This window comes from Gossypium hirsutum, chromosome A07, assembly GCF_007990345.1.
Source record: "Gossypium hirsutum isolate 1008001.06 chromosome A07, Gossypium_hirsutum_v2.1, whole genome shotgun sequence".
Classification (NCBI taxonomy): Eukaryota; Viridiplantae; Streptophyta; class Magnoliopsida; order Malvales; family Malvaceae; genus Gossypium; species Gossypium hirsutum.
The window spans coordinates 865,595-937,683 of NC_053430.1; the positions used below are offsets into that span (position 1 = coordinate 865,595).

General features: G+C 29.5%; 2 protein-coding genes and 2 pseudogenes across 3 annotated transcripts; all 4 read left to right on the top strand.

Moving 5' to 3' along the window:
• Window positions 1-12,308: 12,308 nt before the first annotated feature.
• LOC107930839 (leucine-rich repeat extensin-like protein 4) lies at window positions 12,309-14,992 on the top strand (annotated as a pseudogene). The gene has a single exon (XR_005930177.1). The product of XR_005930177.1 is annotated as a leucine-rich repeat extensin-like protein 4 (transcript).
• Window positions 14,993-19,077: 4,085 nt separating this feature from the next.
• Window positions 19,078-21,655, top strand: LOC107930838 (probable glycosyltransferase At3g07620). The gene is made up of 4 exons (XM_016862583.2): window positions 19,078-20,116; window positions 20,191-20,321; window positions 20,393-20,741; window positions 20,816-21,655. Exons 1-4 carry the CDS (start codon window positions 19,340-19,342, stop codon window positions 21,482-21,484), a joined length of 1,926 nt encoding a protein of 641 aa, XP_016718072.2. The 5' UTR covers window positions 19,078-19,339; the 3' UTR covers window positions 21,485-21,655.
• A 1,877-nt stretch (window positions 21,656-23,532) lies between these two features.
• On the top strand, window positions 23,533-27,508 carry LOC107930790 (uncharacterized; annotated as a pseudogene).
• An 11,483-nt stretch (window positions 27,509-38,991) lies between these two features.
• LOC107930780 (dehydration-responsive element-binding protein 3) lies at window positions 38,992-39,980 on the top strand. The gene has a single exon (XM_041117064.1). It carries the CDS (start codon window positions 39,208-39,210, stop codon window positions 39,940-39,942), a length of 735 nt encoding a protein of 244 aa, XP_040972998.1. The 5' UTR covers window positions 38,992-39,207; the 3' UTR covers window positions 39,943-39,980.
• Window positions 39,981-72,089: the final 32,109 nt, after the last annotated feature.

The following is a 72,089-nucleotide window of genomic DNA, read 5'->3' on the forward strand; positions in this document are numbered from 1 at the left end:
TAACAGCCTCGCAGCAGCCCTCATCCGCATCTCCACGTCGACACGATCGTACCACCTTCGTACACGCCACCTAGTGCCTCCGTACCTACAAGAAAATAAAAAGGACAACAGCAAAACAGAGACAAGGAAAAAGGAGTAGATTTTTTTTGTATTCTTTTTCTTTTTTCTTTATTTTTACTTTCGGCTACAAAAGCCAAAGAAGGGAATGTAACAGACATGCACACCACGTACATTAAAATAGAGATACGAAACAATCAACTAAAAAAAGCAAAGATTTCAAGGTGATTCGCAAATTATTTCTTTGTTCTTGTTCTTTTTTTTACTCTATTTTGAATCCATTCGACAAATCAAAGGAATGAGGGTTTATTTACCTTTTTTTTAGGATGACTTGGTTGATAGATCCTTGTGGATCTGGTCAGAACCGCGACGGGGTGGAGGCGTGTTTGGCATCGGTGAAGCCCACGAGTCAACTGAGAGGGAGGAGAGGTTGAAAAGTTTTGAAGAAAAAAGGGGTTCTGAAATCTGTTTTAAGAGAATTTGGGGGTGTTTTGAATTATTTTAAGAGATAAAAGAATGATTTTTCTTTTTTTTTTCTTTCTTTTTGCTTTTGTACGTCAATCAGACAACGTCGTTTTAAGCCAATGTCAATGGCCTCAAAATGGCACCGTTTAGGGCACGACCCGCGCGACCCGACCCTATGGAGGCCATGACCCGTGTATTTTCACGCGTTATGAGTTATTTGTGCTGCGGGTCCTTCCACTTTGTTACTTGCTTTCAATTTGCCCCCTTTTGCTCTTTCTTTTGCGTTTTCAATTTGACCCCATGGTTTTTGCGTTTGTCCAATTTTGGTCCTGCGTGGAACAGCACGCATGAGTGCTGGGGATAATTTTCTCTTCAGTCCTTGCACCTTTGCGCGTTTGCTATTTTACTCCTTAAATCTGATTTGATTTCTTTTTATTTTAAATTACCCTAAAAGTTCGGCTAAGTTGTATTTTAGTCCCTAATCCGTCTTGTTTATTCATTTGAAAAAATAAATTGTTTTATCATTATTATATATTTTAAGTTTTGTTTACATTACTTATTTTAAAACTGTTCTATTATTATTTACTTTAAGTTTTTTACATATTACGTACTTTTAATCATTTTAAAACTATCACCCATTTTAAAGTTGTACATGTATTAGTTATTTTAAACTATTTTACGTATTATTTACTTTCAATATTTTTTATATATGCTATTTATCTTAAACTATTTTGTGTATATACATTTTAATTTTGTTTTGTATATAATTTATTCCTTAAAAACGTATTTTATCATATATCTTTGTTATGTAAGACTCTTTCAAATATTGTTGTCACCATTTATATGTTATTGGTGTTAATCTTATTCCTGATTGTATGTATATTATCAACCTTGTTCTTTATTGTATGTATATTATCAACAGTAAATAGACATGTTTCGTTTTTAAAATATTTTGTACAGTATTCGATCCAAACTCCCTCTTTCATAACATCTATTTTAATAATCTTTCGGATATTATTAGTTTTTTATTTTATACATATAAATTATTTCAAATTCTAGCCTATGTTATTCCTCTTTTTAATTTCTTATGTAGTTTTTAAATCGTTTTATATAATATTGTCTCCTAGTTTCCATATTGTTTTATATGTTATATGTGTTGTTTTTATATTATTTCATATATTGTTATTTCATATTGCCCATTAGTCTTTTGTGTTGCTATTTAATTTCACTTATCTATGTTTGATAACTTGTTATAGTTTTCTTCTGATTTGTCACTTTAAATAGCTACCTTTTTTAGTTTTCATATTCTCGATTATTATTGTTTGGATGTAAGCTTATCACTATTGTGTATTATATCCCACCATGTATTATTCTTTCATATTATATTTTATTATATAAGTTGTCATGTACTTTGTCAATTTTTAAATGAATTGTGTTTAAAATATTTTACATATAATTCGATTCAAACTTTTATTCTATAATATCTATTTCAAAAATTATATATCCTTAGTTTCTACACAAATTTGTCAACTTATATTATTATGTGTTTTAAAGATATTCATTCTATAATACATATTTTAATGGTTGCATGTGTATATTAAGCTTGTCTTTACAAATGGTTTTTAATTGATCAATCCATCAACTCATACAATATATATACCATGTGCTTATCACTACTTTAAACTTGTTTCATATTACATTTTGTATTTTTGCTTTCCACATCTTGCTTTGATTATTTTATATCATGTTATGTATATTATTGTGGCATATTGTTGTGTGTATTATTTTGGTTGTGTTGTATTGTTATTATTTTTGTCATTGCATTATTATATCAATTATTTCCCATGCATGATCGTAGCCGGGTTATATTTTTTAGGTTAGTTATACTTAATTATTAGCTTGTTAATTGATTGTATCTCATGTGAGTATATTATCCCATATCATTGTTTTCCACTTGGTTTATGAAATTTGGTTTTATAAGGTCCAAATCTTTAAGATTGATTTCGTTTTAGTTCAAGCCGTATTAACGCGTTTTAAGCTATTTTTGCAATCATTCATTTAAAAACCCTTTAAAACGAATGCGATGTTCGATATTTGGCAATACGCGGAATCGTGCCCTATCGTACTGGGTTGCGATTTCTCGTTTGCTCAAAACAATCGAATGTCCCTTTAGAATTTCACTCATATTTTCTAAAAACTCTTTAAAATGAAGGAAATATTCGATGTTTGGAAATTCGGGGAGGCGTGCCCTATCGTGCTGGGTTGCAACTTCCCGTTTGTTCAAAATAATCGAATATCCCTTTAGAATTTCACTCATGTCTTTAAAAACTCTTTAAAGTGTAGGTAATATTCGATTTTTGGGAATTCGAGGAGTCGTGCCCTATCGTGCTGGGTTTCGATTTCCCATTTGTTCAAAATAATCAAATATTCCTTTGGAATTTCACTCGTGTTTGCTAAGGCGGGGTAATGTTCAATGTTCGAAAATTCGAGGAATCGTGCCCTACTGTGCTGGGCTTTGGTTTTTCGTCGGACTAAATAATTGGGTATCCTTTTGTAATTTTCAACATATAAACTTTTGGAAATAGAAATTTATCGTGTCTTCAATGGTATAAAGGATCGCGTCCTATCGTGCTGGATGTGATGCTGTATTTCTCCGAAACAAGAGAATTTTGATGACCAATTTGGGCTATTCAAATATTTATAAAAGGAACCACATTTAAAAAAAAACATTTTTAAATTTTAGACATAAGGACAGTATCATTTTTAAAAAAAATGATGGCATTAAAGAATTTCATAACATTGTCAATTTTGAGCTTAAATTCTATTTGTTTAAATTAAATTAAAAGCAAAGCCAACAAGCAAGTCTTCTACTTGTACATTTCCCATTTGCAAATAGAATGACAAAGATGCAAACTATATCTCACCAAAAGATGCAGAAAGAGGGAAAATTAAATTGAAACTGGGGCCCTACAAAAGGTGATAGTCACATGGGATGTTAGAGCTTTGCACACCATAAAAAAAATGATGTAAAACTTAATTGAATTTTGGGTTTAATTTTACCTCAAAAATGGGGCATAACTATCATTTAATTAGTGTTTGGACAGGCTGTGATTAGGTTTCATGTATTGATGCAACAATATAAAGCCATTGCTTATCAAAAATAATTTAATATATGATTTCTTTTAACAATTTCATTATAATTTTTGTTCATTATTTGTTTTTTTTACGTAATACTTAAAACTACTTATAGCTTCTCTCCAACTCATAAATAGGAGGATGATACGCTTTAGCGCACTTGAATCCATAAATAGGAGTTTGACATTTTTAAAATGTATTATTTTTGTTATTTTTTAGTCCAATTTAATACTTGTATTTGACAAAAAGTTATAGTTTTGGTAAAGTGACGATGTTAATTTTTTAGTGTTTAATTTTAGTTTTAGAGTTGATTTGGCGAAAGTTAATTGCTAATATTATTAGTTGATTATGAATTTTTATAAAATTAAACTTAGAATCCGAATTAAATACAAAAAAAAATTATCATTGTTATCTTTAGCACCATAATATATAAATTTTGTTAAATACAAATATTACATTTAACTAAAAATTAACACACAAACTATATTAAATATATATTAAATTCAAGTACAAAATTATACATTAAAATCATAAAAAAAATTGACCCCAATCAACCAAATGCAAAAAGGAAAAGTAAATAAAATAAGCATTTCCCCATCAATTTACCAAATCCCACCCCCAATTATGTAACACTCCAAACCTGTATCCGTTGCCGGAATAAGGTTAACAGGTATTACTTGACTGAACAAAACTTCTATAAGGTCAAAGATACTTACCAGACATAAATAATCAACAATGCAAACATGTCTCATTGATTTTCCATAAGAGCTCTTATAAATTTCCAAAATGACTCACTATCAAAACATAACCGAATATCTAATAACAAATTAACTACTGTCAAGTTATAACTAGAGCATTTCACCACATTAGTTCAATTATAAGGCTTCTCTAAACAAAATGAGCAAGCCATCTTCGCATGGCTATAATGTATACAAAGTCGAAATATCATTCTACCTATAGTCTATCCTATACATGCCTTAAACCATGATGATATACAATCTTCTCAACTCACATAATGACTCGATAGTGTGATGATATCTCCGGCCCTTCCAACTCGAGCTAAAGTATAAACCTATAAGAAATGGAAAAGAGAACACGGAGTAAGCTTCAATGCTTAGTAAGTTTTAAGTAATGCAAACAATTAATTTACTTATAGATCGATTATTTCAAATTTTCAAGAAATCATTCCTAGATAATTGCCACTTTGGCCAAGTATCCATGAACGTAATGCATATTTAGCAAATTCACCTCACTTGAATCTGAACTCAATTAAAACCAAATATTTAAATCACAAATAAGATCGTAAGAACTCGAAAAGCATCTCATTAACAAGTTTTAACCATGTTTGCAACAAAATCACAAATTCACTAAGCAACAGTCACTAAATTATTTATAACTGGAGATAAGAAACTCCAAATCAAGTGCTGTAAATTTTTCCTGAAAATAGACTCATATATATTCCATCTATAAAATTTTCAGAATTTTTGGTTTGATCAATCAATACCATATTTTTATTGAAGTTTCCCCTGTTTCACTGTTTGACTATTCTGACCACTCTTCACTACGAATCAATTTTCTCATTATACAGAATTCGAAATATGTTATCGTTTATTTCATTTGAAACTCGACTCATTAAGGAGTCTAAGAATATAAATTTTATCTTATAACCATTTTTGTACCATTTATAATGATTTTCTGAAAACAGAATAGGGGACCTTGAAGTCATTTTGACTCTATTCCACACCACTTCAATTATCTCATTATTGGCAATTCTTTTGCTTACACGGTTTCTTTTATAAGAAACTAGACTCATTAAGATTTCATAACATAATTTATTCAGCCTCTAACTCAACTCCCACAATTTATGGTGATTTTCTGAAATCACATTACTGCTACTGTCTCAAGCAGATTTATTACCCATTATTTGCATTCATATTATTTAACATGTATATCACCAAATCAATCTCATTTAACCTTTCACCATAACCGAATACACACATACACATATGAGATTTTCACATATACTTCTCATTTCGCATTCATGATTCAATTCCGATCAATCTAACATATAAAAGTATATAATACATACCTGACCAACTTAATGTATTGAACATATTCAATGGTAGTTTACTACGAACATTCGAAATCAAAATCTTACTCCAGTCATCGGCATTAAGTCTGCTAGGTTTAAAACCCAAATCCAATCACCACCACAAAGCATGCGGGACTTTAAGCCCGGATGTAATACCAGCACAAAGCCTTCAAGACTTAGCCCGGATATAACACCAGCACGAATGCCTTCGAGACTTAGCCCGGGTATAACACCAGCACGAATGCCTTCGGGACTTAGCCCGGATATAACACCAGCACGAATGCCTTCGGGACTTAGCCCGGCCCGGATATAACACCAGCACGAATGCCTTCGGGACTTAGCCCGGATATAACACCAGCACGAATGCCTTCGGGAATTAGCCCGGATATATATCTCACACAAGGCCTGCGGGTCTTAGCCCGGTTAAAATCATCAATCATCGTTCACATATATATATATCATAATACATTAGCATTTCATTTACCTTACTAGAACTCAAGCACAACATGCTTATCAATAATTTCACTTTTGGCTCAATAGTCACATGCAAAAAACCCGATTTCGTTTCACTATCCAACATGATTTCTATAACCATTCGGATACAAGTCATATGTACAAATTACTTATCTCACTACTTAATTCAAGTAGATACATTAGGTCATAATTTATATATTATGCTTATATATCATGATTTTATCAAATCATAAGCTAAGTTCCATTGAAAATTTTGAATAGTTGTGAATAGGCTATTCGACTGCTTTCTCCTTTCCCTTATCGGATCTAGCTCCTCTTTGCTCTTGAGCTTAATTTAAACCAATAAATTTGTTTAATCATTTCGAACATCAAAGGCAATTTAAAGCACTTAACCCTTATACTCAATAATGAAACCAAACCGTATACCTAATTATTTTAACACATCACCTCTAATGCATATATTGACTAACATATACCCAATCCACATGCCAAGTTACCAAGAATAAAAAAATTACATATATATATACTACTAGTAATCTAATTATCTACTTGATCATATAGGGTAACTTCAATGCATCATAGTTATACAATTTGCCATACACATACCGCATATTTGACAAACCGAAACTACTCTTACATATTATCCATTATAATCATTTCAATATATATATAACATAGCTGAATATTCCTTAATATAAATGTATATAGTGATACTTTAGTAAAATATAATAACCATCTCCATAAGTATATTTTTTACTCATGCAAAGACCGTACCTAAATCAACCATAGGTAGCACCCAAATCATCAACATTTTAACGCACCAACTACTTAAACTTAACCTTTCATACACTTATATCTAATGTCATAAGAAATGCCGAATGCCTAATTTAACCAAACTTAAAGATTTAGCCTTCATCACTTTCATTAACCACTACCTATTTTTCAAGACTTCAAATACAAAGAAATGTACACTTATACTCTTACGCTGAATTAGCTAACACTTATAATCCATAGCCGAATGTCATTAAACCTAAGCCACCATAATAATTTTACCTATCACCTCATACTTTATTATCAAAATGAATTAATTATACTTATAAAGATAATATCAAGCCGAAACCTATGCATAACATTACTTATATTATTCAAAATTATACCTTAAAAATCATATACATAGCCGAACCTTTTGATAATTAAACCTCTAATTATTTATTTCAATCACCCAAACGGCATTTGCTCCCATTTAACATTTATATACTAAACGATTGTTCAAGACAAACAAAATCTCATCTCCTCCCTTTACAACCACAACTGAAAGCTCAAACCAACATCCAAATTTCAAAGTTTTCAAATGGGCTAAATATGAAACTAGTTAATTAACTTAAACTAAGCTTAAAATTTCAAAAACTAACATAATTAACTAACCTTCTTCAAGCTTCAAGTGACCGAATGTTTTTGCCCCATTTCCTTCTTTCAATTTGGCCAAGAAGACAAAGATAAAGCTTTGTTTTCTTCACCCAAATTTTTACTTATTTCTTTATTCATTAATATTATAAAAATTATAAAGCCATTTAGTTGCCTTAAAACTAATAAATAATACATATATATTGTCGTAAACATCAACATGGCCGGCCACTATAAACAAAAAGGGACATTTGACATGCAAGTCCAAACTCTTTAAAACATGCATTAATAAACCACTTATAAATTTATCTATCACATTTTAAAATTTTCTCACATAAGTCCTATTTAATAATTTCACATACAATTAACAAAATTACAGTATGAAACTTTCACACATGCACATTCACATATAATAAGCATCGAATATGACGGTTAATTATTTTTACGACTCGATTTTGTGGTCCCGAAACCACTTTCCGACTAGGGTCAAATTAGGGCTATTACAAATGATTTGTGCTGTTCTTATGGCAATCTTTTTGCCCATACTTGCTATCTAAGTATTATTAAAAACAAACAAATCCTTACAAATAGGTAACCTTAGAAAAATAATACATCTTGATGAAGATATTAAAAGAGGATTTGTAATTTTGCATCCCAATGATGATCTAGATGTGTTAATGTTGAGAGTAGGGGCAACCCGCCAAATCCGAATTTAATATATTATTAGCTGATGTGGTACCTGTATTTAATAAAATTATATATTTTGGTACTTAAATGTAACATTGTTAATTTTTTGGTGTTCAATTTAGATTTTAAAGTTGATTTCATAAAAATCCATAATTAGCTAATAAAATTAACAATTAACTTTCTTCAAATTAACCTTAAAATCCAAATTAAATAACATGCATCGGACTATATTTGACAAATTAAATGCAAAATTAAACAAACTCACAATTGGCACTAAATTTATTATATCAACAAAATCATGAAAAATTCAAACCTAATAATCTTAGCAATTAACTTTCATAAAATCAACCTAAATAAGCACTAAATGTTAGTATCATTATCTTTAGATACCAAAATATAGAACTTTTGTCAAATGTAGTTACTCAGTTGGACCAAAAATAATACAGGTATCACATAAGAAACAAGTGTCAAGCTCGAGTACCAAATGATATATTAAGCCATTTATTTATTATATATATCTTTTGCTATCTTTATATATTTATTATTTTTTAAAATTTATAAACAGAAACAACTTAATATATTTTTAGTATTACATTACAGTATACTATGTCTATTTTTTCATAATATATAAAAGAAAAAATTATAAACTTCAAAAAGAGTTAAGTTGAGCTCATGTTTTGAATTTTAGGGTTAGAATCATCCCATATTTTAATCAGGTCTAATGTTTTTATCCTAACCCATTTTTCAATTCTAATATGTATGTCCTAACTCTCCCAAATTTCGGACAAATTTTGGGCTTGAACGAAAAGCACGATTCTTGAACATGTTTAGGTTTAATTATGCCTTTAGTTTTCTACATTATTGAAATTTAATATTTGATATTTAATGGTTGGAAGGGGCTATTGGTAGTTTTAGGCATTGTATCAAAAAGAACAGATATGATAAGAACCTATAATGAAATTAATACTATTTTTTATATATATTTTTTACTTTAATATGACTTGTAACATTATTAGTAGGGTGTAGGTTCGATTGCGCTGACACGCATTATTCTCCTATTTAAGGGTTGGGGGAGGGCTATGGTTAATTTTAGGCATTGTATCAAAAAGAATAGATATGATAAGAGCTTATGATGAGATTAATATTAAAAATAATAATAAAGTGATGACATGAAATAAGCTTTTAAATGGTTTTAAATATTCAATTGATATGTAAATTTTTTATTGATAATTTTAAGTATTCAATAAATTAGACTATCATATCACTCTAATTATATGAATGAATTTCACTTTATAACTTTAACAGCAATAAAATTAAATGATGATGATCTAAAATCAAAATTAAACTTTACCCCCCTTTATCTCATTGCCCTTGGAAGGGGTTAGTTTTTTTATTCTGATGCTGATGGATTGTTATGATAAATGATGATCTATGGTTATAATCCATCACCATCAAGCCTAATGCGGACGAGCAACATGTATGGATCTTTCAATGTAAACACATTTTAAAAGTTTTGACAAACGGCATTTTATGTCATGTATTAAAGTAAAGATTTAATCAACTCTTGTGTTTAGTTTGGTGATCAAGAATGGTTTGTATATAGAATCGATACAGATTTAAACTTCTAGAGAATAAATAATAGATTTTTATTTGGACAACTCGCTTTAAATATAATGTATATTTGTGTGGTATGAATATGTTCATATTGTGTATGTGTATACAATACCAAAAAATAAATTTAACAAAAAAAATCAACATAAGAAAAGATATATATTTTAAGGGTTAATTTTAAATAAATCAAATTCTAGTATGAATATAAGGCATGTCTTAAATGGTGCAGGTCTTACAAATTTTAATCAGAATGATTTAGTAAGAATTTAGTCTAATTTTAATTTTACTGGTTGAAAATTACTTGACAGTTAAGTTTATTAATACGATAAATATTCCTAATAAGTAAAATATCTTGGTAAATAAGATTTCTTAGTCCATTAATCCCATTCAATAATTCTTAGCCAAAGTTTTAGTCAATTATCAGATCAATTTAATTATTAATTTTTAGTTTAATAGTCAATTTAATAATAGTTAATATTTTTATAAAATTATAAATCAATTTAGTTATTAATTTTTTTTATTTTAATTTTAATTTTTAATTAATTTTAAGTAATTCATTTAGACCAACAAATATATTAATTAATTCCCGACTCAATTCTAATAACTCGTAACAAATAGTGGGGATAACGGTAAGAACTGTATTTGAAAGTGGAAAGTAACGTACCAACAAATTACTATTATTTTCATTTTGGTTACTATTGATAGCTGAATTACTTCAATTTTCCCATCGGAACACATGGAAAGAAAAGTGTTCATAAACTGGACAAAAATAGTAAAATATTTCATTGGAGTCTCAAAGCATTACAATTGTATTAATTAAATCCTTTTTAGTTACTTAGTTATCAGTTTTAGCATTAAATTCCAACTTGGATCAGACATGGAATATATAAGTTTCATGGACAATTTATATATGTCTTTAGTTCCTCAGGTATTTGGACCAAGTTTGAAATTTGGAATTGATAATATTGGAAGGACTTTATCTCAATACCGTCCTCGACTTGAACATGATTAAATTCAAATTATAAAATGGATGAGATACATGTGGCATGTCATAAGTTATTTTATTAGTCATGTCAGTTTTTAACAATACAAATAGATAAAATTTTTAATAGAAAGAATCAATTTACTTTTTTATCTAACACGTAAGGACTAAATTATCTATTTTTTTTAGTAGGAAGAGTAAAATACAATTGAACTCTTATTAAATCTTCGTAATATTTTTACCTAAAAAAACTCAAGACACAAGCTAACACTAAACTTCTAAAACTACAAACGATGCTGACAACAAGATGAAAGGTTTAAGGGCTCCATCAGAATGTTTTAAAACTTTAAACCAGTTAACCCAAAAAAATTCACCCTAATCTTGTGATATCACCGGCCTACCCAGTGGGCATATTATTTTTGTGGTCAACAGTGGTGGTCGGAAAATCCTACTAACACGTATATTATTTTAAAATAATTTGAAACTTTAAAATTCAAAAATTGGGAAGGTACTGGGTGACAATTTCCCCTTTTTTATTAAAATGGGTTGGTTCTTGTTTCAAGTTTGAAATGGGAATGAGATTCTAAAAAGAGTAAAGTCGTCAGCCTAGCTATGAAAGAGAAATTTGAAAGAGAGAAATGAAAGGAGCTGGTGGCTTTGAGCTGTGATTTAGCTGTCCCTTTATTATTATTATTATTATTATTATAAAGCAATAATTTTGGTTTTAGTCCTTTTACTATGTTTAAATTTCAAAATTAATCTATCTATTTTAATTTTACATAATCTGGTCATTCATTTTTTGTGATGTTACAAATATGTTAAAAGTGTAAAGTGGTTTATTCAAGCTTAGGCCACAATCTAACTTTTAAATTATACTCGTATTTTTACTTTGGTACATGAATTGTTTTTTTATCTATTTTGATACTTGAACTATCAATTTCGTTCAAATTCATCTCAAAATAAAAAGTTGCTAATAACAACATAATATATGATACATTCTTATAGGATACCTATAATTCTTTAACGAATGTTTGATTTTCCCTTTTTTTAATATAACATTAGGGGTAAGGGATAGGATAACACCATTCAAACCCATGCTAAATAAATGTATAATTAATCACTACTCCATCCAAATCAAGGCAATGACTGATTTTCATATGATCTTAATTGTGTAATTGAATAAAAAAGATAAAAGAATTATAATGTTACTTCAATGATATGAAGTAATTGTGTTGTCCTTCCGAACCTATAATAATATTATAAGATTGTAAAATTAAAATTATCCCAAAATTGAAGTAAAAGGACTGGATATCAAATTTTAATATAATATAAGGACTACAGATAATATTAGACCTTAAATCTAAATAATATATTTTATATATAACAGCTTTACAAAAATCCTTATCTTCTCTCCCATACACACATACTGCATACTCGAAAAAACCCTAAAAGCTCTCTCTTTTGTCTCCTTCTCTCTACATTTTCTTCTTCAGATCTCCAAATTGAAACCCCAAATTCGTGTTTTCTGCACAAACCCCATTTTCAAAACCCCAGCTTTTGTTCAAAAAAAGTTCAAAAAAAGGTGGCATTTTTTAATATCAGATGTCTCATGTGAAATGAAGAAGACGAACATTATCGACCTCCATTGTTATCCTTCTTTTTGTTACCTTTTGTTTCTTTTAGTTTCAGTTTTTGTATCCTTATGTTCATGCGATGAGCATTATGTTTCCAGCCATAGCGGACTTACCGACAAGGAAGTATCGTACATAAAGCAACGACAGCTGCTTTATTACATAGATGAGTTCGGTGACAGAGGGGAGAACGTCTCCGTCGACCCGTCACTGGTTTTTGAAAACCAGAGGTTGAGAGACGCTTATATAGCTTTACAAGCTTGGAAAAAAGCGATTCTTTCCGACCCGTTTAATCTCACCGCCGATTGGGTTGGATCCGGGGTGTGTGACTATACTGGTGTTTTCTGTGCTCGAGCGCTTGATAACAAGAGAATCAGAACCGTCGCCGGTATTGATTTAAACCATGGAGATATTGCCGGATACTTGCCGGAGGAGCTTGGGTTACTCACCGATCTGGCATTGTTTCATATCAACTCGAACCGGTTTTGTGGTACGGTTCCGCATAAGTTTATAAAGTTGAAGCTGATGTTCGAGTTGGATCTTAGCAACAATCGGTTCGCCGGTAAGTTCCCTGAAGTGATTCTTAAGCTTCCTTTACTTAAATTTTTGGATTTGAGGTTTAATGAATTTGAAGGAACTGTGCCTAAAGAGCTTTTTGATAAAGATTTGGATGCTATTTTTATTAATCATAACCGGTTTAGATTTAATCTACCGGATAATTTTGGTAACTCGCCGGCTTCTGTTATTGTTTTGGCTAATAACAAGTTTCACGGTTGTGTGCCGGCGAGTCTTGGGAACATGACGAGTCTTGAAGAGATAATTTTAATAAACAATGGGTTTCGATCTTGTTTGCCGGAGCAAATTGGGGGGTTGAGAAATACGACTGTTTTTGATGTTAGCTTTAATGAGTTAATGGGTACTTTGCCGGAGCAAATTGGGGGAATGGTTAGCCTTGAACAGCTTAATGTGGCACATAATATGTTGTCTGGGAAGATTCCAGCAAGTATTTGTCGGTTGCCGAAGTTGGAGAATTTCACGTTTTCGTATAATTTCTTCACCGGAGAACCGCCGGTTTGTTTGGGGTTACGTGCTTTTGACGATAGGAGGAACTGTTTGCCGGCGAGGCCTTTACAACGGAGTGCTGCTCAATGTAGGTCTTTCTTGTCTAGACCGGTGGATTGTAATTCATTTAGATGTGCTCCTTTTGTTCCTTCTTTGCTGTCTCCTCCTCCGCCTTCTCCGCCTCCGGTTGTTGTGCTGTCACCGCCACCCCCATCGCCTGTTTTTATTCCACCATCACCACCCCCGCCGCCACCACCGCCAGTATACTCTCCCCGTCCCCCTTCACCATCTCCACCAGTATATTCACCTCCACCTCCACCGCCACCTGTGTACTCTCCTCCTCTGCCTCCACCATCTCCACCGCCACCTGTTTATTCACCCCCACCACCCCCTCACCTCCACCACCTTCACCACCCCCACAAGTATATTCTCCACCACCACCACCATCCCCACCTCCACCATCACCCCCGCCACCTACTTATCCATCACCACCTCCACCATCTCCTCCACCACCTTCACCAGTATACTGTGTGAGGTCTCCACCTCCTTCACCACCAAATTCACCCCCTCCACCACCTCGATTGTTTTCCTCACCTCCACCAGTTCCTTACTACTATAACTCCCCACCACCGCCACACCATTCACCGCCACCTCCTGTACATTCTCCACCACCCCCACCACATTCACCTCCTCCACCAATTTATCCATACTTATCTCCACCACCGCCACCACCTCCTGTTTATTCCCCACCTCCTCCAGTTCACTCACCACCACCACCGTCACCTCCTCCATGTATTGAGCCACCTCCACCACCACCACCATGTGTAGAGTACACGCCATCACCCTCACCCCCAATTCATTACAAACCACCTCCATCACCTTCACCCCCACCCCCACCAATCCATTATCATTCACCTCCACCACCATCACCTCCACCGGCTCCCGTATACGAAGGGCCACTTCCACCAGTAATCGGAGTATCATACGCTTCACCTCCACCGCCACCTTTCTATTGATTCTTTCAAGAATTTCCCTCTAACCTTGATTAAAAAAAACCCCAAAAAAGAGGAGAAATTCTCTCCCATAAATTATTTGATATTTGGAGTTGTGAAAAATAAAAGAAGAAAAGAGTGTAGGTTGAAAGGAAAGTTGTATGCATAGGGGATGAATTTGCAAAAAAAGGAAAAACCATAGTAATCTAAAGCCCTTACAATGGTAGCAACAAGCAACACTTTCTTCATGTTGCTATCTTGCTTCTAGTTTGTGGGCTTTTTTTCTTTTTATTATTGTTATTATTCTCTCTTATTTTTTCTTTTATAGTATATTCTCATGAATATTTTACATGTACTTTATCATCATTTAGCCATTCATAATCAATTCTCCCTTGCTTCATTCATACCTTTTACATTGTAAATGCTGATGGAGATTTTGCTTCTTCAATGTAATTTGACTTTTCCTATAAAAAATTTTGCTCTTTTAAAATTGTGTGGGGAGCATTTTCCAGTTTTTTTGGCTTAAAAATTCTGGGTTTTTTAAATTAGTTTTGTATGAGTTGATTATGAAAAGCTCCCTGGAATTTCTATAGAGGAAGTAGGTGGTAATTGAGATGATTAGTGGGACCCTAAAAAGGGGGCCATTTTCAAGTTTTTTTTTTTGCCCTTTCCTTAATTAGTGGTAGATTCAATCTGCCATCAATTTTTTAAGCATTTAATTAATGTTGTTGGGATTTAGTCCCATGTGCAACCCTTAATGCTGGTGGGTTTAAATTTTCCAATTTACACTGATTGTCTCTTTCTTTTTTTAAGAGATATGGAATCAGTGCCATTACAAACGATGGAACTGATTGTCTATTTGAACTAGCTCAATGATTTCTGTCAAAATCTCCTTGAATATTTTAAGATCATAAGAGAGATTTTTCATTAATCTAGTTAAAGTATGTGTTGTAATATTGGCTTCTTTTGAGATCTTTTGTATATTCACCCAAAGTTCCTAAATTCTTATCACCAAATCTCTATTCGATTGTCCACCAATTTTATTCAAAATTGCTGAATAGCTTGAGCCCAACTCGGAGAAGGTGAACCCTTACCGGTCGGCGTCGGTTGGTTTCTTGTCCGTGTCCTTTTCTTATTCGTATTAGTATACGACCGATCATGGGGTCCATTAGGCTGGCTAGTACCGAGTGAGATTTTCCCGTTAGAAACAAGATCAGCAGGTCAAAGCATGGTGGTGTGTATGAACCTCCTCTTCACAGCATTAATAGCACAATGCTTCTTGGTTTCACTTCGCCAGTTAAAATATGGGATCTTCTTGTTGTTTGCTGGCTTAATTTTCATAATGACTGCTTTCATTTACTTTTTATTGCCTGAAACTAAACAAGTTCCCGTTGAAGAAAGTTTATTTGTTGTGGAAAGATCATTGGTTTTGGAAAAGGTATGTTGATGATCATGATCGGTATGGGTCGGTCAGGCCATGAAGAAAAGCAAAAATTGTTTGGGTTAAAAAGCCGAAAAAAATGATGATTTTTCAAAGATGATGATTTTTTAGTTAATAATTTGATCTAATTTGTTTAGAGTTTTCCTGTAATTGCAAATGGAAAATGATGAAATAGAAATTACTTGGTATGTGGTAGTGATGGGTAAAAGTTATATGGTGATAATTTTTTAGTATTCAATTTAATTTTTTATAGTTAATTTGATAAAGTTTATAATTAACTAATAATATTAACAATTAATTTACATTAAATCAAACTCTTAAAAATGGAAAAATATCACAGTCGTCAGATTATATTTAACAAATTAAATATAAAATTAGATAAATTCACAATTAACATTAAATGTATTCTATTTATAACAAAATAATGAGAATTCAAACTTAATAATAGTAACAATTAATTTTCATCAAATCAATTCTAAAATTTGAATTAAACACTAAAAAATTAACATTGTTATATTTAGATTCCAAAATATATAGCTTTCACCAAATAAACTCATTTAATTGTTGTGGAAAGATCAATGGTTTTGAAAAAGGTATGTTGACGATGATGATTGGCATGAATTCGAGAAACCATGAAAAAAAACACAAAAGTGTAGGAGTTAAAATGAAAAAAAAAAAGAGATATTATGTCTTTTTTTTAATCATTCAACTATAAAAAAATTGTAAAATAGACACTTAATTATTAATAATTTTTTTTGTCACTCAATTATCAAAAATTACAAAATAGTCACTTAATTATTCAATTATATTTTTTTATCATCTAATTTTCTTAAATTTTTAAATATTTCTATTTTTATGTTAGTCAATTGGTGACTACAACAAACAAAATTGAATTAAATTTCCATCCCATGGTTGTGTTGCCAAGTATGATGTTTGTCCATTTACAGCTCTTGCCAAGAAACTTACCTCCAACCTCCAAGGATCTTTGTGGGCGATGATGTGAGCTCTTAGGGGGGTTAGCATCAAAGGAGTTAAGGATGCATAGGTAAAGCTCATTTATCATTTTTATGGCTCCATTAAATTTCTTGAAAATAAGCTTATTTCTTAGATTTTTTGATAATTTATAGGGTGTAAGTGAAGAATGTATAAAAATTTATTATCTCTTATTATTTGAGATTATTCATCTGGAGCTATTAAAAAAATCAAGATTAAAATGAATTTATTCGAAGAGAGAAAAGGGAACCGAACCACAACGCTCTAGCAAAGTCATAATGTATGAAAAGGTGTTCTAAGGACGTAGAGCTATTCCAGCATATTGGACAACAGTTATCTGTTTTGATGTTCCATTGTTCAAGAGTATCCTTCATTGGGAGATAGTTCTTGCAGATCTTCTTCTGGAAAATGATCAATTTAAAGGGAAATTTTAATCTCCAAAATTTATTCCATACTTTATTGTTAAGAGTCATGAAGAGAGCCGCTTTGATATTCAAAGTATCAAAGACGTATATAGGCATTTTTTTATAGAGAAACACTATTATGATTGTTTCGCCAAACAATTCTGCCACTATCACCTTGGAATGATATCGGTCTATTAAGGAGATCATTAACATGCTCATATCTAAGAATTTTTAAGGATTAAAAATAATCAAATTAGAGAATAGTGATTAAATTCATACCTTATATATAGTATAGGACTAATGGCAAAGTTAGATCAAGTCAATTGTAAGCACCAAACCATGTAGTCATTTTTTTTTATTTTTTTATTTTTAAGTTACTACAAATATAGTAAAATTACAAAAACATATTAAGGGTAAATTATATCTAATATAACGAAACTGTTAGTAAGTTTACATTTTAGTTACTCAACTTTAAAAAATTATAAAACGGTCACTGAACTACTTGAAAGTTTTCAATTAAAGGTAAAATCACTGTTGTATGGCATTCTCTATTCACACTTCCTGTACAAATAAAAAACTTTCATTCTCCTTCTATTTTACAGTTCATTTTTTCATGTAACAACTTTAAACGTTCACGAATTTGCGAATCAAAATTCAAATAACTTTCTTATCCGATCTTCTGTAATGGCTATTAGATTGACTTGGAACTAATGTATATTTTTTACCAGTACTTGAAGCTCATTAACCGAATTTTTTTAAATAAAAAAACTTAGCTGACTAATTACTTAAATAAAAATTTTTAAATAGTTCAATGACTAATTTATAATATTTTAAAATTGAGTTACCAAAATAAACTTATTTAATCACAGTGTAGTTTATCTAAAATTAAAAACCCTGCAAATAAGAACATATTTTTTTTAATAATAATAAAAGGTAACCCCACTATTTTTGATTTTTTTTTTGGGTGGGTCTTTTTGAAGAATTTATTGGTTAATAATATTAAATTCTTGCAAGTTGCAGCCTTGCAGGTCGGGAGCCAAATAAACGAGCTTTTCTTTTTCTGTTAAATTCTTCTATTAGTCCCTATACTTTAAAAAATTATAAATTTAGTCTTTATACTTTATTTGGATCAATTTTAGTCTTGTATTTTTCAAATTGATCAATTTTAATCTCTATACTTTTTTATTTTTGAAATTCTAATACTAACCCAAAGAGTAACAGTTAAATCCCCATGGTTAAATCCAATTACTAGTCATGTACTAGTGATAGCTATAGATTTAATTTATATTATCCAATTAGATCATTCAAAGACACTATATTTTTTTAAAATTTTAAAATATTAGTCTTACCACAAATGATAAGCGTCAATCCATTAACTGCATTTTTAGATAGTAATATGTAGGAATAATAAGTTGATAATACATTACACATATGATAATATATTTACCATGTCATATTTTGAAAATAAACATAAGTTGACTTAATGCATTTAACAGTTACCATTTGATGATGACTGAAGTTTTAAAATTTGAAAAGTTGAGTGACTAAAAATACCAAATTACAGGAACTAAATCCAAAACTTGCATAAAGCACAGGGACTAATAACAAAATTTAACCTTTTTATTTCTGGATATTTGATTTCACTTTACTATTCTCGTGAACATTAAATTTGCTGTGTTTTTTCTTTCCTCTCTTCCATCAGACAAACCTCACACATATTTTTTTGCCACCGACAAGACTCCGAGGATCTTGAGGTTTGGTTTTTTTTCAAGAAAACCCCTTTTTTTTCCCTAAATTTCGTGTCTTTTTTTCTCTTGTTAATTAACGAATTGATGCTTACATTTTCAACTATAAAATGAATCAAATTTGCTGTGTTTAAAGCATTTCTCGGTTTTTACTTATTTTGATTATGGAATTACTCAATGGGTTCAAAAACCCATTTCGTAGTGAATATAAAAGATGGGTTTTTTTAGTTGGATTAGTAGCTATAAGTCATTTATTGTTTCAGTCCTTTTTGCTTCCATATGGTAATGCTCTTAGATCTTTATTATTGCCTGGTATTGATGATTCAATTGAGGGTAATTATGGAAATGTTGTTTCTCCGGTTCGATCGGGTTCAAAATCGGTTGTGGTTCGTAATACTCTTACTATAAATGGTTCTGATTTTAGTACTAGGGATGTTATTTTGTTTAATGATGGTAATGGTGGTGGAGGTGTTGGAATCAGTGGTCGAAAAATCGGGGATTGGGTGGAAAAGGGTGTGAGTAACGTCATTTTCGATGGAAATGTTGACGATGATTATGCGTTCGAGAATGGTGAGGATTTAAACGAGAATGCCATGTTGGAAGAGGTCATTCGAGATCAAGATAATTATGTAAATGCTACGTCGCGTATAGAGCAGGTTGCGAAACACGGCCGGGAAGTTTCGATCGGTGAACTTCGGGATGTAAATACTACTTCTCAGTATCCAGCATTGTCTTCGATGGCAAACCCGACCCCGAATGCTGGCTCTTCTTTCCGTTCCACGTCCCTGCAAAGTGATCATACAGTATCTAAGAGTAATTCTTTGATGGTTGTTAAACCGGGGAAGAAAAAGATGAGATGTGAAATGCCACCAAAAACAGTAACTACGATAGATGAGATGAACCGTATATTACTACGGCATCGTAGGTCGTCACGTGCAATGGTAATCTCTAATACTATATTTATTTGCTTTATATGCCTAACTTAAATTAAACTCGTTTTATTGTGTTATTGTAGAGACCACGTCGTTCTTCTATACGTGACAAAGAAATCTTTGCCGCAAAATCTTGGATTGAGAATGGTCCTGTCATAACAAATGATCAAGATCTTTACGCTCCCGTTTTTAGGAATGTTTCATTGTTTAAAAGGTAAGTTTGATAACATCTATTTGTCTATGAACTGTTGACCTTATTCTCGAATGATGGTTTGTACACTGTAGGAGCTACGAACTTATGGAACAAATACTCAAAGTTTACGTCTATAAAGATGGGAAAAAACCCATTTTTCATTTACCAATACTTAAGGGATTATACGCGTCGGAGGGATGGTTTATGAAATTGATGCAAGGGAATAAGCATTTCGTTGTGAAGGATCCTCGTAGGGCGCATTTGTTTTATATGCCATTTAGTTCTCGAATGTTGGAGTACACGCTTTATGTTCGGAATTCTCATAACCGGACTAACTTACGCCAGTTTTTAAAGGATTACACGGAAACTATATCAGCAAAGTATCCTTACTTTAATCGAACTGATGGAGCAGATCATTTCCTCGTTGCTTGCCATGATTGGGTATGTTCTTTGATTCAAGCACTGTTGTATTTTCTCGGGTTTGTAATTGGAATATAATTACTGAATTTTTATAGGCTCCATACGAAACAAGGCACCATATGGAACACTGCATCAAAGCACTTTGCAATGCAGACGTCACTGCGGGTTTCAAAATCGGGAGGGATGTTTCTCTTCCAGAAACATATGTCCGGTCAGCAAGGAATCCTCTTAGAGATCTCGGAGGAAAACCGGCTTCTCAGAGACATATACTTGCTTTCTATGCCGGAAGCATGCACGGGTATCTCCGTCCGATCTTACTAAAACATTGGAAAGACAAAGACACCGATATGAAGATCCTCGGTCCGATGCCTCCCGGTGTTGCGAGTAAAATGAATTATATCCAACACATGAAGAGCACTAAGTACTGTATATGTCCCAAAGGTTACGAGGTTAACAGTCCACGAGTAGTTGAATCCATCTTTTATGAATGCGTCCCCGTTATCATCTCTGACAATTTTGTGCCACCGTTTTTCGAAGTTCTCGATTGGGGAGCTTTCTCGATAATACTTGCAGAGAAAGACATCCCTAACTTGAAAGACATACTTACGTCAATACCGCAAGAGAGGTATCTCGCGTTGCAACTTGGTGTTCGAAAGGTTCAAAGGCATTTCCTATGGCACGCGAAACCTGAGAGGTACGATCTCTTCCACATGACACTTCATTCCATTTGGTATAACAGAGTCTACCAGATAAAACTTAGGTAGTAGTAACATTAATGGCCATTCCAAATGTGAATATACTTTTTTTTGTCCCTTTTATGGTCCATGTTCAGGTTTCGTAGTTTTCACGTCTTTGTGGCTTTTTCTTGGATTTGTATATATAAACTAATGATATTTTTCAGTGATTCTTATATTTGGTCTGTAATTTTGTTTTAATCTTGAGAGTTAGTATTGTTTGCCTACTCAATTAATCGATTTAATTGACCAAATCGGTCGATGTTAAGTTGGTTTGGTTGAATCGATTAATGCTTATACATGTGGTTAGTCAGTTATAGTTGAAACTTAAGTGGTTTAGTCCGGTTATGCATGAAAAAATCAGCCGAACTGTCTGATTTAACCAATTGCTCACACTTATCGATCCTATTTCGTCCATTAAAAAATATATATCAATAAGTATTAACAAGTGGTTAGATGTAATGGTAAAACACGTTATACTCTTAAGGGGGACCTAGATTCGAACCTTGGAGATGACATTATTAGGAGGGGTAGCAACGGACCCCGAACATAGACCGTAAAACGGATATAAAAGAATATAAAAAATATATAAATCAATAAGTGAAGGTAAAAGTACTATAGAAGTCATTGTGGAAAGAGTTAAATTGCATTTTATTGACATGAGTTTTTTTAGGTGGGAGATGATTTTGGTTTTAACATAGATTTAAATCATATAAGGTTTGAATTATTTCGATTCCCATTGTCAGGTTTTTCCGGGTCGAGTTAGTTTTATTTTATCACTCAAGTTGGATTTCGAAATTAAATAGAATATATCCTAATAAAAAGGTGGAGAGGACTAAATTGAAAGAACGTCGACTGGATGGCCCATTTCCCAAGCAAACAAAATAGCTTCAGGTTTCTTGCACGGAACTGAACTGAATCCAGACCATTTAGAAAAAAACAATGATTAATGTAAGAAAGAAGAGTGAAAGACTTCTTTTCAGCTTTCAGGGGGAAAATTCTAAACGAAGTTTTTATCCACTTCAATGTTATATAAAATATTATAATAATTATAATAATATTTTTAACTAATTATTGTTTTGTGTATAAATTTGTGTATAATTAAATAAAACCTTAGACATAACAATTTTAGCTTATTTAAAAACATCATAAAAGAAAATCGTAATAATTTATATATTTTTTAAAATTTCATTTTCCATGGAGGAACTGTTAAATGGCATTTGTCCACCAAGCTTAGCTAAGAGTTTGTTGCCATCATGTCACGTGTCCGTCCCTAAACAGAACACCCCAATGACAAATCTCTCCACACGTGTTGTCCCTCCAATGCCAGTTTTTACAGTTATGTCGGTTAATTTTAAGTAATTTTCTTTTACCTAATTAAATCTAAGGGCCCAATGCTGCTTTTACGGCTTATATTGTGTTAAAAGTTATAATTTAATCCCTTTTACTTTAATTTTATATAATTTAATCTTCTATTTTTATATTGCCAATTAAAAGTATTATGAATTTAGACTTACTAATAAAATTACAAAAGTTATTTTTATAAATAAACAATCAAGTTATGTACTATTAATTAATGATATTGTTATGTTAACAAATTTATGAAAATCAACCTCATCACTTTAAAATAAAGGATTAAATTCCAAATTTGCAGAACAATAGAAGGACTAAAACCAAAATTAAACCAAACTCTAAGTGTTCCTAATTTTTCGACAGACAAGCATGTCTAGTGTCTACTTAGCCATTGTCATAATAATTTCCTTTCCCTCTTAATTTTTTTCATTCAAAGCAATGGAAATATCATCAGAAAAATGTAATCAAAATTGGGTATTTTATAATAAGGGTAAGACCAAAAAAATACAGTGGAAAAACAAAAAGTAGATAACGTTATTATCTTCATTCAGCTGACGAAGCCATACAGACAGTTTATTTCTTCTTCTTTTTTAAAAAGAAAAGAAAAATTTTCTCAGTGAACAGAACACTTTTGCAGTGCTCTTTGCTTGAGAATTGGTAATCTAAATTTCTATCCTTCTTTTTATAAATTTGGGTTTTGAAAGCTTTCATTTTTGAAAACAAATTCTGGGTTTTTCCTTCTTCAGTGGTTAGTTTATCTCTTTAATGTCTTTTATTTTCTAACTTCTGTGTGGTTACTGAGAAAATGTGTCATTTTTTTGTTTTTAAATTGGATTTTATGTTTGGATCAGGCAGTGGTTGAAAAGAATTTAATGGGAGATTTACACAACAATGGAGGATTTGCTGAAAACCAGTTATCTGTAAGTATTGATTCAGACCATTCTGATTTGTTTCTGTCTTAATTACATCATATTGTGTTTCTTTCATCGCATTATTTAAACCCGAACCCGAAAAAATCCGATTCTGATAACTTGATTTAATCTGATTTGATCAGAAAAATACATTGACTTGAGAAATACTGAATGCCAAATGACCCGAACTTGAAATGATTTGGAAATTTTAAAACCGAATTGACCCGATCCGATTCTTGTTATCAGGTCCATCATGGTAGTCTTCTGGATTTTCTCTTATTTTCCTCACCAATGGATGATATTTTCACATGTATTCTATCTTGGACATCTTATTTACGTCGCCGATTCATCGATTTTGTAGGTGAGTTCTTCGGTTTTTGGTGCGTGCGTACGTAGGTATGCATGTATGATATATGTATGTGTGTTTAGACATTAATATGTGTCTGCAGAGAATCTTGTCGTCCAAGATGTTTACAGAAGCAAAGGTTCTGTTTCTGTGTCTTCGACATCTTACACGGAATATTTTAACTCCGGAACTTGCCAAACGTCGTCGGGCCAGGGGGAAGAATTTCTCGCAAATACGGACTCCGGAATCGTAAATACCAATCGCTTTATGCAACTAAGACAAGCGGTTCCTTTCATCTTTCAAGGGTAATGTAGCGATACAATGGTTGATTTTCAAGTTTCAATAGCTGTACCTTGAATGTATTCTGATAATATTATACAGCTATGATGGTAATGTTTCATAGCAATGCGTTTGTATTCCGTTTTTGTTTTTATCGTTTACCCTATTTGCAGTTGCTTCTACCGGGTTGTAGGTTGGCATTCCCGTTTTTAGCTTTGCGGCTTGCTTGGAGTTCGGTCTTGGTGCCGTGGAGGTTCGCTTTCTGCTATGTGAAACGCACTCAAGCACAAGTCTATAGGTAAAAAAAGTGGGTGTCTTCGATTTTCTTTTTTCGTGTAATTGAATTTATACTTCAATATCTGAAAAAGTAGAACCAGAAGAAAAAGTCTGAAATAAGCCGGCAATTGTTTCGGTTTAGGCCCTAGTTCCAAAACAAAACTCTGTTTATAGGCTTTAGAGGAACAATGGAACAAAATCGACCTGTAATCCCTAAACTCCTCTTCGGGTCATGGGAAACACATTGTGGGACCTAATTCAGCTTCCCGGGGCTAAACCAAAAAGTACTCAATTCCAGTCCCATTGCTATAGAATACGATCTTCCTCCTACCCCAACCTCAAAGTCTCAGTCTTTAACTTGACAGAAACTGTTTTGCGTTTAGTATTTTCTACGTACTTGTCCTCGTCTATGTTTGCTTCTTCATGATGAACATAACCGATTTTTTATTTTCAGCATTATATCACGGATGGAGAGAACGTTACGCGGTTCATTCGATGATATCGGATGGTTACAACGCACCCCTGGAATGGCTCCTGTTGAGGACGGTACAGCAAGATTCCTTGAACTGCTAGAAGCTATAAGGTACAGAATTAATTCAACTTCTTTTTTCTTGATCTTCTCGAATAATAAGAGATTATTCCGTGCTAGTTGAACTGAGATTTTCACGTTCAGGAACGGAGAACACACATTGCCAAATTCATTTGTATATCTATTTGTTCCAGGTATGAGAATATCACGGTATCCCTTAGTTTCTCGTTTATTGATTTCGGATTCACGATAGATTTCTAATTCTTTGTCAGGCCTTTTTAGCAATCATGGTCCCTTATAATTGGTTGCCACTAAGAAATTCTTTTCGAAAATGGGTCTCACATGCCATATAGCGAAAATCCACAGCGAGGTAATTACGAGTTGCCTCGCAAATTATCACAAGAACTATTGTTTTCGTGTTATTGAGTCTGAGTTTTTATTACTTTGTCATACAAAGGCGTCGGTGGAACATAACGCATGGGAGTTGAAGCAATACATTGAGGAGCTTTATTGGGGGTCGGGTAAACGTGTAATGCTGCTCGGTCATAGCAAAGGTGGAGTTGATTCGGCCGCGGCGTTATCAATTTATTGGTCCGAGCTAGAGCATAAAGTTGCTGGGTTGGCGCTGGTCCAGAGTCCGTATGGTGGTAGCCCTATAGCTTCCGATACTCTTCGTGAAGGCCAAATAGCTGATAAAGAAACTCGAAGGATCTTCGAGCTTTTGATATGCAAGACGATTAAGGTACTTTCCTTTCCTTTTCCGATAAATAAATTCCCGAGGTTTTTGAGTCAAAACATTATAATCAAGGGCGTAGATAAGGGCAGGGGCTAAAAGTGAAAATTTTAAATGCAATTTCACCATATACTAATTTATATAATTTTTTCAATAGCAAAGATGCAATCTATAATTTTTAAATGAGAAATTGAAGTTTTATCATTTTTGGGGGCCAAAGTACAATTTTACCATATACTAATTTAAAATTTTACAAATTGTAAAGGAGCTAAAAGTTAAATTTTCCATTTTAGGGGACCAGGTCTTGCCAACCCGCACTACCATTAACTGAATTAACTGACCCTTTTAAACTCTTAACCGTTAACCGAACCGAATTTTTTTAAAAAAATTAATCGAATTGAACTTTTTGGGTTAATTTGGTCGGTTAACCGAATTAATCGAAATTTATATATTTTTTATTTTTGGCTAAAACAATTATAAAATACATAAAAAAATTAACCGACTTAATCGACCGATTAATTTATATTTCCAAAAAATTAACCGAACTGACCGAATACTAATATATTATAATATTATTTATTAAATTCAGTTAATTCGGTTAACCGACCGATTTCGAACTGAATTAACCATTAACCGAACTTCTAAAAAATTATTAACCGACCTCGGCCGAATTAATTCAGTTAACTGATCGATTAACCGAATTCGGTCGGTTAACTGAATTAATTCGCTTTTACTCGAAATTTGCACACCCCTACCCCAGGGGCAGGGGCAGGGGCAGGCAGTGGCCTTAGCTCCCAAAATGGTAAATATTCTTTTTAGTCCCTTTGAAGTTTATAAAATTATAAATTAGAATAATAGTAAAATTATATTTTGGCCTCAAAAAATTTATGATTCCATCTCTAGCTTCCCAAAAGTAATTTTCTAGTTTCTCCCCTGATTATAATTCAAATATATATGAATTTTCTAGTTTCTCGCCTGATTATAATTCGAATATATATGTTACAGGGTGACATGCGTGCATTGGAAGATCTTACTTACGAAAAGAGAAAAGAGTTCATCATGAAGCATAAGTTACCCGAGGGAGTCCCTCTTATCTCGTTTAGCTCGGAAGCGAAAGTGGCTCCCGGTGTACTAGCTACCATGACACAAATAGCTCATGCCGAGCTTCCCCGGCTTCCCTTTCTAAAGGTCAGGAATTCAGAGTTTGACGATGTCAGTCAACTTGGACACCAAGTGCCTATCGTAATTCCAGTTTCCGCAGCCATGGCCTTATGCGCTCTTCACTTGCTGCTTAGATACAGGGAGAAGAGTGATGGACTCGTAACGTGTCGTGATGCCGAAGTTCCGGGTTCGGTCATAGTGAGACCCGAGCAGAAGCTCGACCATGCTTGGATGGTGTACTCTTCGAAGAAGAAAAACCCAAACGAGCCAGACGCTACGGAAATGTGTGAGGCTATTTTGACCTTACTTGTAGAGCTTGGGAAAATGAAGCAAGAAGAAATAGAGAAGTCTTAAAAAGTAATTTAATTACAAACTTTGTTAAATTTGTTGGGATTTAATTAACTTAATGAACATCTTTGAATCCTCAAATTGCAAAATTCTATTTAATTTTTGTATTTTAATTTGACATAATTCGTTTTCTTTATTTTTGTAATGTCCCTTCTAACATAAAAATATCAGAATGATCAAATTATGTCGATTTAATTATCATTCAGTTTAATATTTTTACTTTTAATTTTAGAAATCTAATTTCTCTACTCTTTTAGGTTAATAATTAAAGTTCAATTAATAATATTGTAAAAAGGATTATGTTAAATTGGAGATAATTCAATTTAAAGGAATTTTTTGGTAGTGTTATCAACTGTACTTTAATTATGTATTAAAAAATAGGATTAAATTGTCGGGACTAAAAGTTGAGAGATTAAATTTTAAATATGTAAATATTAAAGGGATTGGGAGTACTATTAGACCAATTATGCCAAATTAAAGTAGAATATGACGATATGTCAAATCAGATCATAGTAGAGGTACCAAAAATCAGAATTTGACCTAAATCAAATGTAGAGTATTGCTGATAAACTTGCTTCAACGAAAAAATAGTACTATTTACCATGGGCCACAAAAAAGTGGGCAGGCAGGGCTTGGCCCCAAATGACAAATTTTCTGTTAATCCTTCTAAAAATTACGAACTTTTAAGTTAGTTCATTGGTGAACCTTTTAAAAATTTAAAAGTCAGTTTTGGCTCATCCAAAAACAAAATGTTTATAGTTTAATCCTTCAAAAAATTGTAAAATTCTATATTAATACAATAATAAAATTTCATTTTAACTCTCTTAAAAATATATAATTCAAATCCGGATCCAATAGCTTTATTCGCATAACGTTAGTGAAGTATTCAAAGCTACTCTCATCATAAATGAAAGTAATAGATGCATTAACTTATAAAGATTACAAACAATGTTGAGTGTAGTGTTAAGACACATAACACTCTGTGAAAGAGAACTTATGTTCAAACTTTGGAAACAATGTTGTTAAAAGTAGATGTACTTATAGGTCGGGTTAGTCCAAGTTCAGGTTGGATTTAAGCATTATATTAACACATTTTATGTTTACTCAAGTCGGATCGAAAATATGAGCCTAAAATTTTGTCTAAGACCAACCCATATTTATAAATGGCTAACCTAAGCTCATTTTAGACACACCCATATAATTTTTATTTAATTTTATTTTTTAATTTTTTATATATTTATTCATCTATTAAAATTTTATATGTAAGCATCTTATTATGGATTATATAGATTTAATTTTTGTGTTATAAATTATAAAATAACATAATATAACATATCATAAATTTAAAAAATGGATTGGGTTAGGTCTGACTTCGGTCTTGATTGTTCAAGCTCGGGTTTGACCCATATTTTAAACAGGCCTAATATTTTTACCTAACTCTATTTTTCAGATTTTATATTTTGTTCAAACTCTCCTAAATTTCAAGAGAACTTTGAGCTGGGTGAACAATCTCCATAAACAGTTCATATAAAAAAAATTATGAAAACTTTCATTGCATTGCATGCATTCTCATCTCATCCACCATTTTCAGCAATGCAGCAATTACAGGTTTCTTTCAAGTTAATGCTCGATTAAGCTAAAAATAGTATATGTAGTTATTTTCTGATGCAGAAAAATATTAAAGTCCCAAAGGGGGTACAAACAAAATGTACTGAATTAATAAAAAGTATCCCAATCAATGAGAGGGTTTGAAATAAGGTCCCCCACCCCCCATAGAAATTAAAAAGCTTACATCATTGCATGGGGATTTGACGAGGTTAATGCATTTGTTTTAGTTTCAATTTTGGGTTCAAGACAAAGCTTGGACTCTGTTTTCCTGTACAAAAATCGCCAAGCGGATTGATGTTGGTTGGTTGGGTTCTCTGCAAAGAAAAAATTAATGGTCTAATTCTGAGTTTAGTCCCTCTGTTGTGTTGAAATATTGATAACAACGTTAGCAATTGCTTGGGTTTGCTTTCATATCTGTATTTTACTTAAAACCTATGTTTGTTAGAATTGGACCGGGTCAATTGGTCAGATCAATTGGACTGTAAATATCGATTCGGATAAAGATTTGAACTCACTTTGAACTAGTTTTTGAGTGAACTCCTCAGAATCGGACTAAAAAATCGATTGAACCTGTGGTTAAACTAGTTTTCTCTATTTCTTTTTTCTTAATTTTTATGAATTTTTAATAATTTATTTAATTAAAATAGTACTAGTCAATTAAACTGATTCAACTAGGAACTAATGGTCCGATTGGTTCAACCATTGATGCAATTCTAAAAACCTTATCAAAACTCTTAAGTGTCATGAGCTAACGGGCACTAACTTAGTTGAGAAATGACTAACAACTATTGGTTTACCAGTGCGATGCATAGGTTAATTGTATAAATTAGTTAGGCTTAATATAACATTTGGTACCTGAACTTGATGCTTTTTCCTAAATTGGTACCTAAATTGACATTTTTTTCTAAGTTGGTACTTGATCTTTTTTGGGACCCAATACCTGAACTTGACTCATTTTCCTAAATTGGTACCATTTTTTTTTTCGATCTGGTACTTGAACTTGTCAAACGTTTTACAAATTACTCCAATATGCAAATAATGTTATTTTTTCTATGAGGTTGCAAAAATAATCAATGTATGATTGAGATGTGACAAATGACATGATTTTTTTTGTATTTTATAAGTTCAATTACTTTTAGTTTTATTTATTTATTATTTTAATAATTGAAATTAAAAAAATTCTTTTAATTTGAATTTTTAAAACTTTTTTTCTTATTTAATATTAATTGTTAATCATAGCTCAGTACCTAATTTTTTTAACATGATTTTCTTCTAATATTGATGATATTTTTGTAGCATAACAATTCCTTTTTAATATTATTAGTATTTTGCGTAATTTGTATAAAATTTAATAAGTTTAGGTACCAAATTAGAAAAAAAGTGTCAAGTTCAAGTACCAAATAGGGCAAAAAAATTTTAGATACCAAATTAGAAAAAAAATGCGAAGTTCAAGTACCAAATGTTGTATTAAGCCATTAATTACAATATATTAGATTTATCTGTAAAATTTGTATATTTTCATAAATAATAAATAATATTGTTATACAAAATATTGTATATTGTATACTGTTTAAATACCATATTTTTATAGTATACTTTACACTTTAAAATTTTTAAAATTATATAAATGTTGTTTAAAATTTTAAAATTGTACAAATAATGTATTATAAAAACTATGAAAATTATCTTTCAAAAATATATAAATTACATAAAAATATGATTGCAACACTTGTCAAAACTATAGTGTGTATCTTGTTATATATACCATTTGAGCTCACAACAACATGATATTTAGATCTTCAAGTTTTTCATTTCAATCAATGCTTCATTTAGTTTTCATATGAATTTTTAATAAATATATTTGTTACATAAATACGGATTGACGATGACTGATTCTTTATAAAATAATAATTTGATTGTGGTTTTAATCCCTATATTATGGTAACCTAATTTGATCATCCTGGTTCTATAATGTTGTTAATTGATTCAAATTGATAACATTATTAACAACAACTAACGTGATTTCTATGAATATTTTAACACTATTATTACTACTGTTAATGAGCCATTAGTATTCTTAATACTTTAAAAACAGTAATTAATAGCGTCTTCCATTTGGATATATTAATAATATTATAAAATTAAAAGAGTGAAATGATACTAAATTAAAGTATAACGATTAAACTTCAAATTTTAATATAGTAGAGGAACTAGAACTAAAAATTAAACCCAAACTAGTTGAATGATGATGATGTATGGCTGGTTGGTTTTGCTAGTGCTATCAAATACACACATTTTTTAAAATAAAAAAAGCCCATAAATCTCTTATTGGTTGCAGAGTAGTCCAAACAATAAATTTGGTAGCCCCAAAAACAATGAAAGTGTCCCCAGCCCATTAACTATTCACATCTTCAAACTTGAAAGTGGCCACCTACCAAGATATTACCCATTTAAGTTGATAAATGACCAACTCCATACTACTAATGATCTCAACTCCAATATAGCTTTTATTGCATTCTAAGTTGGGAAAGGGGACCAAATTACACACATCATTCAAATTAGGGATCGCAGAAAAAACCCTAGCTGGATTGATTTAAACTCAATCCGATCTAGTAGGATTAGAATTTTATTTTATTTTTTTGCTTTGAAATTGAGTTTCGAAGTGAGTCTAATTCTTCAGTTAGTCAAGTTGAGTTGAGATAGAGTTTAGGAATAACTCATTTTCTCTTTTCATATATTATATAGATGGTAAATTATCAAAATAGTCACTTTTATTTCCCTTAAGTTACATTTTAGTCATTATGTTTAAAATGTTACGTTTTAATCACTTACGTTAACGTGTTGTATAACATTTTAGACATTGAGCCGTTAATTATCGTTAACGGCGAAATGATAAGCTGACGTGGCACGTTAAATTGTTATTTCAAACAATAATTTTAGGTTAAATTATACAATTGGTCCCATAATTTTTCATTTTGAGCAATTATACAACATCCTGCACACTAATATTGCTTAAAATGAAAAAAAAATTAGGGACTAATTGTATATTTTAACCTAAAATTTTTGTTTTAAATGATGATTTAACGTGTCACATTAGCTTATCGTTACACTATTAACGACAATTAACGCTCAGTGTCTAAAATGTTACAACACGATAACGTAAGTGACTAAAACGTAACGTTTCAAACATAAGAGACTAAAACATAACATTTCAAACATAAGTGACTAGAAAGTAACCTGATGGAAACAAAAGTGACTTTTTTGGTAGTTTATCCTATGTAGATATAAAATATATGGTAATAAATTTTATAGGTTAAAATTTGACATAAGTCACCGTACTTTTCAGAAATTTAAAATTTAGTTTCTCTACTTTTATTTTTAGGAATTTAGTTCCTATCTTTTTCAAATTTTAAAATTTAGATTCAATTGTTAATACCTATTATTTTTTGTTAAATTCAAATTTATTACAATATCATTTTTTTAATTGTATGGCTACCAAGTGAATTTTTTATTATTATTTCAAAATGTCACACTTAAATTTTAAAATATGAAAATTAGAGAGATTAAATTTTCAAAAATAAAAGCACAGACACTAAATTTTAAATTTTTAAAAACAACATAAACTTACCACATTCTTTAACAACTATTATATTAATATTTGTTTCAGCATAATGAGACTTAGAAAACAATTAATAGTATCATTAACATAAAAACCATTATTTTATTTTGATAAGAACAAATTAAAACATGTGGCATATAGGTCATGTCAGAATTAGTTTTAACTAAAATATTTCATTGGCTAATGTAGTAGTTTAATCTTTATACGTTAAAAAATATTTTTTTATTTAAAAAATTTAATTCAATTTATTGAGTTTTTATCTAATTGGTATTGATGTTATTGTAATAACAAGGAGGACTTGAATTAAAGCACGTTTAAACTCATTTTTTCTCCAATTTAATGAGTTTAGAGGGGTTACCTCTAGCATTTTTGGTCAAAATTTACTTACTATCAAATATACTTATTATCATTTCATAAACTTCAAACATGAATTGTAAAACGAAAATAGACAACACCGAAATATCTTTCAAACTTTTAAAATACAAAGTAGGGTATATTAGAAAAATGAAAAAGGACTTTAGTGGTGCATTATTGTCCTTAAAAATCAAAATTAAAGACCAAATAAAGGTAGCCAGGACTTTTCCACCTTAGGATGTTCGTTTTACTTATGAAAAATGAGATTTGCTTTCTTAGTTCTATTTTGAAATGATTCAACTATTTAAAAATTAAATTCGGGAACAGAAGTTTTCATCTATAAATTAGTGTTAATCCAGACTAAATTCTTAAAAATAAAATTAAAAAGACTTAATTCTAAGTGTACCTAAAAAAAATTAGAGCATATTTTAACTTGAATTAAATAAAAAGTAGTTGAATTGTGAATATAAATCATGGGCGGAAAGAAAGAAGAAAATAATGTGGCTGACCCAATAAATGCTATGAAACTAACCTATCACATTCATTTCAAAATGCTACCCTAAACATAGTATTAAAAAATTCACTAATATATATATATATATATTGATTGCATTTTTAAGAAAAGGATCCAATACACCATATTTATTCTTCATAAAATTAACACCATACATTTTGTTTCGAAATATTTGGAAACCAAACTTTCCCTAACAAAGGAAAGTGTCTTTGAAAAAAATAAAGGATTTTGGGGCTTTTATTTTCATTTATTGGTTGTTGAATTATTAATTTCTATTTGCATGAGCATTCCAATATTTCTTGCTTTTCACATGAATTTTTTTTAAATAAAAGTGACTGTAATTTACATCATATATATATATATTCAAGTTGGAAAATATTTACTACTTACTTAACCTTTAAATATTTAGTAATTTTTTAAATTAAAAATATAAAAATTTAATTAATCTCAAATTACATTAAAATTTATTTATCTTAAATCTTAAATTTAAAATTAAAAATTTTTTGCTAAAAAATTTATCTTAAAATTAAAAATTGTACATAATCATTTCTATTTAAAATTTAAAATAAGAAAATTTTATCTTAAAATTAAAAATGGAATAGAATTAAAAAAGATATAAAAAGGAGGGATTATTCTTAACGGTCCATGTTCGGGGTTGTAGTTGTCCCTCCTAATAATAGGGTTTTTAATATTTGAGTCTGTATTCTTCCCTTAAAAATGTAATATGCTTTAAAGTTACACCCAATTATTTATTGATCCTGAAAGATTTGATATTGTTATAAGAAATACATTAAGTAAATTATTAATTTTAGGTTTATTTGTTGATCATCTTAGTGCTATTATTTTTTATTGATTTAATTTTGAATTTGTAACTTTTTTTTAAGAATCATATCATTGTACTTTTAGATTTTATTTTTTAAATATTTTTGAAAATTTTAAATAATTATTACATATTTTAATATGTATATTTAAATTAATACCTATATAGGAATACAAAAAAATATATTTTGATTTTTTTAACAATTTTATTATAGTTTCTGATAATATCTGCTATTTTTAAAGTAATGTCTAGAACTGTCAATAGCTCTTTCTAATCCATAAATAGGAGGATAATAAGCTTCAGCACATTCAAACTCACATCCTTCTAAATTGGCAACAATGACTGTGCCATTGATCTAAGACTTAATCAACATATTTTGATTTTAAAGATTCTCTTATGTAGTTGGAATTTATTAAATTAAAAAATGTGACCATGGTTACATGTGAGAGAGACTATATTCTTTATTATTATTATTATTATTTTTATTTTAATTTGGTTAAAAATTGAATAGATTAAATTCGACGGTTTAATTATTTTAAAAGTTTAAAAAATATAAATTTTACTTTTTTAAAATTAAATTTACGAAAAGAAAAGAAAAGAAAAACAGCTCTACATAATAATTGTGGGAATATTGAGCACATGCAAGTATATTAACATGAGACCCATGGCTCATAAATAAATCAAATGTAGAAATGGCTAAAGTTTGTTCTAAATGTTTTTCTTTCGTTTGCTTTTCCGAAAATAATGAAAAAAGAGTAACATAGATTTATTCACTTTGGTGTATCAAAAATATTCTTTTAATTTACTCCTTTTTAAGAAAAGGGAATTATAAAAATAAATACCCAATTAGGATAGTTTCATCGATTTACAATATCCGATGTTTGGAATTTGGACCATTTTGATGGAGTTTCAATTTTTAGCTTTCAGGGTCTTCAGCTGTTGGTTGAAAACTATGAAAGACCACGGAATTTTTTTGGGTTCCTCACCTCCTAATAAAACAAACAATAATTAATAAATAATTAACCGTTTCAAAAATAATATAATAATAAAATAGTAACAATTTTTTTTGTAAATTCAGGACGGCCCAAGTTAAAAAGAACTTGCCTAAGGTTTGACTAGTTTAAGAAATGGGTATTATTTTTTTTAACTAAACCCTTTCATTTTTTGGATTTATTTTATAATTTCTGAACTTAAATTTTTATAATTTTTATTATCTTTACTCTTAGCTTTTTTTTTTTAGAATTTTAAATTTTTTATTTAAATGTTAAAAAAAAGTCATCATTTAATCAAAGATAATTTTAAAGGCTTAATTGATCGCTAACTTTTAGTTAAGACTCCAATTGAGTACAATCTTTTTAACAAGAGTTAAATTAATTTTTAAAATTATTTTATGAAGACATTCTTTTATATTTAAGATCCAATTTTTTTTGGTAAAAATGAATAGCATAAAGCAATTACAAAAAAAAAACACACACACCTCTTATGAATCATGAAAGCTCCTTTTATTAACTAATAGAAGTCCTTGGAATGGAATTGGAGGTTCTTAAAAAACGACTAAATTTGGAGACTAGATATTGCAAGCCTTGCTATATGATCAACAACAATATTGTGGGATGTAGGAACATAGCGAATGCGCACCTTCCATTTACGATTAAGGATACCATGAATTAAACGTAGTTTCACCATTTTGCTATTGACAGATTCACCAGCCAACAATGATTCCACTAGAAGTGTATTATATCACATTCGACCTCAACCTATTGCAATCCTGTCCCCCATGCAACACACAAACCCTTTATCACCAGCTCTCGCTTCCACCTTGAAAATATTATCCTTGCCCATTCCCATAGAAAAACCACATTCCTAATTCACGTATGAATCTCTGAAAGCACTCCCGATTGCTACCTGCTGATTAGTCAAGGACATTGCCCCATTAGTGTTAAGTTTGAACCATCCACTCTCTGGTGGGGACCAGTGAGGCGTTGTCACCATAAGACTCGACTGTAACACCAATGACCCAGATGTATCATAATCCCATTTCCATGACAACCATGTATCCAACACATCTTGCACACTAATATTGCCATCAGAGATAACAATCGTGATTCTTCCACAATAACCAACATAAAAATGGAAACAAAGTTTGCCAATCAACATGTTCTCTACTCAAATGCCCTACATCACATAAATTCCAAACCAACCATTCGTTGAATGGCATAGAAAAGAAAAGACTGTGCAATGACTTTCGTTAGACATATGCCTCTTTGTCTGCTCTTCATTTCTCGGTAACCTATTCTATCACAATAATCAAATAAATACCCTGATTTAAGGTGCAAAATTTTAAAAGTAAATACTTGAATTATAATTATCTTTTTTATTCTCAATTTACCGGGTTTTTTTTTCTTTTCTGAAAATGAAACATAGTAGCATAAGGTACATGAGAAAAGAACGTGGCATAGCAAAGAAAAAAAAGGGAGAAAAAGCTAGAAAGTTAGATGTGGGGTAAATTAGTCATTTAGTTTAGGGTTGGTGAGGAACAAGAATTGTAACATTATTGTACCATACACATTGGACGGTACATATTAGGTGAAAATAAAATAAAAAATATATAAGAAAAATTTGAGTTTTTATTAGTATAACATTTACAACAACCAAAATTAAGGTTCTTTTAGATTCTATCTCTTATATTGGTTAGTGGAATTTAAATTTATGGTACATTTTTTCTTTCTCTAACTATTTTAATAGTTTATTATTAGGGTTTAAGGTTTAGATTTATTAAAGTTTCGGGATTTTGAGTATTTAAATTTAGAGTTTAAATCTTATAATGAGTAAATATTACTAGAAGATGTTTTGATTTTCAATTTATTATACTTTGTACTTTTAATAAAAGAATACTATTATGATTAGGTTTCAAGGGCGTCAAGTTCGAATTTAGACAACCGAATGCGATTACCCCTCATTGTTTATATATTATAAAATGTTTTTATAATTAAATGTAGGGTAAATTACACAAAGTCACTAAATTATTTGTAAGTTTATGTTTTGATCACTTAATTTCAAAAAGTTTCAAAACAATCACTAAACTATTCAAAGTTTTTTATTTAAGTCACCGGAATGTTAAAATTTTTAATTTACCCTTAAATTTAAATAACTTTATTCCTTATTCAAATTAAATTTAAGTTGAATTGTATCGGTTCAATATAAAAATTAACTTACCCAAATTTTACTCGATTTAACTAAAATCTATCCATAAATTGGATCATGATCGGGGTGCGATTCCAAAAAAATTTCCAAACCCATGCCTGAATTCGACCTGGCTAACGGTCCATTTCATTATTCATAAATTAACAAAATATTATATATCTAAAGTGAACAAATTATTCTATCCGTAAACAAGTCTATCTTAAAATTGTACATTTTAGAAAATGAAAAAGTAAAAACAAAAAGGGAAGGCTTGGCTTGGCCTAGCCTGGCGTAGCCTAGCTGACTAAAAACAGTTCTAAATTCTAAAAGCAATAACTAAAATAATGCTAAATGACCCATTCTATATACTATATAAGTATAACTAGCAACCACGGCGCAGCTTCCACAGGACGGCGGCGCTGCCAGCTGTGAAACAAAAACCCCACCTCCCACCCTAGGAGGACCCTTCATTAGACCCTTTGACACCCCTAAACTTTCTAGGTACTTCCTTGATTTTATAATATATTAATTTTAGTAATTTGTGTTAATAATAATAATAATTATATAGGTAAATGTGATAGCTTCGTCATTTAATGGTTGCTGCTGCTTGCCGATAATGATACTGATGAAGTTAAAAAAACAAAGCCATTCAGGTCGGTGTTATATGTGGGTTTAATTTTTCTCTACCCTATACTTTTTAAAATTTTAAAATTTGATCTCTTTTACTTTTAATTTTGATTTAAAAAATTAAAATTCAATTGATAAGATTTTTGTTCAATTTGAATATACGATATCAGTTTGATTTTTATTTTTAAAGCAAAATTTCGGGTTTTTTTTAGATGTTATGATACAATTACAAATACAATCGCAGATCGTAAGTTCCAATCAATATAATCAAAATTATCATTACAAATTATAATTAAATTGATAATCAAAATATATCTAGATCGAAGTCAGGATAAATTTAAACAAAGCCCACCTACAATGAAGCTCAAACAAAAAAAAAATGTAAAGAACTCACATATGATTTAAACAAAACGATACTTAAATATGGGGATTTCAAAGCCTCAATCACACATTCATATTTAACATAAATTTATTAAAAATAATTTAAAATAAATAAATAAATAACCCCAAACGAGTTATAACACTACCCTATATCTTTTAATTTTGAAAAATTATCACATGTCCTGTATGTGAAGTTTTTTATATTCTATAAGCGGATGCTACAAGTATTTTATAAGATGTAATAAAAATATATATAAATAAATGTGACACTTTTATACACTTAACTTGCTTGCAATTAAATAAAAAAAATCCAAAAGAGTATAAAGCTTGTACTTAAATATAAAAAAAACTTAATTTATAGTGATTTAAAAGAATAGGGATGAAATTGTAAAAGTCTAAAAGAGCATAGGAAGCAAGGCAGAATTAAACCTTTATAAGTGCGCGTCTCATTGCGGCCATCACTTAAATAGACCACGTTTTCCCCTCGATTCCCTTACTATAATAGCCTCTCTCTCCCCTTTCTCTTCTCATAATCAAACCTCGCTTTTCACTCTGTGTTTTCTTTTCTCGAGAAACAAACAACAAATATAACCCAAAACCCTTCATCCAAAAAACCTTACCTTTATTGCTTAAATTTATATAAAGTTTCTTACTTTACATATATATATAGATAGCATTATATCGAGTAGCTTCTTTTTTGTTTCAGTTACAATGGGTGACTCACTGAACTCGGAAACTGAGTCTAGCACGGTTAGTAACAACTCGTCTCCTTCATCGTCACCATATGGAAAAAGATTGGGTACTGAGTTAATACCCGACCCGAAAAGGGAAAAGCGTCCGAGAGATAATAGTAAGCATCCGGTTTACCGTGGGGTCCGAATGAGGGCTTGGGGTAAATGGGTATCCGAAATCCGAGAGCCCCGAAAAAAGAACCGGATCTGGCTAGGTACTTTCTCCACACCCGAAATGGCAGCACGAGCACATGACGTGGCGGCTTTGAGTATCAAAGGTAACTCGGCGATCCTTAACTTCCCTGAACTCGCTGAGTCGTTGCCTCGTCCGGCTTCTAACTCGCCGCGTGATGTACAAGCAGCCGCCGCTAAAGCTGCCGCAATGGAGTTCTTGAGTAACAAAAACAACAGCGTCGACGATGCCACGTCATCTTCGGATTCAACGTCGTCATCGTCGAATGTGGATGATATGTCATCGACACCGGAAGAGCTGAGTGAGATAGTGGAGCTGCCGAGTTTGGGGACGAGCTATGAGTCGGCTGAGTCAGGGAACGAGTTCGTGTACGTGGACCGCTTCGATGGGTGGCTTTTTAATCCTTGTGGTATCCCTTGGTATTATGAAGAAAATTATGGGTACTTTGGGGATGAAACTTCAATGCAAATACAAGATAGTCTCATTACAAATGGGTTTAGTCCTTTACTATGGGATCATTAATGCATAATTAATAATAAATCAAGTTTTGTTTGACTAAATTGCCCTCCTTCAATTTTTTTTCCTCCCTATGAAAGGGCAAAAAAATAATACTTTGCTTGTTTATCAAGATGCTTGCATTGTACTCACTTGTGCTTATAGTTTTTATTTTTTCTTTTCTAATTTTTTTTTAAAAAAAAATTTAGTATTTGAGAATAGTGGCAGAGAGCTTTTGCATTCACTTGTTTTGCTTTGATTGGTCAAAGTTTTTCATTTTCTTTCTAGAAGAAGAACAATTATCTTTTTTATCCAAGGTCAAAGATTATAGGTTCAATTATCCTTTTGAGTCCCTCTACTCTTTATATTTGAAATTTAAATTGGATTTAAAATAAGTTGCAAATTTTTTCAACACTATTTTCAAAGTCTATTTTTTAATCAATTAACGAAATTCTTTCAATAATGTCATTTGATTGTACTTTAATTATCAATACAAAAGAATAGAAAGTATGGGGACTAAGACTAGAATTAGACCAAGATGATATGTTTTGTTTTATTATAAGTATATTTAGTTGCTCGAACTTTTGTGATAATTTAATTAAAAATCTTATCTTTCTATTTTAATGAAAAATAATCAATTTTAATAAAAACAAATCTCCCAATGTACATTCTCACTATTTTAAAAAATGCAAACCTAACAGCCTATGGAGCAGTAAATTGAGGGCAAAACTAATTGTTCATATTGTTTATTATAAAAATAAAAATAAAAATAAAAATAAAAGAAAAATAGTGAAGCATAATAAATGGTCTGTTAGGGAAGCTTATTCCTTTGAAAGGTGCACTTCAACCACCCATATTTGTTTACTTCTCTAAGGTCCTTACAAACTGTGTATATATATTCAATAATTTGATGCCAAAAACACACTGCATTTAGGCAATTTATTCATACAATTTTCTGTTGGCTCTTTCTTTTTTAGTTAAATTTTATCATTAATTTTTTTAACGATATAACAATTTACGTGATAGTCTTTGGGTATATGATATTATTTATTTTGTATATTACGTTTATGACACGTATATACAAAAGAAAAAAGAAAGAAGGTGATTTTTGTGAAAATGATTGGTGAATTCGCCTTCATGAAAAGGGCTCATTGCTTTCCATTTCAAGCTTTTGAAATTTAACAAAATTATGTGCCATTTATTAAGTAATTGCAAATACAATTAGTCATCTCAACCTGCTCAATATCTAGCACACAAAAACCAGCTACTGCATTAAATTCCTTTGTCACTTCCTGTCTAACAATACTCAATTTATATATTCCATTACAAAGAAAAATCTTTTGATTAAACATTGAAAAAATAATCAAACAAACCCATTTTTTTAATTTCAACCTCGATTTAAAATCATGAGAAAAATAAATGATTAAATTAGACAGAGAAGTCAAACTCCATGACCCATTGCTCAGCTGGAAGATGTGAGAGCGAAGCCAAAACTATAAATTTATGGGACCCCATTCTTGGTCTCACTACATATGTCCCTTTTGATAATGATATGTAGATTATTATGGGTATAATTCCGAATCTCATCCCTTCATTTTATGAAAATTGATAATCAATAAATAAATTCCTTAAATACTTATCAATTTTCACACTTTTTCACTGAAAAAAAATTATATAATTTTCTTTTTATTATGAATTACTAAATGTGCTTAGAAAATTAAATAATTTTTTAAATGGATTATCAAATAAGGTCTTGCTTTGCGAAGAAAATGAGAAACTGTAAACACATGAACACAAACCGGTTGATATCAAAGTCAATAATTTAATAATAAAGTTTAACGGCGTTATCCAATTGGATTAACTTTTCAACGTCCGTAAATAATATTGACCCAATTATGATAAATTAAACTAGAGAAATTATTTATTCTCATTTTCTAAAGTGGAAGGATGAGATTCATAAATAAACATTTTTATAAAAATATAAAAAAGTTTAATTATTACTCTCATTTTAATGTGATTTGGGAATTGAGAAACCTCAAATCTATCAATGAGACAGAAAGAGAACATTTATTTTAAAAAATATACTAAAAATGAATAGATCGATTATCAATAATCAATCTGGCTGGAACAACATAAACAAATTAATTACAGATAATAATATAGTATTTTAATTTGGGTATTAAATGCCCATGAAATTTGATTTTTGTGATAAATTTTTTCTCGTAATTGGTCTCACACGTGCAGTTTTAATTACATCGTTGACCTTTGGTTTCTAAATTGGAATTAATTGGGATTGAGAATTACAATTTCAAAAGTACCCATTGTTTCTTTAAATTTTTTTTTTAAATTTGTTCATCAAATTCATAAAATAGTAAATGATTTCTTGAAATTTAAGTGTCAAATTTGTTAAACCAAAGCATAAATGGTCAGATCCAGCTATTATCATCGTCTTCCTAGTTATTTATTGCATTAAAGTGGCAAATTAGCCATTAATTAACACCATATATGAGTAGCTTAAGCATAGTATTTAAAGCTACATTAATATCATTATAATTATTGGTGAAGTTTGAATTTCTTTTGGTGATCAATATTGACTCTCAAAATTTTAGGAGCCAAAATGCAATTACGCCATTGTTGTTAATTTAAAATTTTATAATTACCAAAAGGGTTAAACTATAATTTTGGAGGGTCTGAATTGAATTATAAATTTTGAGTGTCACAATATAAATTTATCATTGTCTTGGGTCTCTTGGTTATAATCTGTATTTATATTAATAAGTCATCGATTGAGTTATTATCGTGAGTTAATCGAACATCATCATATTTGAAAAAAATATTAAAATATAATTTTGTATACAGAGTAATAAATATTAATACGAGGATATTTTTATCCTTTTATGTTTTTTAAATAAAATAATACGATGATAGGATTTTGGGTAGATAAATATTCTAAACTTTTAACTTAGCCAAAATGTATAACTTCTGTCAAATACAGATATCATATCAAACAAAGAAAAACACACATACCAGATTAAAAAAAATGTCAAACTTAGATACTAAATTATGTATTAAACAAATATTTGTAAATATATTGATGTAACATAATCTAGTATTTAGATAAATCTCCACCCAATGAATTGAAAATAAAAGTCAATGATCCAATTTATATAAATTAGAATCATTCATGAATTATCCAAAATGAGTATTAATTACATTAATAAAATTAAAATTATAAAATAAAAAATATTATTATTAAACAATATAATTATATTTAATATTTAATTTTTATTAATATACTAAATAAATTTATAATATAATTTCAGCATTTGAATTTCTAATTTATAGGATAATAAAATAATAAAGTTTTGCAAAAAAGAAGGGATATTTTTTTACATTCGTATCTGTTTGAATTCAGATAGGAATATTTTTGTTCAAAATTCGCCCCACGAAATTTGGATTCTTGTTATTACATCTTAAATTTTGTTCTCTAACATATTAATTCTCTAGAATTATGTGGCCAAATCTATGGGAGCTACTCCCACATGTTACCAAATACTAATAAAATATTGTCTTTTATAAAAAAATAAATTGTGAGTATTAAGATTTGAATTCATACTTGATATATAAGGTTGTGGTCGAGGGTAAGTAATGGGTGAACATTCAAATTTTTCGGCTGGTTTTTAACTTAACTGGCAACTTCCAATATTAACTAGATCAATCAATCGATTGATTTAGGTTTAACCGACATAATTGAACCAACTCAATGTTGGACGGTTAAGTCAACTAATAGACTTATTTTTATAAAATATTTAGGGATAAATACCGAAACTATACATGAGCATTGTTTCAATGTGTAATTTGATAGTAAAATTTGGTTTAGTGCAATTATACGAATAAAAGTTTAATTGTATACTTCTAAAGAAATAAATAAGTCAATTTATTTCTATATTGGATATGTATAATTATTTGCGTGTGCAATATATAGATATATTATAACAATAATAATGCTAGTGGTTTCATTAGATTGAATCGAACAAATATTTCATATATAAAATTGCATAAAATCAAATTTAATGTATAACATTGCATATTAAACTAAGTTCATGTATAAATTTGAACTTTATCCCATATATTTAAAATAAATAAAAATATATATTAAGCCGATTATATAAGTTGGTTCAATTACGAATTCCAATAACCAACAATTAATTAAGAAAGACCATTATGAAGTAAATTAATAAAATATTTAGTCTTCAATACTTGCACATTCCATCAAATTAACGAAAACAATGACATAATTAATTTATTAAATTATTTAGAATTAGGATCAAATTGATATAATATGTAAGTATTGAGAACTAAATGTGTTATTATACCAATTAGAAAAAGACCGCGTTATCATTATCGTTAACTATTTAACGGAAAATGATCAAAATATAAACAATCTAAAACATTAGTGATGAAATTAATTTCTTTTTATAGTTTAACGACTAAAACAAAATATACTAATAATTGAATCACTAATTGTATAAAGTGTAACCTAATATATTATATGAGTGTATAAGATATGAGTGTATATAATTATAATGTTTTCCTTTTGTTGGTGGAATATATAAATATGATCATATCTCTTATAATATATGGTCAGAATTTTTGTTGGTAGGTTTTAAGGGTTAGTTGGTTGGTTCATTATTTTATTTTATTTTCCCTTTAAGAAATTTAATGTTTATTTTAATTTGCACAATGGAGCAGCCATTGAATAGCTTTTTATTTTTTAAATGTAACTTTTATTTTGCACCATATTTTCTTTGGAAAATCTAATATTTATTTTGCATACATGCTGAAATTCAAGTTTCTCTTGTTCTGCAATATTTTTTAATTACGGTCTAATTCTATGGGAAGTCATTGTAAGATGAGTTTTTTTTTATTTTAATTTAGTCCCTATATTATAATTTGATAATTTTTTATTTATTTACTTTTTGAAATATGTATTTTCAATAATGGGTTAATTTTTTACATTAATTCTATCAAATATTTTAACATGAAATATATTTTTTAAACATGTGATGATATGACGTATACATATTAACCTTTTTTTAACATGAATTGTCAAGTCTAAAGCAGCCGATGATGGGTTAAAAAAAATCAAATCGCTAATTTCTTGTTTTTAATTAAGTTAATATTTTGATAACCATAATTTTCTCTTTTTATTAATTTATAAGTATAATTACAGTTAAAAACAGGGTAAACTATACTAGTTATTACTCAATTGTTAATATTTTTTAATTTTTAAAAAATAAATATAATTTTCTTAAGAATAATATATATTTAATTTTAACTAGTTAGAATTTCATTTCAATGAATTTCAAAAGATCAAATTTCTCTAAAGTGCTACAAATTGTGATAGATTTAGACCCATTAACCTTAACATAACCAAAAAAGAGAAAAACATTTACTTCAACACTTTGAGCAATTCATAAGTTAATTGAAAGAGGATAAGAAGAGTAAATTAATGGAATTAAATTAAGACCCAAAAACTATGAGTATAATTATTAATGGGTTCAATTCAGCCATTCTTTTTAGCACAATGGATGCTAAGTTTGTGGTTATAATTAATATATTAAAATTTATTTCACATATTATTAGTGAAATCTAAAAAAATATAGGATTTGGAAATTTTTAAAGGATAGATATGTAGTGGAATTCATATTTTATTCTATTAGAGATTGTATGACTCGAAAATTGTCACTTGTTGAAGAAATAAATATAGTGGCATATTAAAGGGATCTGTGGCGGGCTACGACTTACCATACATCACAAGTTGAATTCGTATAGAACTATTCTTCTTCTATTTGACTTTGATTAGAACATGGTTTTTCAACTCTTAAATAGATGTAGTCGAAACTCCTCTTGTATCATTCATTTTTCAACATTAGCGAATTTCTCTTTTCCTGCATGTGTTTTTTTTTTCTGAAAGGGTTTTCATGTAAAATCTGTGTGTTCTTATTTTTCTTTTCTTATTGCTTTGCAATCATTCTACCGCCGTTATCGACATTTATTATAACACATTCATAAAATTAAAATACTTTATTAACAAGGTATTAAATACTAACCTTAATTATATATTTTTACAAATATACTTGTTTTTGAAAAGTTATGATATTAATAATGTTAATTTTGATTTGAATTCAAAAATTCGATCTAATTAATTATAAGTTAAATTTGATTCAACTCAAATTGATCATAATAAATTAACAATTTAAAACAAAAAATAACCTAAACCAAAAATTACTTGAATGTAAGATAATATTAACAAACAACTTAAAATAATCCGAAAACCCAAACCAAAAACTCAACCAACAAACTCGAGTGATCTTAAACCCAAAATAACACGAGCGAAATTCACCCACTCACCCATTTCAATGAGTATATTTTATTGTTTCAATCATGGATAAGTTGGCAATTATTTAAAGAGAAGCAAAGAGATGACAATGATATTTGGCAAAAGAAAGTAAACTTTTGTCATATATGTTTACGTATAGAAAACTATAAGGTATATATCAAAAGAATCATTAAAAAATAGTTGGGGTAGCTTAGCTAGGATTCTTATATATATAACAAGTTTGTATGCATTTGAAACTTAGCTATTAATTGGCTAAACGTGCATTAATTAACATAAGCTAGATGTCAACTAATGTATAGCTATATAGAGGTGTGGTTTAAATATCACTCTGTCTTGGCAAAGTGAGATTGAGGGCTAGCTAGCTTTAGCTAGGTTGGGATATTTGCAAATAATGTCACTCAAAAATGGTGGGTTGTATGCTATCCTATGTATGGCCTATGATGGTGCTAATTCTAACACTAATTATTGGCTTTTTTTTAGAAATATATACTTTGAAAAATTATTGAATGATCTAATCTACATTTTAAATTATTTAGAAAAATTGATGATTATTTTAATTTATCATGTCAGACTATGGATTCAACGTGACAGTGACACGTTACAATATTTCTTATTTAAAAATGAATTTCTTATATCAGATGATGGATTTAACATAGTGATGACACATTACAGCTTTGTCATTTAATATTTGGGTTCGAAAATTTTCTTTCAATTTTTTAAAATGTTATTTGTAAAATATAAAAAATTGTCACATGTCATATTTACAATATGCTCTTCGTCTGACATGTTACTTTCACTTAAAAGTGATTTCCAAAAATTTTAGATAAATATTTCAAAGAAATCCTAATTATTTCCCCTTTTTTGGCTTGAAATATGTATATATATCATCTTTGTATATAGAGTGGGTAATGGAAAATGGAAGTAGATTAATTGGTTGAGCCATTTAAATATAGGAGAGGTAATGATAAGTCGTAATTTATACATATTTTTATCCCATGCTTAGTACATTTTTGGATGAATTATCATTAGATTTGTGGAATTTGATGCTCCTAATCCTTTAATTTCATGTTTTATAGTCAGTTGAGCATAGGAGAGTAAAAAGAGCGAGAAACAGTCCAAAAACGGAGAAAATAGGTTAACGTGGGAAATCAACACGGCCTGGACTTTCCCATATGGGTAGACCACATGCCCGTGTCTATTTAGCAGACTCTAACACGGCCTAAGCCACCCCACACAGGTGTGTCACACGGATGTGTCCCTGTCGAGCCTAAATCTAGTACTATTCGGAAAAGGTCACTTTTGAGGGTTTGGAAGCATTCTAAAGCCTATATAAACACCTTAGAAGGGCATATAGAGAAAAAAAGGGAGTAGGAGGCAAGGAATTACTCGAAGAAAGCTGATTGATCCATCTCAGAAGCCAGATTCTCCCTCAAGACTAAAGATCTCCCTTCAATTTCCTCCAGGGGTTTTTGGGTTTTCTTTATATTTTGTTATCATTATTCTTCTGAGATGTTTTCTTTTACATATATGAACTAAATCCCCTAAATACCTAAGGGGGATGAAAGCTAAGACGGATCTTGTTATTATTTTCTAAAAATTATATGATAAATACTTGATTTGTTCTTAATTCTTGCCTTAATATTACAGGATATTGATTCAAGTATTGATGTGCTTATTCAGAGGAGCAAAAGTCCCTGTCTAAGAGTAGATCTAACATAATTAAGCGGAGTTGATTGCACCCCTAGACATAGGGCGACATAAATCTGCCGGATTAGGGTCAAACCTAATAAGGGAATCCATAGATCGAGTTTATGCAACATTAAGGGTTTTAATTAGAAAGAGATTTCAATTAGACGTTGTTAGTCTTGAGAGAGATAATATAAATTAGGGATTTCTACGGATCAAGTCAAGTGAACAAATCGTCTAGTTTAGAGTCAAATAACAAGTGAAGTCTAGGTGGATTCTTCCTTGGGTATTGTCTAAATCAATCAGTTTTCCCAAAAGTATTTCTCAAATTTACTTCCTGCGCATTCTTAGTTTAATTAATTAGTTTAGATAAAGCAAATTCCCTTATTTTTAGGCTAGATAATAAAAAGAGGGTTAATACTAGTACTTTTAATTCCTGTGGGTTCGACATTCCGGTCTTGCTATAAGCTTTATTACTGTTCGATAGGTGCGCTTACATTTATCGTGATAATAGTTAGTTTTCAAGTACGATCAATCATAAATATAAAACTTATCACATACATCAAGTAATTATAATACAAAAATTGGTGAATTATAAGTTAAATTTTGCTACTAATCCTTATACAATTCATAAATTGTCAATTTAATCATTATACTTTAATTTAATATTTTTAATCCTTACATTTTTTTTAAATTTGAAGTTTTAATATTCACCAAAACAGTAATTTGATTTGCTCTTATAGCATTATGGAATATGATAAGATTAGTGTAAGATAACCATTGGAAGTTGATTTTTTTGAGTCTTTTTAGGATCCCTTTTAATGCAAAAATAAACTTTTTAACTACATAAAGAACAATTTCTTTTTAAAAAAAGAACAGATAGCATCTCATCATAACATTTTGATTTGAACCACTTCATTACTATTTGGTTATCATTTCCATACAGGTCCAAAAATTATACAGTGATTTGAAATGTTTTATTTTTATTAAATATAAAAATATAATTAAAAAACATTTCTGGATTGAAGTAGAGAATAATTAAGATTGTAAGCGCATGCATATTAATCATAAGTATAACTTAGATTAACATGATAAAAATATAGTTCATGTGAATAAAATTTGGAGGCTTATTTATTAGAGAATTAAGTTAAATATTTTTATAAGAGTTAAAATGTAATTTTATTATTTTATTAGTTTATAGTTTTATAATTTTTAAAAGATTAAATGAAAATAGTTATCTTTTGAGGATCAAAGTATAATTTTATCATATATTAGCTTATAATTTTATAAAACTTAAGGGCTACCCAATATTTCATGTAGTAGGTACACTTATGTTTACTAATTGGTCAACATATTTTATATACTTATACTTTGAAGTTCTGTGATTGATTTAAAATCTGAATTAAAATTTGAAAATATTTAATGCAATTAGAAAAGAAAACCTTGATAATATTTAATAATATGATTTCTAGAAATTTTATCAACCCTACCAATTTGAAATTTTAGCATAGCTTTCTCTCTAATCATCCCATTTTGATTTGAACCAAGAAGCAATGCAATCCCTCCATTTGCACACAAACACACATATATAAAGCAACTATTTATCTAGTTTCCTTTTTTATATTTGCATTTGGCCCCACCTTTTGTTCAATTTAATCCAAAGGATGGGAAGTGATATTTTTATCTTATAATTGGATATTAACCTTAACCATAGTAATTAATTAACATCCAATCTTAGTTTTGAATGTTGGGATGGAATTAATGATGAGATATAGCCCAATTATGAGCTTAATTTTCTTCTTATTAATTAATTAACCCCTTTTTGGATTTTGCTAGAAAATGTTGTTTTGTGATTTGTCCCCATGGCCGTGGGTGTCAAGATTTAATAGTTTAGCAATTACTATCATCCTTTTTTGGTCAAGCACTTAATTATTCTTTTTAGAAAAATAAATAATTCTCATTCATAATTATTAGAAGATATTATTAATAAATTGTTATTTTGATGAGAAAAAAATATATTAGAAGATAATTTTTTTATATGCAATACATAATAAAAAATAGTAAAAAGAAAACTAACCAATTCAATAGATTATCTGATTAATCTTTTCTTTTTCATCCTACTGTTAGAGATATTTCAGTGTCAAATTTTGATATTTTCAACCTCATTGATTTATCTATGGGTAAAACATCAATTCAACTATTAATTTTTCATTTTAGTCACATAACTTTTTAAAATTGAATATTTTAGTCACATTTTCGTTGTTTGCTTAACAAAAGTCTAACGTGAGATATTTTTTTTGGTCTAATAAAATTGAGGGCTAAATCTGTTGAACCTTTTAGATTGATGATCAAATTGATAGAATGTGTAAACATTAGATAGCTAAATTTCATATCAGGCCAATAAAACAAAGTTTGCATTGGACTTCCATTAAGGCAACTAATTAAAGAGTGACCAAAATATTTAATTTTAAAAAGTTGAGTGACTAAAACGAAAAAAAAAATTAATAGTTGATTAACTAAAATAGAACAAACTGAATAGTTGAGTGACTATTCTTTTACTATACTCAATTATCTTTTATCAATTAGATTTGCCCATTTTGGTCTGAATTTGAAAATCTGATTTGATTAAATTAAATTTAAACTTTATTTAATTCAATTTGAATCATAAAAAAGTCACAATCCCAACTTGCTCCACTCAAATGAAAAAATAATTCAAATAAAAAATGACATGACCCTAAAACAACAGGAGCTCAAATTACCTCAAGAAATAACCTTAAATACTCGAGCCCAAAATAACTCAAAAAAATAATTAAAATGACCTAAATTCAATATAACCCAAATTGAAATACTTCAAATAATCTAAACTCCAACTTGATACAACCCTTATCTCAAACTTTTAACTATCATAGTTGCACAAAAAAGAAATGAGAAATGAAGATAAGAGTGTAAAAATAGCAGTCTTGTTAATAGAATGATGAAATTTGAACTCGGATAAATTTGACCTTATCACCAACTTTAACAAATAGGATATTGAGAAAATGGTATTCATTGTAATTGGTCATTTCAACACAAATTACTAATTTCATCTTGTGGAAATAAAGTACACAAAAATTAAGACATAACTAGGAAAGATCCAAATATTCTGTATTAAATTATTATTATCATAAATGTTTCAATGATTAAAATTTTGAATAAAATATTTAAAAAGAAAAAGAAAACTCGTGCTTTGCATGCTTTATTTACATGCATATTATATATTTAAAGAGAAATTTTAAATTTTAAATAATAAATAATAAAATTTTATTTTACAGGAACAGAATCTAAAAAAGCTGATTCTCTCATATCATTGAAAACTTGAAAGCTAAAATTTTAAAGAAAAAAGAAGAAGAAGAAAGATTGTTCTTCACCTTTAATTTTCTTTTCCACGTTTACCATCACTTTGTATAAAAGTGATTAAAATAATTAAAATTGTTTAATTTTGTTCTCAGTCCCTAAACTCTTTGAACATTAGAAAGTCAGTCTTTATATTTTTATCTCCATAAATTTAGTCATTGTACTTGTAAGATTTGAAAATTAAAACCTTGTTGATTACTCTATTAATGAGTTTTTATACTGAAGATCTAATTTAAAAATTAGGGTCTAATTGATAAGACAATCAGATTTAATAGAAGTAAATTAATAGTGTCGTTGATTAGATTTTAGTTTTCTAAATTAGTGAAGTATACGGACTAAAATTCTGAAATTGAAATTAGATGAATTAAATTATAAAAAATTGAAAGGTATAGGGATCGGGGCAGAATAAGACTTAATAGAAAATGCTTAGTGACTTTTATTAAATAAGTATTTATATTTTATAAATAAATATTGGGTGTAATAGTAAGGCATATTGTACTTTCAATGATAGGATTCAGATTTGATCTTTAGAGACGATATTGTTGGAATGGACAACTAAGAAACTTAAAAAAATTAATTTCTATAAGCCGTAAAACTGATATGAAGAATGCCTTAATTCCACACAAAAAAATAATAATAAAGATTTTGACAATTACAAAAGCAATTCACATTCAAGTCACTGAAAACAAAATTAACAAAAGCATAAGTTGAATATAAACTAGACTAAAAATCTTTGAATAGGATTCACATGTGACGAGATTTAAGTAGAAATAAATATAAATGAAGTTTAAACATGGTTTGCTGAAATTTATAGAAAGTTTTATTATCACAAATATAGGACATTCACAAATACAAATATATGTTTGAGCAACTATAATATAAAATCAAATTAGTACAAGGCATAACGGATGGAAAATCGAAAATAATCAGGAAAAACCATAAAGAATTTGGACAAAACCCATCAATGGTATTAGTCCATGTACTTTTGAAATTTGTGTATTTAGTCTTTGTACTTTTTAAAATTTAAAATTACAATCCTCACCAAACGATAATTGTTAAATTTATTAAGTTTATTTATGATATTTCCAAAATCTAATGTGGCAACATATTATCATATGTGTAATATCATGCCAGTTTGTTATTTCCACATATTAGTTGCTAAAATTCAGTTAATGGATTAACGACTATCATTTATGTCAAGACTGAAATTTCAAAATTAAAAAATTATAGAAACTTAAAATGATCCAATTGAAAAATATGGACAGAATCTTCAAATAAATACATAGTACAAGACTAGTAATTGAATTTAACTAAATAAATTTAACTATTACGGTTTGGATCAAGACTAAAATTTAAAAATTTAAAAAGTATAGGGACTAAAATTGACCAATTCAAAAAATATAGAGATTAAAATTGATAAAATTAAAATTTAAGGGTTAAGATTACAACTTTCACAAAATACAAAAACTATTAGCAAAATTTAACATATATAAAAAATATACTTAAATAACAATACAAAGCAATACTTGTGATTAAAATTTGCCAGCGTATGATCTTACTATCAAACAAAATGCATACCTTAAATGCTAAGAAAATTACTTTATAATCAATAAGCCAACTTTGAAAGTCAATATAAAAAAACAATTCCTTAAAATCATCAAAAACAATATAAACAAAAACTGTATAATCTTGGGGATTAATTAAGCAATTAGATTTGCTAATTATTTCGTGAAAATGAGGCAATTATTTGACCAATTTGTTTTTGGTACATATATTTGACTTAATTAAGCCGACATTATAAAAGTGAGTTGTCTGATTTGGACAACGAAACCTTAACACCTGTTGTGACACTGTTGTATTGACAAAAGACAACTCAAAAACAAAAGTACTCACAGGAAGCTTACTAATCCACTTAATTAAAGGTTACAAAACATATTAATTACGATAACTATGTTGATTAATAATGCTAGTCACTATCCTTCGATTGTAATAAATTCTTTTTGTCATCTATCAGTTTTCGTCCCATATAATTTGCTGTTTATTTTAACTAATCTTGTCTGTTTCTCTGGCATAATGACATACATTTTCATAGGGTAAATTGCATTAGTAGTCATTCAATTATTAGTAAATTTCCTTTTTAGTCATCCAACTATAAAAAAGTTACAAAATGATCACCCAACTATTCGACTTTTTTCTTTTTCTTTTTTTGTTCGTCATCCGTTAAATTACGAAAGTCAACATAACTAGGCAGCTTTTAGAATTGGCATAATAGTAACTTTAACATTTACCATTTATACATTGTGTCAATTTAATCTTGATTCTAAAAAAATAACCCTTAACATTTGCACATCGTGTAATTTGATCTTTTTCTTCTTTTTTATTTTATTTTATTTTACAGTTTTGCTTTTCTTTGTGACATTGAGGGTTAATTCTAAAATAATAAGAAAAAATGGAAATTATTGTATTAGATTTTGGGGTGTTTTCATTTTTGGTATATATATATTTATCAAATTTATCTGATAATTTTATTTTTTTAAAGCTTTTTATGTGAAATGGGTTATAAAGAAAAACAAAACTGTGGAAAAGACAAAATTACACGATGTATAAATGTTGAGAGTTAAAGTTGCTATTATGTGAATTTTAAAAGTTGCTAAGTTATCTTTTCATTAACCATTTAACTATTCATCAAAAAAAAAAACAACATAATCAAATAGTTGAATGTTTGTAACTTTTTATGATTTGGTGACTAAAAAAGAAATTTACCAATAATTGAGTGACTATAAATGCAGTTTACCCTTTTCTTAAAAAAATATTAAGAATTTAATTGACGTATGGATGTGTTATTAGTTGAACAAGATTGATTAGATTTGTATGTCACTCTAATTGTATGATTGAAAGGTAATAAAGACGATTTGTATAATCATTGTAATAATAGTAATTAATGGTATTATCAATTTAGACATACTAATAACTTTATAGAAACAAAATTATCAAATTATGTAAAATTATAATATAAAAATTAAATCATAATAAAGAGAGGATATGAAGGAGACAAATATATGATCCAATTAATTTTAAATACCATGAATTTTTTTCAAATACATTTTTTATTTATTAGTGCTAAAATGAAATCATTTTCCCCATTTCTCTATTTAAAATGCATTTTTGAAATGATTTTACTAAATTTGAGGTAATCAATTGATTTAAATAATTTTATAATTATAATTAGAATTAAAAATAAATGGACTAAATTTTAAAAATTCCAAAAATACAAAGATCGATGCATAATTAAACCTAAACAATTTAATAGGGTTGATTAAGATTTACAATTCGATTTAAAGATGCCATGCTTGAATCACGAGGAAATGAAAGTGAGAAGAAACAAAAATATGTACATAGATCCGACATAATCTTTTGGCCACTATTTTATTACATTGACCATGTCTATTCACTAGACCACTAAAGAGTATGATTTTTTTTATGTAAGATTTTGAGTTTAAATTTTGCGTATAAAAAAACTTAAAAATTATATTATTTTGTAAATTTATTTAATTTAATTTTAGATTTAGGATTTAAGTAAAATTATCACATATTTAGAATTTGAATTTTTTGAATGAAGAAAATAAAAATGAAAGAACTTTTGCCTAAAGGTCAAGAGAGAGTAGGCTCAACTTGAAAATTATAGCTTTAAACATCAAATTTATAAAATCTCAAGTTAATATATGATAAAATTATAATTTAACCTTTAAAAGGATAGAATTTTAATTTAATTATTGAATCATAAAGATATAAACTAATACAATGATGAAATTATATTTTTAATTCTCATAATAATACATAACTTAATCTCAATCTTCCCTAAAATAATTCTGGGTTCACCTATGAGAAAAAAATCATTTTCTAAAAAAAACCCCAAAATCATTAAACATGAGAAGCTTTCTTAAACATAAAGGAATCACGTTAAATTTTTTTAAAAAAACTAATATATATGAAACTAGAGAATCATCACATGGTGTAGTTCCACGATGAAGTGGCAGCCAAAGGAGAGGCAGCGCCACCGCCGGGGGAACCGTGTTTTTGGGTGATGGGTGGCGATGGTGACAGATAAGTTGTCACTGTCAAATAAATGATCCAAATATGAAGCAACAACAGCCCAGTGAGACACAGTGGAAACGGCGGTGCCAGCGGTGAAAGGAGAAGAAACTGACCAATGAACAGTGACTGTCGGCAGAAACTGGTCACCGCACGTGCAAATCTTATTGAACCCACCTTCCCCTTTCCTTCTATTTTAACTTTTTTTTTTCTTTTTTGATAATTTTTTTCTTTAATGTATATTTCCCGACAGGGTCTCCACTTTCTTGGCATTTTCAGTTTTCAAAGATTTGAGGCTGTCTTAAAAGTGAATGTGTATTTTAAGTTTGAAATTTGGGGTTTGTACTTAACATTGGATTTTAAAATTTTAGTCGTCAATATGGCATATTGATTAATAGATATCACATCATATCGGTGCATTTGATGTTATATTTATTTTGTTAATTAATTGGCATTTTTTTTAGAAATTAATAATGCAAACAATAATTGGCCAACATTTAAATTTTTTTTTAGAGATTTTCAATTTTTTGGAAGAATTTTGTAAAGTATTATCTGTTTGGAATTGACAAATCCTTCAACAAGTCTAATATTACTTTAGTGATTGATTGAAAAGCTCAAGTAATTGAAAATACAACGAGTTCACGAGGTGAAAGTATCTTGTTTGTTGCTTGAACAAATATAAAATTAAAGAAATTAAAGAGTTTGCGATTGATAGGGTTTAAACCTGGCATGAGTGCAATACGGGTATCACTTCTTCATGTACTTGAGCTTTAAATAGAATTGAGAAATAAAACTCCAACCGGAGACAATCCAATTTTATTAAGAGATTCACCGGCTTCGAACAAACGACACTTGGCAAACTTCTTCTAAAGGAGTAAAAAATCCCTCAATGAAATTGAATAACTAAAAGGATTTTGATTTTTAATGTTTTTATCTATTTGGGCTTGACATGTGACAGTGCATCACATTTTGGGCTTCTATTTATGATAATGACATGCCATTTATGGGCCATTTAAAAAATAGTTTTTATTTTTATTTTTTTATGATCCATCAATTTTCCTCTTCAATAATTCAAGTTCTTTATTCCAAATTTGGATTTAAAAGTGATCATATGGTTAGTGGGTCCTATTTCAGGTTATTTGTTATTATCAAAGCTTCAAAATTTTAATTTTGGTGGAGAATAAAAAATTATAAAATATAATTTAAAAAAATTAAATCGTAAAAAAATTTAAATATTTTATACAAATTATTAAAAACATAAATAATCTTATAATATTAATTGTTTAAAACAGATTTTTTAATTAAATTAATGTCCAGATAATTTATTAGATTAAATATAGTATAATATATATAATATTTATATATTTCATAAATATTAAAATTTTCAGAATTTATAGTTGCTTCTTCTACTAACAATGACGTCTACAAAAAGTTTATTATAAATTTTAGGTTATCAAGTTTTTTTTTGTAGTTGAATAATTTTATTTTACTTAAAATTTGATTATCGTGGTTAGTATTAATTTTGTCCCAGTTTACCTGAAGCTAATACGGGACCAATAAGAAAGTGTCGCATTCTTCACGAATGCCAAAATAAATATAATTTAAGCAATAATTTTGACCAAAAAAAAAAATACCAATATCAGAAAAATTGTGAAGGTACATGTTAAGCCCCTCTAATATAAGGACTAGAGCAGATTAGTCCATTTACTATTATATAGATAAATTTAGTCTATGTATTATTAAAAAGAATTAAATTTTAATAGAGTTAATATTTACATATTTAAAAACATGACATGATCTTTTTTCATTTGCAGTTTAATTTCAAATAAAATATTTCATTTGTAAAATCATAAAAACTTTCAAAATATAATGTTAAATAGTAAGTGGCCTTTTTAAAAATAATAAACGTTAACTTTGATGAAATTTGACATTATTTGTATTTTAAAAATAAATTAAAATATTTATTTAATAATAAAAGGTCTAATTTGATTCGGTAAGCAACTACCAAACACTTTCGCCTACAAAAGAGTATAATTTAATGACCAAAATAATGCAATTACATTCTAATATTAATTGGATGAAAAAAAGGGGAAAATACAAGGGCGAAACTTCATTATGGTTGTGTTTTATTCACATGTTTCTCGTTTTATTTATTTATTGTTTATACAATATTTTTTGTGGATATGGATACATGGAACCATTGAGAAAGTAATAATCATAGCTCTGAATTGGATAGTACTTAAACTTGATAAATTAAATTGGACAATGATGAGAGACAATGTACCAATAACCAAAACCAAACAAAAACATCTCTGGTTTTTCATAGATGATGCTAAGGTCCTACATGACATCTGCTTTTGGTTTTGCAGTGCAATTTTGTCTATTAAGGGCGGAGATGGAAAAAAAAAATCTAATCTAATAAGTATTGACTTGTCGCGATTTGATAGGGTTGATAGTGGGGTAGTTAAAAAAGAAGATAAGCAGTGACTTTGAACTTTCAAATTTTTAAAATTTTATTTTCATCCCTTAATAATAAATTGTTAGCTTCGTTATTAAAAATGGGTTTAATTTTTTAATTAATTAAGTCGGATCAAGATCGAATTTAAGGTATCAAAAGTCTATTATAAATTAAATTAATAATTATTATTTTTATTTTTTAATAATTAACAAAATTTGATTATATAAATTTCGGCATGTCATATTGGAACATTTTTATATTTTCTTCAATTTCATTTTAATTTGTATGTTATATCGACATATCTTATTCAATATTTTATGAATCTAATGTGAATACATATATAATAATGTAAATCTAAATCGAATGGGTGCATGTACCATAAGGTACGTATTAAATTCCAAACTATGCATGTTCTATAGTCGTATATAAATGACTGAAAATAATTATGTTTCCATTGGCAAAGAAATAAATTAAATTGTTTGAATATGGCATGCAGCTGGCATGATGTCTAAATTTGGAAAAAAATTTGGGGATGTAACTTGTCACCTAATATGTCAATGTCCATGTCGGTCCCCATGCAAATAGATTTGGGGTAAAATAGTTGATAAAAAGTGTTTATCAAAGTTTAAAGATATGAAAAATGGACCGCCACTTGTCTTTGTTTTTGCTTCTTTTTTCAATTTTTCATGGCCTCTTTGAATTTGCCGACCTAAGCTTAATCAAATCAATCAAATGAATACAACATTATCGTGAATTGATAAATGGTTCCGTCACAAATCAAAAACAATATATTTAGAGTGATTACAAAAGCTTACTATAATAAGGAAATTAGACCTAGATGGTTCAAAACGATGGGTAAAAATCGACAAAAGAATCGAGAATTCACCAAACTAGAGAAGACGGTGACAAAACCATCCAATCACTTGCAAAAATAAAATTATGTGCATAAGTAAGACTAAAAAACGTAGTATAAGAGTACACAAAAACTTTAAAAGTAAAGACTTATTAAACAATGGAAAACAAACAAAAAAATATATAAAACTTAAAGGAAACACAAATTCGAACTAACTCGTGAAATCATTTATTATTCTAAAATACTCTTAAAAATAGAAACAAATTAAAAAGCTGACGAAGTGTCATCCACTTTCCAAAAGAAACGATTGATGGCTAGTAGAGTTTCAGCGATGATAGGCACCGTCATATGTCCATCACAACTTGTGAAGACAACAAATATACTCACAAAATAAATCTGCAAATTGAAAAGAGTGAAGACACAATGAGTGAATGGGGAGAATAAAGAAAGAGAGGATTGATGGAAGGAGGAAAAACAGACACTAACCAACTTAGAAGCTAGCACCGCCATTGGGTAAAACAAAAGAGAAGCAAACGACTTAGACTTAGATAAACAAGAGAAAAGTTTAATTTGAATAGATTTAATTTGATTATAAACTATTAGTAGTTTTATATTTTACATTTTAAATTTGAAAATGATGTAAAATATAAATGATTTAACCCAAAATAGTCTTAAACTAGAATGATTTGAGCTCGAGCTAAGTGAGATTCGAAATTGAATTGAACCAAAAATAATCCTAATTTGAATCGATTCATTTTAAATTAATTTATATTGAAAGTAGCATAACTCAAATGAGAAATTACTTAAACTGAAAATGATTCAAACAATTTTAAAATACTAAAATAAGTAAATTTCAAATCCAACCAACCAAACATATCAAAATAATTGATACTATTAGATAATAGCTTCTTTGTTTTACATGGTCAAATTAAGAGTAAAAAGTTTGACAATTTCGATGATAAAAGGAGAGAGAGAGAGGCCTTCTAGTGTCGGTCTTAGCGTTTTAATGGCGAAGAACAACACAGTGGAGGGGCCATGGTGATTTTGCGGCGTGGAAACATCCATTGGTTCAAGCAAAATATCTTTGGACTAAAAATCAAAGCCTCTCTTTCCAATAGGACCGACCCTCATTAGCTATTTGCTACTGTTCTTAATGGCAACAATACCACACGTACTGTTTCCACCATTTTTGTTGATTAATTAGCTTCCATTTTGTCTTTTGCTGCATGTTATTATAGTGGACACTATCGAATTAGGGTTAAATGTCGGGAAGATGAACATGGTGGGGCTGGTTTTCTATTCTTCTTATGTATATAAATTAAAATGAGAAGGGAATATATGTTCTTTTCGGAACAGTTGTTTGGGTTAAAGTAAGCTGTAGTTATTTATTTGTATTCTTCGTAAATTTAAAATTTAATTTTTATATTTTTATTTTTAAGAATTTAATTTCTATATTTGTCAGATTTTAATATTCAAGTTCGATTGTTAACACTGTTAGATTTTTTATTAAATTGATTGATTTTATATTTAAAAAAAACTCAGTTGATAGCAATGTAACTAAAAAATAATATTGTAATGAACTTGAATTTAATAAAATAATTTTAACAGTATTAATAATTGAACTTGAAATTTAAAATCTGGAAAGTAGAGCACTAAATTTCTAGAAATAAAAGTTGTAACACCCCTTACCCGAGACCGTTTCTGGAGTCGAGCACGAGGCATTACTTGACTTATCTTACCAGTTCGGAGCATAAAAACTAGGTTTGAAAATTTATTTCATTATTCGCAGCAAATCTGTCTAGTCGCGCAGCAGTTACTAAATTAATTATAACTTGAGCTAAAGAACTCGAAATTTAATCCCGTAAATTTTCCCTGAAACTAGACTCATATATCTACTCACCATAAAATTTTTAGAATTTTTTGTTCAGCAAATTAGTACAGTTTATTAGTTAAAGTCTCCCCTGTGTCACCACCAGACTGCCCTGACCTCTAGTCACTAAAAATAAGTTTTCTCGCTATAGGATTTTCATATGAAGTTCTTACTTGTTTCTATAGAAAATAGAATCATTAAGGAATCTAAGCATGTAAATTTCAACTCATAACCATTTTTGTAAAATTTGTAATTATTTTCTAAACTCAGATTAGGGGACTCCAAAAACAGTTCTGACCCTATCTTACTAAAATTCACATATCTTAAAATATAAATTTCTTTTTCCTACACCGTTATTTTTCCATGAAAATAGACTCAACAAGCTTTAATTCCATATATCATTCACCCTCTAATTCATTTTATACTATCTTGGGTGATTTTTCAAATTCACGTCACTGTGCTGCCTGAATTCTGTTTCTTTGCAAAATTTTATCCTTTTATGATTTCCATGCATAATTTATCACCTAATCTTTCATAACAACAAACACCTTCATCCTTAATCATTTTAATAACCATACATCATCAACTACTTACACATCACTCATTATTCATATTATACCAAAAGTAGCTAAGTTTCTATACATGCCATACACAAAACAAAACGTCTAATTATACCGAGTTATTTCTTTGATAGTGTGATCGGCCTCCGACGTTTCCTTCGATCCCCAAGTGGCTAGATAAGTACTATAAGAAGAAGAAAATAAAGAGATTAAGCACTAGGCTTAGTAAGCTTACAAGCAAATAAATCACAACATTCAACATAATGGATAATTATGCATAATATCATCTAACATCATAAATTTCTTTACTTCTCAATTTCTATCTTCTTCTTTATTCCCTTACCTTCTTTCTTACCTGACCTTTCCGTTTTCATAAATATAATCTACTTTTCCTTTGCTGTTAATTCACTGTAATTTAACTCGTATTCTGACCCGTTGAACCACTCGGAATACTAAGGATACTAGGGTCGTTCCTGTCTATCAATATCCTGCCAATGCCATGTCTTTGACATGGACTTACATGAATTATTCCTGTCTCCAATGCCATATATAATATGGACTTACATGGCTCAATCCTGTCTCCAAAGCCATATTTCTAATATGGACTTACATGGCTCATTTCTGTTCTGTCCTGTCAACCCTAATATCCTAACATTCCTAGGGTTCAACCGGAGCTTTCTAACACTTTTCCTCTGTCACTTCACCTTAAATTCGACTTTACATATTTTCATAACATAAGTATATAAATGCTGGAAATTGACAATAATAATGTAAAATAAAAGAATATTGCATTTATTTACTGTAAACTTACCTTGATACAAAATGTGACTAAACTTTACAATTTAGTCCTTTACTTTTTCTTTTCCCCGATCTACTCCCGAATTTCGTTCTTCTTGATCTATAATAGCAAATTTAACTTATTTAATATTCAAATTTATTAAAATAGCCCTCGACTCTAACTTTTTGAAAATTACAATTTTGCCCCAAGGCTCGGAAATTAAACTTCATCTCTTATTCTTATGTTTTATAACATTCTGAACATTTTTTTCCTTCTATGGCAACATCAAATTCTAATTTAATCTCTTATCAATACTAATTTTATTTTTGCATTCTAACTCTATATTCTCTCTTAATTCTTACTATAAACTCAGTTTAATTCTTCAATTTCCCCATAAATCCCTAATTTCGGGATTCTTTCAATTTAATCCCTATCAATTCAAAACTTATATTTTATTTTACAAATCAATCTTTTACTAACTTCTAACTTAAATTCAATCATTTTAACCTCTAGTTCATCAATTAATTCAACATAACTCATGTCTAACAATCTACTAACTTTCAAAATATCAACATAAATCAAGTAGTATTTATCTCTAGGATTCCAAAAACTCAAAAATTATAAGAAAAAGACTTAATTTGACTTACCAATTGAGCTTGGAACCTTAAAACCTTAAATTTCCCTTTTTCTTTTTCTTTCTTTCTTTCTTTCTTTCCTTCCTTCTCTGCCCGTTTTGCTCTCTGTTTCTTTCTCTGTTTCGTCTCTTCTATTCTGTTTCTTTTCTTTCTTTCTTTTTCTATTCTTTCTTTTGTTTTATGTATATATATAATATAATATAATATATTAATGATAATATAATATAAAACATAATCATTACTATAATATAATATTTTTTTAACACATAAAAATCTCAGATTTTTATACTTATGCCGCCTCAACTTTGGAAAAAGGCATAATTGCCTATTTGGTCCTTTTAACTTTTCTTTAATCTATAATTAAACTTTTATCCCTATTGCAATTTAATCCTTTTTCATAATTAACTATCGAAACATTAAAATTTCTTAACGAAACTTTAATATTATCCTATTGACACTCCGTAAATATTTATAAAAATATTTACGGCTCAGTTTATAATATCGAGGTCTCGATACCTCGTTTTCGACCCAATTTACCTAATAATTTCTTTTAAATCACAAAATTCACTAATTCAAAAATATTTCTAACTTCTTCATCGAATTTAGTGATCTCAAATCACTGTTCTGACACTACTGAAAATTGGGCTGTTACAACTCTCCCCCCCTTAAAAAAAATTTCGTCCTCGAAATTTCTCACCTGATACAAGCTATTAAGTCAAATCTTTCTTCACCCCTTTCAATCGAAGTCCATAAAAATTAATCATAACTCATATCACTTCCGAACTCATACCAAAACTCATTTTAGAAATTGATACTATGCCTGAACTTAACTGAGCAGCTCTGATGTTTTCTTGCCATCACTTTTTCACTAGTAGTATGACTACCAAGAAATGTCCAGTAATTGTCTGTCGAAACATAACTGAGAAACCCGAATTATCTTATTTAATACCTTTGAACGAAGATCTTGGAAACCCATCCAGCGATAAGAAAACGGATAATTTAAACCCATTGTGGAGACCCAAGATGTACTGATTCCATCACTGATTATAACTCAATTAACTTTTCAATGAATAACCCACTCTGATTAAAACAACTGAGTCGATTTTATCTATCAGATAATAACATTTCAGAATAATCCAATCTTCTTGTTGTCAAAACAATCCAGATATACCATATATCATAATCCTCTCGGAACACCAATCGAAAATTTCCACAAATAGCATTTAACTCAAACGAATTTTGACATTCCATTATTGACTTGTTGACATAATTTCAGAATTACCTGAGAAGTGAAAACCAAAATACAAGTTTGAGCTCAATCTTCCTCCATCTACACTTTTGCCGATGTCAACCCCTTTCATGAAAACTAGAAAGGAATTATATATAATAAAAATATTTCAATCATTAACATCGAAGCTTTAAACTATACCGAAGCCACAACCATCAGATAGATTAAAAACCATAATGCCATAATAGAACTGACGTTCCAACCATATAGATAGAACAATACTTCAACATCAATAATGCACTCCATGTAGTCTAACTATCTCTGAAATGTATAACTCGGCCAACTTGTCAAGTGAATAATCCATACGGATTGGGATAAAATGAGCCGACTTAGTTAGCTTATCAATCACAACCCATACTGCATCTTTCTTTTTCAGTGTTAACGGCAATCCTGTCACAAAATCCATAGTAACTCTGTCCCATTTCCATTCCGGAACTAGCACAGGTTGCAATAATCCTGAGGGTACCTGATGTTCGGCCTTTACCTATTGACAAATCAAGCATCTAGAAACAAACTCTGAAATATCTCTTTTCATTCCTACCCACCAATACAATTTCTTCAAATCATTATACATTTTTGTACTGCCTGGATGAATAGATAAAGAACTGTTATGTGCTTCCTGTAAAATCTTTCGAATAAGCTCATCATTCTTTGGTACACAAATTCTGTCTCTAAACATCAAACAACCATCAGAACCAATCCACAAATCTGATTCTATGCCTGACTCACATTGAACTCTTTTAGCTTGTAACTCATTATCATCTTTCTGAGCTTCACAAATCTCTTCAAGAAATACCGGTTTAGCTCTAAATTCAGCTAAAATAGAACTATCATCTAACATGGCTAAATTGGTATTCAAAGCTTGCAATGTAAATAAAAGTTTCCTGCTTAAAGCGTCAGCAACTACATTTGCCTTACCTGGGTGATAATCAACCACTAACTCATAATCTTTAAGCAATTCTAACCATCTTCTTTGCCTCAAATTCAAGTCTTTTTGAGTCATCAAGTATTTCAAGCTTTTATGATCGGTAAATATCCGGCACCTTTCACCATACCAAGAATCACATCAAACTCATCAAATGGCAATAGCATGAGATCAGCCGGAAAACAGTAGCCTCTAATCATTAAAGGACAATTTCTACATACTTTATCTACTAATACATGCTTGCCTAATGGATTTGATACTTTAATCACAAATTTTGTAGATTCTATAGGCATACTTATACTAGGCATCAATTTCATACAAACATAAGAATGAGTCGAACCCGGATCAATCAGAGCAATGACATTAATATCATGTAGAGAAAATGTACCCGTAATCACATCGGGGGAGGATGCCTCTTCGCGTGCACGAATAGCATAAGTCCTTGCAGGGGCTCTAACATCTGGTCTCACAATTGAATCTCCAGAGGTACCTCTGTTACTTGCTCCTACTCCTAGTTGCCTCGGTGATCTGCCTCTAGTAGGAGCATTTCCGAATCTAGCACTCTGTGTTACCTCTCGGTTAGCCATTTCTGGACATTCTCGTACAAAATGATCTGGAGCACCACATTTATAGCAAACATTTTCGCCTGCCCGACAAGGACCATAATGAAGTCTACCACACCGTGGACACCCTGATCTACCCTGTCTGACATTACCTACACTCGTAATCGATGTGGTCTGAGCCTTCGGATCCTTAAATTTGCTACCTCTATTCTGACTAGATTGCCCTGCCGAAAAGCTAAATCTGGTAGAAAACTCTTTGGGCCTCTTGGATGTAGCCTGAAATGATCTGCTCATCTGTCTCTTCTTTGTATCTTGTGTCTCTGTCTCAACTTTGCCTTTTCTTTTTAATAGCTCCTCTGCCTTACAGGCTCTCTCAACTAAAATAACGAACTCTTTTATTTCTAGGACACCCACTGACAGTCGGATATCATCATTTAACCCATCCTCAAACCTTCTACACATGATAGCCTCTGTGGACACACATTCTTGAGCATATTTACTGAGCCTGACAAATTCACGCTCATACTCGGTCACCGTCCTATTGCTTTGTTTCAATTCCAGGAATTCCTTTCTTTTCTGGTCAATAAACCTCTGACTGATGTACTTTTTACGAAATTCTTCCTGAAAGAAATCCCAAGTGACCCTCTCTTTCGGTACAACTGATACAAGTGTCTTCCACCAGTAGTAGGCTGAGTCTCTAAGAAGTGATACTACACATTTCATACACTCCTCGGGTGTACAAGATAATTCGTCAAAGACTCTGATAGTATTTTCTAACCAAAATTCTGCTCTTTCTGCATCATCATCTTTTGTTGCTCGGAACTCTTCTGCCCCTTGTTTCCTGATTCTATCAACTGGTGGCTTTTCTCTTACCATTGTACCTGTGACTAGGGAAGCTTGAGCTGCATGGGTAGCCTGAGAATCATGAGGGGGTGGAGGTCTAACTGCCGGATTCGTACGAACGAACTCGGCAAACAAATCATTCAAAGCTCGGAAGAGAGCTTCTCGAGTCACTCCTCCCTGATCAACTATTACTGGCCTATTCTCAGATGGCGCTGCCCCTTCTGTGGAAGCAGGCGCATTACTTTCTACATCATCATCACCAGCTCGCCCGGGATCCATTACTATAAAACAAAATGTTTATTAAAAAAAATTGTCAGGAGTCGTCACACTATCAAAATACAAGTATGGAATGTATAGCTAGACTTTTTCTCACACTAACTGTTCCGAGAACCGACTAAACCTGCTCTGATACCAATAAATGTAACACCCCTTACCCGAGACCGTTTCTGGAGTCGAGCACGAGGCATTACTTGGCTTATCTTACCAGTTCGGAGCATAAAAACTAGGTTTGAAAATTTATTTCATTATTCGCAGCAAATCTGTCTAGTCGCGCAGCAGTTACTAAATTAATTATAACTTGAGCTAAAGAACTCGAAATTTAATCCCGTAAATTTTCCCTGAAACTAGACTCATATATCTACTCACCATAAAATTTTTAGAATTTTTTGTTCAGCAAATTAGTACAGTTTATTAGTTAAAGTCTCCCCTGTGTCACCACCAGACTGCCCTGACCTCTAGTCACTAAAAATAAGTTTTCTCGCTATAGGATTTTCATATGAAGTTCTTACTTGTTTCTATAGAAAATAGAATCATTAAGGAATCTAAGCATGTAAATTTCAACTCATAACCATTTTTGTACAATTTGTAATTATTTTCTAAACTCAGATTAGGGGACTCCAAAATTAGTTCTGACCCTATCTTACTAAAATTCACATATCTTAAAATATAAATTTCTTTTTCCTACACCGTTATTTTTCCATGAAAATAGACTCAACAAGCTTTAATTCCATATATCATTCACGCTCTAATTCAATTTATACTATCTTGGGTGATTTTTCAAATTCACGTCACTGTGCTGCCTGAATTCTGTTTCTTTGCAAAATTTTATCCTTTTATGATTTCCATGCATAATTTATCACCTAATCTTTCATCACAACAAACACCTTCATCCTTAATCATTTTAATAACCATACATCATCAACTACTTACACATCACTCATTATTCATATTATACCAAAGTAGCTAAGTTTCTATACATGCCATACACAAAACAAAACGTCTAATTATACCGAGTTATTTCTTTGATAGTGTGATCGGCCTCCGACGTTTCCTTCGATCCCCAAGTGGCTAGATAAGTACTATAAGAAGAAGAAAATAAAGAGATTAAGCACTAGGCTTAGTAAGCTTACAAGCAAATAAATCACAACATTCAACATAATGGATAATTATGCATAATATCATCTAACATCATAAATTTCTTTACTTCTCAATTTCTATCTTCTTCTTTATTCCCTTACCTTCTTTCTTACCTGACCTTTCCGTTTTCATAAATATAATCTACTTTTCCTTTGCTGTTAATTCACTGTAATTTAACTCGTATTCTGACCCGTTGAACCATTCGGAATACTAAGGATACTAGGGTCGTTCCTGTCTATCAATATCCTGCCAATGCCATGTCTTTGACATGGACTTACATGAATTATTCCTGTCTCCAATGCCATATATAATATGGACTTACATGGCTCAATCCTGTCTCCAAAGCCATATTTCTAATATGGACTTACATGGCTCATTTCTGTTCTGTCCTGTCAACCCTAATATCCTAACATTCCTAGGGTTCAACCGGAGCTTTCTAACACTTTTCCTCTGTCACTTCACCTTAAATTCGACTTTACATATTTTCATAACATAAGTATATAAATGCTGGAAATTGACAATAATAATGTAAAATAAAAGAATATTGCATTTATTTACTGTAAACTTACCTTGATACAAAATGTGACTAAACTTTACAATTTAGTCCTTTACTTTTTCTTTTCCCCGATCTACTCCCGAATTTCGTTCTTCTTGATCTATAATAGCAAATTTAACTTATTTAATATTCAAATTTATTAAAATAGCCCTCGACTCTAACTTTTTGAAAATTATAATTTTGCCCCAAGGCTCGGAAATTAAACTTCATCTCTTATTCTTATGTTTTATAACATTCTGAACATTTTTTCCTTCTATGGCAACATCAAATTCTAATTTAATCTCTTATCAATACTAATTTTATTTTTGCATTCTAACTCTATATTCTCTCTTAATTCTTACTATAAACTCAGTTTAATTCTTCAATTTCCCCATAAATCCCTAATTTCGGGATTCTTTCAATTTAATCCCTATCAATTCAAACTTATATTTTATTTTACAAATCAATCTTTTACTAACTTCTAACTTAAAATTCAATCATTTTAACCTCTAGTTCATCAATTAATTCAACATAACTCATGTCTAACAATCTACTAACTTTCAAAATATCAACATAAATCAAGTAGTATTTATCTCCAGGATTCCAAAAACTCAAAAATTATAAGAAAAAGACTTAATTTGACTTACCAATTGAGCTTGGAACCTTAAAACCTTAAATTTCCCTTTTTCTTTTTCTTTCTTTCTTTCTTTCTTTCCTTCCTTCTCTGCCCGTTTTGCTCTCTGTTTCTTTCTCTGTTTCGTCTCTTCTATTCTGTTTCTTTTCTTTCTTTTTTTTTCTATTCTTTCTTTTGTTTTATGTATATATATAATATAATATAATATATTAATGATAATATAATATAAAAACATAATCATTACTATAATATAATATTTTTTTAACACATAAAAATCTCAGATTTTTATACTTATGCCGCCTCAACTTTGGAAAAAGGCATAATTGCCTATTTGGTCCTTTTAACTTTTCTTTAATCTATAATTAAACTTTTATCCCTATTGCAATTTAATTCTTTTTCATAATTAACTATCGAAACATTAAAATTTCTTAACGAAACTTTAATATTATCCTATTGACACTCCGTAAATATTTATAAAAATATTTACGGCTCAGTTTATAATATCGAGGTCTCGATACCTCGTTTTCGACCCAATTTACCTAATAATTTCTTTTAAATCACAAAATTCACTAATTCAAAAATATTTCTAACTTCTTCATCGAATTTAGTGATCTCAAATCACTGTTCTGACACTACTGAAAATTGGGCTGTTACAAAAGTATAGAGGCTAAACTTTAAATTTACAAAGACTACAAGGACTTATAACATATTTTAACCTTTTTTTTGGTGTAAAAGGACCTTTCCAAGCAAATTGGAGATCTTATGAATTTTGATAGTTAGCAGTTCATGACAATTAATCATGACATTAATGTTTTATATTAATTGTACATATTTTGATAGGTATAATAACAAATTTTGCTCTTAATGTTTATATACTTTGTATAAATATTTCGATTAAAATTATAAATCAAAATAAAATTGACAAAATATATAAATTTTAAAAGATGAATTTACTATTATAAGAAGAAAAAAATATAATTAACGAAAAATATTAATATTATGAATAATTATTATTAATACTCATCGTATAGAGATGAGAAAATTATAAATGGTGGTAAGACTTAAAATGTATCTTTTCAAATGACATAAAAATTGAGCAATTTAGTCCTAGTTAAAAATAAATAAAATTTGATTTTTTTAGTGATTATTTGGACAATTTCTATTATTAAATCTTGTATTATGCGTACGTTATAAATTTAGTCTCTGTATTTTACTTTAATTCATTTTAGTTCATATTTTTATCGAATTTTAAAATTTTACTCTTAATCCAAACCATAAATCTATTTATATTAAATATTGCTACTAGCCCCTTACTATGTATAAATTACGAATTTAATTTTTATTCTCTAATTTAATCATATTTAATTTATATAATAATAAAATTTTTAAAATAACAGAATTTAATAACTATCGTCTAATTAGAAATTTCAAATTCGAAAAATATATGTAACTTATGCATTTATGTGAGGACCTATCAATTAGGTTATTTCTTTCAGTTCATCTAGTGATGGATTATCACATGTGAAAATCAGACAAAGCTGCAATTGTATGGCAATGGCAGATGAAACTGTTTTCTTTTTCTTAGTAAATACAAGACAAACAAACATCATTCAAGTGAAATTATTACTTCTTTTTTTTTCACTTCATAAATGTTTGGGAATCTGAACTATTCTTTTAACATTGTAATGTCTTTTTCTTCTTAAGGACGGTTGTTGAAATTGGATTAAATTCATCGGTATAAATTTAAAATAACGAAATATATCTATTAATTTATAAATCATTATGAATTGATTGAATTTAATTTTATAATTTTTATATATTTTAATAATTTATTTAATTAAAATTAAACCAACAATTAAATTAATTAAATTAAAAATTACCAATATAACAAATTCGACCATCAATCAAACTGCAATTCAATTCTAAAAAGATTTTTAAGCCTAGGCCTATTTTCAGGCTTGCCCAACCTATAAGCTTGTTTCATTATTGACAATATTAATAAAAAATAAAAAATATATTTTTATATTAATATTTATATATTCATAATTAAATTTAAATTTATTTTTTTAATTATTTAAATTGAATTTGGATTGAGCCTAATTAACTCGAGATAATTTTTTTTTATTATGTTTTAGCTCAATCCAAGTCCAACTTAGGGCTAGGCAAGTCATTTTAACTTGAGATAAGAAAATTTATTTTTTAATTATTTAAATTTATATTAACAAAGTTGTTATATATATATATATACACACACATGTGGGCTTTGTTGTTGGTTCTCAAAGGGAGGGCGAAAATTTGCTTCAAATTTTGGTCACGTTGGTCGTTTTAGAACCTTGCATGCAGGCCCATAATATTAGAACCTACAAAAGTTTCAAAAAAGATAACAGATAAATTTATTTCTTAAAGTTTATATATATTTTATCAATTTGACCATTATTCTTTTTAATTAAGTTTAACCATTAACCTTTCAAAAAATAATCAAATCGTATTTTTCTAATAGAAATGCTAAGTAAAACAAGAACTTTAACGTAGTTGGTGGGGTAACCCGTGTGACCGTCTATGTATGTATTATGCTGACATGACACTATTTATCTTATATACTATGTCAAAAAATAATTTAAAATTATAAAGTACAAAAGAATTAAAATTTAAAAAAAAAGGCATGAAGTTTAAAAGTTTAACATTTTCATTAAAAAACAACAATTTCATTATTTTTTTTGAAAAGTTGATGTCAAATTTGACTCTTCTTAAAAGGTTGAATGCCAAATTTAACTAAAAAAAAAGAATAAAAATCAAATTAACAAAAACTATAAACATCAAGGGCTACATTTATCATTATCTTTATAGATTTTTTAAAATATGCTTTAAAATGTAAATGTTGCTAAGTATATAGGGTTTCTTTGCCAGAGTTTGAATCTATCAAATGATGTGTTTTTAACATTTTGTTTCAATTGTAAATTGGTATAATAACGAATTTAGTTTTCAACTTTTACAAGGTTTTGGTAAAAATATTAGACCCTTCTACTAGGAGTTAGATTGCATTTTGTTTTCTCCACTAAAAAAAATAGGTAAATTAGTCTCTATATGTTAGATCAATGAACAAATTGGTCCTTCTGTTAAAAATTTGATTCATTTTTATTGTTAAAAACTACTCTTTGTACATCAGTATGAGATGCACATGGTATGTCACATGTAACAGTCTAATTATTCCATCAACCACGACAGTTTTTAACATCAGAAAT

Excerpts from the sequence above, each read along its gene's own strand:
- LOC107930838 (XM_016862583.2), top strand. The coding sequence starts at position 19,340 with ATGGAATTACTCAATGGGTTCAAAAACCCATTTCGTAGTGAATATAAA. Across the intron at positions 20,117-20,190 it reads GTAGGTCGTCACGTGCAATG|AGACCACGTCGTTCTTCTAT; the intron begins GTAATCTCTAAT and ends GTGTTATTGTAG. Across the intron at positions 20,322-20,392 it reads AATGTTTCATTGTTTAAAAG|GAGCTACGAACTTATGGAAC; the intron begins GTAAGTTTGATA and ends TGTACACTGTAG.
- LOC107930780 (XM_041117064.1), top strand. The coding sequence starts at position 39,208 with ATGGGTGACTCACTGAACTCGGAAACTGAGTCTAGCACGGTTAGTAAC.